Consider the following 72,089-nt stretch of genomic DNA (forward strand, 5'->3'; position numbering starts at 1 on the left):
AGTCGCTCAGGTTACTTATGGTTCAACTGATTAACCTGCTTAGGTTAATTATCAGCTAACGACAACAGCTCTCTTTGCTCAGAGTCGCTTAGTTACTTATGGCTCAACTGATTAACCTGCTTAGGTTAATTATCAGCTAATGACAATGGCTCTCTGTGCTCAGAGTCGCTCAGGTTACTTATGGTTCAACTGATTAACCTGCTTAGGTTAATTTTCAGCTAACGACAACAGCTCTCTTTGCTCAGAGTCGCTTAGTTACTTATGGCTCAACTGATTAACCTGCTTAGGTTAATTATCAGCTAACGACAGTGGCTCTCTTTGCTCGGAGTCGCTCAGGTTACTTATGGTTCAACTGATTAACCTGCTTAGGTTATCAGCTAACGACAACGGCTCTCTTTGCTCAGAGTTGCTCAGATTACGTATGATTCAACTGATTAACCTGCTTTTGTTAAATATCGGCTAACAACAACGGCTCTCTTCGCTCAGAGTAACCTTCTTAGGTTAATTAAGTATTTTGGACACAAACTTCATTCAGCCCTGGTTTGGCTCCCAAATTTGTATAATAGATAATATTAGAGGGTTACGTTAGGTCACTGGGCACTTTTAAAGAATCTGCAGCAGCTTTTTTACTGTCCTGAACAGGACATTAACAAAAGTTTGCGGCCCCTAATCGAATTTATTGTTTCAAAGACCCAACCTTGTCTGATTACGTCTGAAAGGAAACGAAATGAAAATCTAGTCTCCTTAAATGGAAGCAATTTTTTCAACACAACTGCTATTGATTTGCTTGGTGTAATTCATCACAGGTAAGGGGACTCATCGAAGCCTGCATGAAGTTAGCCTCTCAGATGTTTGACGTACTGTACAGGGCCTGCACACTGAGAAAACTTACTGATTTATTAAAAATCTGGTCAGATTATTCGTATTTTTGTTAAAAATTGGACAGAATGAATTGACAGGTTTCCTAACAAACATTTCTTCACCAAAATTCTGATATTATCAAATTTTGTCTTTATATTTGTTAGAATAATCACAACTGTGTGAACACGTGTTCAGATATATTCTGAATGCACTGATAGTATGTTAGGAAATGTGCCATCACGTTTTTAACAGGATTTCAATATATAATCAGCCATGCTCATTTTTCTCCGAGCAGATACTTTAAAAGTATAAAATCACTGACTGTTCAATTTGACAGTCACCTCTGGTTTGGAGCAACAAAGTACCTGAAAAAAAACAGTTTCAAAATATAAAAAGGGCTATCGCCTGAAGGGGTGGTTTAAATCCAAAAAATAAAATGCACGTAAAGCTAATAATGCCAGCAATTATTGGAAAACCAAAATCGACAATTATTATTCGATCTAGATAAGGAGGAAAATATTTTGAAATTTGTGTATTTTCAAAAGCATAGCCGTGGTACGCAAGGGAAGCTTGCAGCAGTAATCGGATTAAATAAACCTATGTTTTAATATTTTTAACTCGTCTTTGTTTCATTGGCCTCCTGCACCGGGCTTTACCCAGTAAATATTCTCAATAATCAATGCAAAGCCGTTCTGATTTAATTCGATGAAATAATGAATTTGAATTAGCATCGATTTGCATTATGTAGAATGGTCTTGGAATGCAATTATTGCTCTTTTCATGAATAATTCGAATTCTCTCAGGATGAAAGGGATTAATAGAATTACAATAGAAAAACACTGCGTTTTCAAAGACAAAATAAATAAAATTATATTAGACGATATTGAAAGGTCAGACGTATGATCAATTAGTTTGTCTCTATTTGAATTTAACAAAACAAAGAATTTAAAAACTAATAAAATTAATCACTATACGCTCAGAACGTTACGTACCTGAAGGTAAAAATGACGTTTGATCCATAGACATCCAAGTTAATAGACTTGCCAACATGAAATCAGGGAATCATTTCGAAGAGCTAGAAGCAAAGCACGTGACCACCACATTTTTGGCAATAGGAGGATTCGAGAATTTTTTTTGTTATTTGTTTTTGGGGTATTATGCCGTGTTGCGCTAACTCCTTCTTTAGCCAACGTTTCGGACAGCATTGCAGTGTCCATCATCAGGGCAGATGTCTGATGATGGACACTGCAATGCTGTCCGAAACGTTGGCTAAAGAAGGAGTTAGCGCAACACGGCATAATACCCCAAAAACAAATAACAAAAATACTTTTGGCCGTGAAAATCTTAAATCGGATTCGAGAATGATTTGAAAAAACTATGACATTAGTCATACAAATTACCACCGAAGAGCGCACGTTGTAATAACTAGACTAGACCATGCGCAGAAAAATAAAGTTCGCTTAATTAAGTAAGGCAAAAAGGTAAAGTAAACGATGTTAATTGTGGGACTTTTTACCCGATGTCCGTTCTTAAACGAATTGCCTGGCGAGGTGGGTAAATTACAGCATTGTAAAATTCGAAATTCGAAATAAATCGTGTAACAAAAAAATGCATTTTAGAAACAAGTCCTAGCTTTTGTTTACCCGATTTCAAATACTATATAGTTAAGTTTTTTTACCAATGCAACCAGAAATTTCCCTGATTGACGCGTCTTTTAATTTGAATTTCTATGGTCTGATCTGAACGGAGTAACTAGGGCCCCCCATAATATTACTAAAAACAATTAGATATTAATTACCAACCGCTTTTAACCGGACATCTTTCATATTCACACTGCAAGATTCGGCTGTGTTCTGTAACTCTAGTTTTAACTTAGAAAATTCGAGCTGAATGTGTGAAGAACTCAGACAAGCGATAGATAATATTTAGAACAGAAAATTATTTTAATTGAAATTGTGATTTTTCACAATTATCCTAAAAGCGATAGTACGAAACAAGCGTAAATTAAATATTTATTATTGTAACCCTTTCCAGTTAAGGCGAAGCTTAATGCTAAATCACTATTTTGAATATTTTTTATAATGAATTGGTTTACACTGTGAATACCAAAAAATATGCTTTAGATAAAGTGATGGTTTTCGCTTTAGTAAAATACAAATAAAAAAATGAATTACTCAATAAAAAATATAAATGTAAACAACTAAAAAAAATATTTTTTCAGTAGAAATGTATGAAACAACTTTAAAAAAATACAGTATTATAGCTAAGATTGTCTGTGACAGTTTCAATTGATTAACTTTTTGCTTTATAATAAAATTATTTTCAAAATAAATAAAAACCAGTTTTGTGCTTGAAATCGAACGTTTCTAGACTCCCTTTTTTCAAGCGATTTTACTGCCTATTACCTGCAATAAAAGGTATACCAAGAATATACATATTTTTGGCTTGTAGATTCCTCTTAAGTGCACCTTTACGATCGAACTTGTGACGTGATTGCGACGAGGAATTTAAAAAAAAAATAGTGAGGTTCCGAGCGGAGATTCATTTCTAAATAAATATTTTAACAGCTTAAGAAAAAGTAACTAAATATTTTTTTAAATGCAGATCCATTAACTAATACCGTTTCCAGGAATACCTAAATTATTGAGTATGTGATGTAAAAAACAATTTAAATATTGTACAACATCGTCGTTTATGAAAAGTGTATAATTTTCCATATAATGGTCGGTGGCTGAGTTGACATCGCGTTTGGATCCCACTCAGGCGTAGTGTGTTCAATTCCTCGGCTGGCTATGTCCTCCATCACAACACAAGCAACATTTTTAGCTTACTGTAGTGGTAGTAGGAGATTTTCAAATATTGTCAGGTTATACGTAACCCGGGAATGTTCGTCTTTCTTTTAAAATAAAAAAAATAATAAAAAATGATCAGAGTGTTAATGATAGATATCTGGGGTGACCTTAGGAAACAAGACAAATACTAGTTCCTATCTTTTTTTAATTCTTCTACCTTCATAAATGTGATCTTCCTACAATAATTATTAGATAATTTCGTGCTTGGGGTTGGTATTTGGTATACGTGCCTAGGCCTGCATCCCTCTAGCGTGTTTCCGGGGTAGTAATCAATGTTTCGTATGGTAAAGCACCGCTCTCTTAACCTTCCTAATGTTCCTAACCGGATAACTCATTAAAATGACGATATAACACAGCTTTAAAAAGTGATGTAAAGTCATGAAGGTGATGAAACAAAACTAGAATATATTAAAAAGTGATCAAAAGTCATGCAGGTGATAAAACAAAACTAGAATATGTTAAAAAGTGATATGAAGTCTCGAAGGTGATGAAACAAAACTAGAAAATGTTTAAAGTGACATAAAGTCATGAAGGTGATGAAACAAAACTAGAGCATGTTCAAAAGTGAAATAAAGTCATAAAGGTTATGATAATAAATTATAATATGTTAAAAAAATATAAAAAGTCATGAAGGTAATGAAAAAAACTAGAAAATGTTAAAAAAAAATTATATAAAGTGATGAAGGTGATGAAACAAAACTAGAATATGTTAAAAAAGATATAAAGTCATGAAGGGGATGAAAAAAAACTAGGATATGTTAAAAAGTGATATAAGCTCACGAAGGTGATGATAAAATTAGAATATGTTAAAAAGTAATATAAAGTCACGAAGGTGATGAAATAAAACTAGAATATTTTAAAAAGTGATATAAAGTCATTAAGGTGATGAAACAAAACTAGAATTTTTTTTCATTGCTTGACTTTATATCTCTTTTTAAATGTGTGACAGATTGTAGTTGTGTTGGGGTTATCATGAAACCCGTTTTACGACAGCGATTACGTGAATATGGGTCCTGAAGGTCAGTGATTTCACTGATATTCAAAAGTAAGTGTTTTTGATGCAATTTTTTCCCAAATTAATTCAATTCAAACTGCCAATAATAATGCCAACTTTTTTTCCCATTTTGATAACATTAAGAATCTCTGGTAGTGGCAACTTAATGACAAACAACAATCAATTAATTCAGTACCTGGCATTGCTTTCAGACAAAAAATTAAATTTAAATTTGAAGCCAAAATAGTTGACCAAACCGAATAATTATTTTTTTACTGAAAATGATTAATGAATTATTTAATTATTCCTAGCATTGCTATTTTTCAGATAAAACTTAAATTTGGATTTGTTGCCAAAATTGTTGACCAAAACGATTGATTCTTTTTAATCAAAAGTTATGCCTAGTAAGGATACTATATATAATTTAAAACACAGATAAATAATGTGGCACATATACTACATATTTAATACACCTTTTGATAAGTAGTATTTTGACATCAAATATATATTTAAGTTTTTCATGAAAAGGCCGCGCAGCAATAGAATCAAAATTTGTATTGAATCGAATCACTGATACAATATTCTATTTGTATGCATTTCCTGAAAGAATTGAGTTTTTATGCCGATGAAAATATTTATTCATATTCACGCATATTATATATTCGGACGCAAATCTACGAACGTATCGATTATAACGTACGTTAAGGTAAGTACGGAGTAAATAACCGATACAATATTGTATTTTTATGCCTTTCTTGAAAGAATTGAGTTTTCATGCGGACAAAATTATGTGTTCATATTCATATTGCGTATGTATAGGTGTAAACAAATATTTCGTTGTTTTTTCATTAAATAATTAAATTAGCTTTATCTATGAAAGAGTAGATTGTGATTTTTTTTAAGTTCACTCGAATAGTGTACTAAATATTTGAACCTCTACATAATTCTATATTTAAAATTTTATTTATTAATTTCAATAATATGGGCAATACGCCCATCTCATTTATTGTGAAACCATTATATTTATATTATAACGTAATTTATTATTTAAATAAGGAACATTAGTATAAGGTCTGTATTATCAAGCGTTATGTTTTCGAAAAAAATACTTTCCTGAATGGGTTAAATTGATGTAGCCCCAATTATATTTAAAACAATTTGAAAACAAAATAAGTGTTTTGTTTTTAAGAAATAAAAATTAAATGGCTGAAGTTTTCAATGATAAGCGTTGTTATCGGTAAGCAACTATAAATACTTTATCTCTGTTTGCGTTAAAAATATTTATTTTAATATATTTAATTGCATACGTTGATTTGTAATGCTAAATCAGAAATAGTCGTTTTCTGCTAACAGTAATTCAATACATAAAAACAGCGAATTTATATGAAATCGAATGTAAAATGAAAATATTTTGCATTCCTCACATGAGACGTAGGTACAAAATGTCAGGTGCTTTAGGGGTTAGTATTCAACAGTACACTTTCAACGATATTTTTTTACATTGGTTTTGTCTTGAAAGTACTTTACTGCATTATTTTCAATATGTTTTATGTAATTATTGAAGATAATATTAGCGATTCCTAAACGAAAATCTGTAACAGAAAAATCAGAAAAAGATACGGTCACATGTAGGACTCGAACCCAGGACCCTTGCTTTGCCGGGGCACCGCTCTACCAACTGTGATAATGGGACTCTTAAAATTTGAGGTATTACTCATTAAGTTATTCCAAAAATTAAATTATGTTTTATATGTTTATCTTTGAATTGCACCACATCATTTATGTTTGGTTTTATAGGTGCCGCCCACTTAATTTCTCTACAGTTTACCATTACTGGATTTAAACTATTATTTTGTTATTATACTTTCTCGATCCTTGTGTTATTATACAATCCCGATAAGTTATAAAACTTATTTTGGGACGGGAGGAATTTACGAAACGTAAGTGTTATACATGGTGAGGTTATACAATTCTACTTATTGAAAGGGGAATCAAAATTACAATTTAGTACAAAAATAAAGAAGTGAGGTACTTAATTAAAATAAATAAAAGATACAAACCCAAATTAGACATTATAGAAAAAAGATAGATCGACAATACAAAAATAACAATACACACAGATGTATAACAATACCTACATAAAAAACACAGTTCAAAACAGATATTTATAAAATAAAACATACAATCTCAACTAAGGACGGGTTGTTTCCAAGAATTTAACAGTTTAATTTCAACAATTCTTCAAATTTTAATTTTCAAGTTCTGTGAAAGATTTTCAAGATCTGTTATTATTTAAGTTCTGACAAGCAACTAGCCTGTAATAATAGAACTTGAATTAACTTGAACTTGAACTAATGAATTAATAACAGAACTTGAACTTGAACTAATGATGTAATAACAGAACTTGAATAGGACTTTCACAGAACCCGAAAATAAAATTTGATGAATAGTTCACATTCTGTGAAACAAGCCATCCTTAATCTTTAGATTTCACCTTCATTGAATTTTCAGAATTTGTGTATACATATCTTATCTTATTAACAAACTACAAAAACCCGTAGTCTTTTTTGTAGGTATATCTCCCAGCCTGACACGTACTTTTAAAACCGGTGTTTTAATAATAATATTTGGATGATTTGTATAGCGCCGTTTTTGTATAAAATCACCTATATATTTTCAATTTAAATCTTAATTTGTAATACTAAAACCTGAAAGAGTCCTCCCATCGCTTTAAAAAAAACAGTATTTTATTTTTAAATACGTAGAATCGAATGTGACGCGAAAATATTTTCCGCCCAATCTGCATTCTGAAGAGAAGTACATTCCAAAATGTCATAGGCTTTAGGGGCTAAATAAATACATCAATTTTTGTTCTATTAAATACAATTATTAATGATTATGTTGACTGCTCTGAAATTTTCGCCAAAATTAAATTATATATACCGAACAGAAAAACGTGCTACCTTTTTGTGTGAAAATTTTAAAACAAATTATCTGGATCGTAAATCGACTGCATAATTTTGGTATATTTGGGAATGTTGTAGACATGTTTACAGATTCCGTATTAGTGATAAAACGAAATCTTCATAATTTATTTCAGATTTGTACGAGTATACCACTCCGTAGTAAATATACATTTTTTACATGTCTTTGTTTCAATATTTTTTTAATACTTTGCAGTATTCAATAATTTTTTTTAACATTTGTTCACAGATGGCGTATTTTAATTATTTTATTAAAATACGCTTTTTGCAAGTTACGCTTTACAATATTAAGTCGATTTTTTTGTTTGAACACGTACATACGCATAAGAATAAGAATAAATAGTTTTCTCCGTATAAAAACTGATTTCTATCAAGAAAGGCATAAAAATGTGTAATTATTGAAGACAATATTAGCGATTTCTAAACGAAAATCTGAAACAGAAAAATCAGAAAAGGATACGGTCACATCTAGGACTCGAACCCAGGACCCTTGCCTTGCCGGGACACTGCTCTACCACTGAGCTAATGGGACCCTATCCCCTTCGGTCACATTTAACTGTATCATACTTCGAATAAGAACTTCCAACATTGTATTCATTTTTTCACCGCACATTTTTATTGGCAACTATCTTTATGTATGATCGCAAGATTCAACGAGAAAAGTTTTGCAGAAAAGTCAATAGATGTCGCACATTAAAATAAAAAAATAAGACAGGTTTATCTAAAAAGACGCTGTCTAGATTGCATTTCCTTCGGGTATTAAACGTATTCGTATTATATCTTTTCGTATTTTAAAATAAACGTCTGGTATCCGCGCTGGCGTCTTGCCCATCTCATTTATTTGTGAAACAATTATATTATTAAATTATATTATTTAATATTTGTAAAATATTCACGTGCTCATTTGAGTAAGGAACAATTTCTGTGATATATTATCAAAAAAAAGAAGAACAATAAATCACTGTTTTGAATGGTTCTTTTTTTGTATTTACCCATTTAGATCGGTATGGTCCATTCTCACAGCACAGTTACAGACCCAGGGCTGCAATTACGCGCAGTTACCAAAGCTGAAGTCTGTGGGCCCGCACCACAAAGGGGGCCGCATTTAAAACTGGTTTCACAACAAGTTTGTGCTTACTAATGAAGAGATAATTGCAGCAACACAAAATTAAGTAGTAACATACTTCAATTATACAATTAACTGATTCAGTTCAAGGTTTTTTTCCATCAGAGTCAAACAAATGATGAGAAAAATAAAAAAGTCACAAGCTGGATAGGAGAGAATCTCAACATTGTCAAATTTTAATACAATTTTAATAAATCTTATTGGATAACTTGATTATTTTCAAATCTTTTCTTATTCATCTCACTATTTCAATAACTTATAAATACTGTATAGAAAAATGATCCACAATTTAACTTTTCAGATTTGTAAACGCGGTTTAAATAAAACACGGCGCCTAAGGTCGGAACATTGAAAAACTGATTACCACAGCGTTTGTATTGTTAAAACAGCCTCAATCCAGGCTTAAGGCTGGCTTTACCAAACCAACGTTGAACCGGCGGATACTAATATGATAAGTAAGGCGGTTAAATATTTCGTATTAGGTTTTAGATAGAAAATTGCTCTGAAATGCCCCTTTGTAGGGGTCGCACCACACGTTCAGCCTCTGGCCTACAGATCCTAAATACGGCCCTGCAAAGACCTTTGATTTTATAGCTCGTTGGAGTTACGCGTTTGCTCTTAAGATTCGCTTGAAGGATAAAAAGCCAGGATTACTTATCGACAGGGAAGTGGAATGCATTCTGAAGGCTAAAACATTATTTAAGGCAAAGCGTGCTTCATCGAACGAACACACGATTCGAGCTGAAGAAATACATTTTTTTCTCACTAACTTCTGAACTTCGAATACAATTACAAAGCCGCTATTAATTTGGATTTGTAGAGAAGTTATACAGGGTGTCCGGAAACTCGTAGTACAAGCGGGAAACTGGTGAATCTACATCACATTTGGAGTCGATTTTGTAGTATATTTTTTATTTATTTGAGCTTTCGTTATCGAGTAAATCGAGTTTGAAGTTGATTTTTTTTTTTAATCAAATTCTTATAAATTATTACTGAAGATCAAAGTACCCAACTAATTAAAACTATTTGAAAGTAAAACAAATGAAGAAACTCGGATTTGAAGCATTATTTTGAAATCACCCTTCATTTAACCCGGTGTAATCATAAAATATTTCTGCTCTGCAGGGTTAAAACATCTGTTATTCAACCCTAAACACCAGAAAAAACTTTAACCCTAAAATAGCCGAAAAATATTTTTTTTTGGTTTTTTTTTTTTTTTTTGAAAATGCTCAAATCAAAAAACTTTATGTTTATTTGGGTTCCCCATGTGGTGTAGATTCTCCAGTTTCCCGCTTGTACTACGAGTTTCAAGACACCGTGTATTTAAAGTTTAAAAATAATGATTGCATTTTGTCATTATCGATATCCTAATTTTGGTTTAGGGTTTGTCACTCTATTGTAACTCTGGGTCAATTATATCGGATTTTTTTGAGCTTAGTGCCATTTTTTAAATTGGAACTGATTGTGTAAAGAATTTAGTATTAACCTTTAATATAATATTTTAACAGAAAATTATTTTAATTATTCACGGATTTTGTGACTTTCACGGGTCAGCGCTAGTAAAACGTGATGGCGAATCTTCAAATTACAATCATTGCTCTACTTGAAAATTGTTGATGCTTTTGTTAAAAAAATATCAAACATATTTTCAGGTAAGAATAGTATGTTTATTGTAAAAAAAACTCATTGAAATTATGAAGGTATTTGGCAGTCAACTGCTAATTGTGGACTTTTGGTCCAGAGTTCAAACCCTGGCGTGCGCAAGTTTGCAAGTTTTATAATATTTTTGATGACTGTTTTCCTAGAAAACCTCCCAGTATAGGTAATTATCGATATCCAAAGTGGTTCTGTCGAGATATCATCATTAGGGTGAAACATACTCTCCATAAAATAATGGATGGATAAATAATGTCGACGTGACTATGATTTATTCAGTTGGGCGCAATATTCGCACTGCTTTCAATATTATGTAATTTCTATTGAACACGATATCAAACGTGATCCGAAGATGCTCAGGGACTACGTCAAATTGTTACGTAGATGGTGGTATTTACGACACCATGATGCATCGTGATCGAAAAGTTCGAGGAGTGGATGTTATGATTCTCCAATACTAAATATTAATACTACTGCCAAGTTGAATGTGAAGGGAGCCCAAAATATAGATATTGATCAAATTGATGAATCGGATATGGAATCTTCGATTCGGATAATGAAAAATACACATTAACTTGGTCCAGATTTTCTTCCGGTAAAAACTGTCTAAAACTGCCACTAAGCTTCTTATTAAACTTTTCCCTAGAAACTGGTGTATTTTTTGATTCGTGAAAAATATCAAAAAATTGTCCGATTTATAAAAGCAGTATAAAGACTTCTGTGGAAAATTTTAGACCGGTAGCAATACTATCTGCACCGGCTGAATCGTTTGAATCGATTCTTCATAAATTCATACTACCACAAGTAGAACAGTTCTTAATTTCTGAACACCATGGATTAAGAAAAGGTTGTCATTCACTAGGGCGAGTCATACCTGGTATTACCGGTATGTAATGGACGCCCGAAGTTTAAAACGTGTCTCGACCATTAAGGATCTTGAAATAATATTTGGCTGACATTTTATGCTCCTACTGAGACGGCTTGTAGCAGTTTGTTGTGAATGCTGGGCTTTGTTCTACGCACTGCGAAAAATTTTAGAGACACCTGGGTTTTCATAGTTTTATTTAATTCCTTAGTAAGGAGTACTTGAAAGTGGGTCGGTAATTTGGAGTCCACACCAGGTAAAGTATTCTCTTTTGTTGGAGAGAGTTCAGAAGAAATTTCTCTGCGTGAAGAAGTATGGCTACTAACCGTGGGTCTATCCTTTTTATTTTATTTATTTTTATTTTTTATGCGAAACCGCACAACAGACCCCAATGTTCCCAACCGTCTGAAGCCAGTGAGACCATGGCATTCCCAATTGAGGTATGTTCTGAAGTGAGTGTAATTAGGAGAGGAAGGTGATGCGGAGGAGGAAGGATATTATCTTGAAATATAAAATATATTTTTTAGAACTAATACACTTAACGAGTTAAAGAGAAACTTATAAATAGAAGAAAGTTATAAATCGGTAGAAATTGGGAATGCGGGGGCTTAACCATTTGAAAATTGGTACCTTGTTATTAAACGTTACATTTGTCGATCTCATATTTGAAATTCAGACTTGAACAATATCATCTTGCAACTATTTTTTCCCATATTTTTAGCAGCTTCCCTTTTAGTAGTATTATATTTATTTTCAATGATACATTACATTGCTCCTGTATAACCATTTCATTTATGAACAGGTGATAGGTACGACGAGGGACGGTTGAAAAATAATCGGTCTAGGCAATAAGCTACAACTTTTTCGGGCAAAACACAATTTATTATTGAAAACAGTATTCTACTACTATGCCTGGTTCCAATACATTTGCAAGCGTCGGCGTCGCGGCGGTCAGCTACGAGAATATAAATGCAGCCTTCTTCCAACGACGTTTAATTGCTCCCAAGACTCGGCGTAGCATACAGCCTCTACGATTCTGTAAAAGCCTACATTATTAATACTTAATAAATAAATAACGTTATTGAATAGTTATTAATTTACTTGATAATCTTTCAAGTGTCTTTACTTCATTACAGTACCTTATAGTTTAGAAACGCTCTGATTGATTTCAATAAATCATTGTGAAAGTTTGTGTAATTGAAATAAAATTCCCTCACGTGTTAAATAAATATATACTGTCGTTAATTTCATATTAAGTCAATAGTGCAAAGTTGAAGAATTAACTATAGGTTAACGTTGCGAAGCAGGTAAATAAATATATTATTATGTTTTGTGTTCTACTACTAAGTACGTACAGGTAAATCATTTTAAAGAGACCCTTGCTTGTGGATTGGTGTACAAGTTTGATAAAAAATTACAATTGTTTATATTTTTAAATGCATACATCCATTTGAATTTCACGTTTGATTTCGGTAATTAATTAATGCAAATCTTGGAAGTGGAAATTAACTAACTTCCCGACATCAGATCGAGCTGAAACTCGCCAGATAGACTCGTTGTCAATGACAATGCATTATATCAATCACGCTTATACACACGTACTTATCCACATTTCTCCGATATTGGATGACTTTACAGCAGTTAACATACGAAATTAATGTCGGTCCTACCCAATCAGGATTTAGCTCAGTTGATAGGGCGTTTGATTCCAGTATTTGTGGAGGAAGGTTTAATCCTCGGTTAGAACATTTTTAAATTGAAGTTTCAAAATACATTTAAAAAATTCAGAGTGAGCCAGTCCCTGGAGAATATGGTTGAATCCTCAGTCAAAAAAGGTGTACAGATGTATTATATTTTAAAAACTTCGTTCTTTATGGGTTGATTTTTTATTAATTTATTTAGAAAAATTTATCCATAAATAAGGAATTATTTTAATAAAAAGTAATTAATAAACGTTCTACGCACCAAGTATCTTCAGGCATTTGCGGGGTAAGAGGGGACTGCATGCGGGTAATCCAAACTATATGTCGTAAACCTTAGTAAAACCCCATAATTGATTTTATCCATGTATGTATGTATTAATATTATGATATTATTTATTATATTATGTATATATTACATACATAAGCGTAAATACATTGCCTACTCTCCGATACAACGACTTCACACCATGGAAAATCATTACTTGGGTGATGTTGACATATTCAATACCAACTTGACAAGTTTTATGGATCATTTAAAACATTTATTTCAACAATACTCCTAAACACATCATGTAAACCTACAAATAGCTGTAATTTTCTGTTTTTGTTTCTTGTGTTTGTATGAATTGTTGCATAGCTTTTATCAAATGTAATTTTATTCTTATTTTGTATTTTTCAAAGTATCTGTCAAATTAAAATTATACCACCAACCATGTAAAAGCCCTCTAGGCTTTAAATAAATAAAGATAAATTTACCTGTACTTAAAATGATTTACCTGTACTTTAAAATGATTTACCCGTACTTTAAAATGATTTGCCTGTACTTTGAAAAGATTTACCTGTACTTTAAAATGATTTACCCGTACTATAAAATGATTTACCTGTACCCTAAAATGATTTACCTGTACTTTAAAAATAGTAATGTACATTTTCCTCCATGATAGAGCTCAAAGGCGTATCTATTTGTTCTTCCAATTAAAAATTAACACAAATTGTCAAATTATAACCGTTGATACCCGATACATTTCAAACTGAAATTATTTTTTTTTAAAGGGAGAAATTTCATTTATGCACTTAGTGTACACTTGTACATAGTGTGAAATAAAAGTAAAATTATAAAACGAAAAAAATAATTTTGCAATCATAGAATTGGTAAATTGTTGGAAATATGTTTTTTTATGTAAGTACCCCACACGAATCCCAACTGCTCCCAACCCTCTGGAGCCAGTGAGACTACGGCATCATGACTATGGATGAGGGTGGGAAGGTACCTGGATATTCAGATCTGGTCACCAAAAACGGCTTATCGAATAAATGGATCTTCACTTACTTGTTGTTTCTATATAAACATCTAATTGATGCAATTGATAGTTTGCTTGCAATGATAAGCTTTTGGTTTCCAATACGTAGTTCAAGAGTTCGGGATTTATTTCAGTGCAGAAATTATGGAACTCACTACCATATGTACTCCTCCTTGCCGAGAATTTTGTAGAGGCAAATAATTATACCGAGTCAGTGGACATCGTCAGTCTTTCATTTAACCAATACCAAAGATTGTTACCGAGGCTGTTTAGTTTGTGTATAGTAAATATGTCCTGAATAATTTTTACTATTCATATGTAAAAGCACTTAAAAACTAATTAAATTAAAAACTAAAAAATCACTAAATAATCAATTAAAATTAACTTGCGGACGCCAGGATATGCACCCGTGACTCCGTAACTCTGGATTGGTTGGCAAGGATCGTCACCACTCAACCACTTGGGTTATATGCGACTTAAGCAAGGTAAGCGAGTGGGGTTGGGAAGTGTTGGCTATTAATGTCTCGTTTCGATTCTGGAGGTAGTAACTATAACTCATATAAAAATTGGATTAATCATGCGTGAATCTGTTGATACACCGACAATTTTATACCACCTTCAATAAAATCAACAAGGATGATGAAATACATTTTCCATATAAAGCCTATCACACAAATACAGGAAATTACTCTCCTTCGTAAACTTTAAATATTAAAACACTCTACAATAATGATGTAGACATTTTTAACAACCCGATAAGGTTATAACTCGTTCTACTAGTTTTAATAGTGGAATAAGTTCAGTTGCGCCTCTAATTGCAGCTCCATGGTTTCACCATGATTAAGACATTCGAATGGGATGGCCGTATACAATTTTAGGCAAGTGTTAGAGAGACAAACTGGGTGCTAAATGGTCACTTCTAGTTTTCTTCTATATGCTATGTTTCTAGCTGATGTGATGAAGTTCTACAGTTTTGTACCAAATCAATGTGTCATCAGCACAGATGCTAATAATATATTGTTTACAATGATAATAATATTTGGCTGATTTGTATAGCGCCGTTTTTTTTGTGAATGATGTATGTTATTTGGATGAGATATGGAGCTAAAAAATTTTTCACTTTTGTACCTCCAATTATTCCAATATGGCCTAAGTCTTTGAAAACGGAGGTTCATTTAAATTAATTCCGACGAATTCGTAATATATAAATTTATATATATACATTTTAGAGCGATCGAACACTATAGTCCAGTCAGTGGGGAGTTTTACCTTGCAAAAGGTTAGGTAGTAGCGATTTTGATATATGTTGTTAAGATTGGGACTCTAAGGAAAAAAAAAGTTTTCGACCTTGGGGGGGTCGAGCTCGACCCGCCATCTTGGATTGAAGGTGCCAAAATTTGGTTTTTTCAAAATAATTATTAAGTGGTTGATTTTACAACCAAATTTTTGAAGGCAACTAAATTACCTACATTTTTTGTGGTAAGTTTTTTTTTGTAAGTATAATAGGTAACGAGTTACAGTGGCGGAAATGTGAATATTTTTCTAAAAAATGATGAAATTACCAACTTTGTAATTTTTTTTTATTTTTTTTAATAACAAAATTTTTGATACATATACAATTCAGGTACATACATAGTAATATAGAATGAAAGAGTAACAAAAAAATCCCACAAAGGAGAAGCCTTAGCGTGGGTATTTTAGTGTAAGGATAAAACAGTGGTGTTTAAAATATATTTTTTAAACTTGTTAAAAGTATCTATAGAGATCAATGTGATTAGTTTTTTTTTTACAGAAGTTTCTATTTTTTTTTAATTTACAAATATATACACACACACACCCTTACACACACACACACACACACACACACACCCATACACACATAAAACATAGATGCATGTATATTTCTTTGATTTAAAGAAATTAATCTTTAATTTAATTAAATTATTTCGGGTTATTCATTACATAATTATAATAACTAGCAGTTAAAAACCCGCTCCGCGGGTTTTTTTCTGCTAGGCCCTGCGGGCGGCTCTTCGTTGGGCTTCGCCCATTTTAAGTGATATTAACAACAGTTACATTTAATAGATAGATATTAAAACATTCACAGAGAGAGAGTGAGTATTATTATTGTTAAAACACGGAACAGGAAGGAGTTAATTAATAATAACATGCTAAATTTACGTATAATAAGAATGACAGTTGTTTGAGTAAATGAAATTTTACGTATTTGTGATGGATTATTTCAAATGAAACACTATTATTGACTACATGTCTACAACTGATATTAACTGTTATCGTACCTAATATAATTAGCTCATATGAGACTTGCAGTGCTTGAATACGTGTTACAACCGTCAATGTCTATAAGTTGAATCAATATCGTTTAGTTTGTCACAATTAAAGATAGTTTTAACAAAGTTGACTTAAATAATAGATTATTACATATCGATTAATTGTACCCGTGTTTATGAATAAAAGGAGGGTAATTGTGCGATGACATTAGCAGTCGGTTTAATTAAAAGGTGTTAATTTTACTCCAACTGGTGGTAATTCTTTACCTTCAACTGTTACTGTATCTAATAAAGTTTAAAGCTAGATTACATATACACCTTCATCAGGAGAGTAAAAATCTATATATAAAGGTAGATTATTACAATATAGCGCCCCTGAGGTGATATCTCACAAAAGCGGCGCTATGCAAATTGTCCAATAAATAAATAAATATAATGTTTACCTTTTATTTTATATACACCGAAGTCAAAAATTAAATATAGATTGCAATTGGGAAAGAAGAAGTGGAAGGAGGGGGGAGGGGTAAGAGTAGGCTGGGTTTATAATAATTAGGAATTACAATATCGTTAGACGGGAAAGACCAGTTGAGTGGGAAAATATTTAAAAGAGAGTTAGTAAAAAAATTCTTGTTAATTATATCTGCTTTTATATTAATATGTTTCCTCATTTCTAAAATTTCTTAATTATTTATAGTGAAGTATTTTAAGACCTGAAAAAAACAAATAGCATATAACCATAAAACAATATATTCATAAGACAAATAGTTTTAATAACGGTTATTCTAATAAATTGATAGTTGAAATACCTAATAAATAAAAAAATTAAACACATTCTCTTCAAACGGTCTTTCTAAAGATAGAAATAAACAATGGCGTAGAATTCTGTTTGTGGATAACGATACTTCTAAAATTATATATATATAAACAATCCTGGTACCATTCAACTGGCGTTTTACACAATGAAGAAATATATTCTTAATAATAAAGATAGCAAAATTCAAACAAAAAAATCAGGAGTTTAAAAACTCAATTAAGATGATTGTAATTTCTTTTACAAAGGTAGAACCAATAGAAACTTTGAAGTCAGAACTAAAGAATATCGGAGGGCTATAAATGGAAATATTGAATCTGAGTTTGCAAATAATCTTTTGAATAATGATCACACTTTCGATAAAAATTCAGGTCTTAAAATACTTCACTCAGGATATAAAGCATCGTAAATAAATAATTTTGAAATTTCAGAAATTAGAAAACATGCCAATATAAATCAGATATAATTAATAAGAAAAAAAATAATAATGATAAATGCCATTACAAAGTGATAAGCTCCCAGAAGAAATCTTCTTATAAAACGCTTGTTAATGGTAAGTAGTCAAGTATTGTGAGCTGCATATTTAAATATTCGCGCCAGGCATTTGGTTCGTTTTTAAACCGCCAGAGGTGCGCTCTGTCGGCCATCTTGAAGAAACGCGTGAATTTTTATAAACGTCAAACATAATCACGTAACTGTGGAGAATTTTCATTGTAATGTAATTAATCCAATGGATTATGAACTTTCTAAAACATATTTTCTTCGATATTATCCAAAAATTATATGAGCAGAAACGATGCTTTTGAAGAAATCTCGTATTATTATGAGGCGATCCTATTTTAGTATGGAATCGTGTCTTAATATTCAAGTTACCCGAAACAGACAATTTTAATTTGACCAATCAGAGGGCCTACATCGTCCAGACGCTGGGACAATAATACTATCAGATTTTGTTAACTCATTTCCACACCACCATGAGGTAGAGAACATGGCGCATTTTTTTTATTGTGGTATCCCCAGTAGGTCTACCCCACAGATATACCAGCGATGGTAGATTTCGAAATTATGTTACATTACTATGAATTATGTTACTATAAATTATGTTACTTAATAACAGTCTTCGTCATCAATGTCATCATTTAACTCATTGCCTGTGATACTGAGATTCTGGGCTTCCATTGACAAAATCTCTTCTTCTTCGTCCTCGACATCGATGTGAACCTCTGGCGAATTTCGGCATGTTTGACCATTACAGCACCCACATACAATAGAACACTTCAATCCAGCTTTCCTGCAGCTACATGCAACGCCGCATCCTTTTTTACAATTGCATGAAATAAATTTTAATAAAGTCTCGGGTGCTGGTTTCTTTGTCATTCTTACTGGAACAAGCCCGTTGGTGTCACGTTTCCAGCCCCAGTTTTCTGGATTTTTTTGGATTCCATACCATTTTTGGACTTGATGGTACGTTCTAAATGCATGGTACCGTGCAGCGTGGTTCGTTGGTGGCAAAGAGGCAAGATTGAATTTGATTTTTGCTGTCGACTTTGCGAAACGTTTGTAGCGGACTTCTTCCAAGGTTTCCTTATCCATGTAACCCCCGTACAAAGCAACAAGAAAGCGTGTTCCTGCAACTGCTATGTCTTCTGGTGTTGCATCATGTTGTTTGAAGATTCCTATCATGGCATTGAGTCTTGTGTCGTTTTGCACAAGCGAACAAAATTTTGTTTTTCCTTGGTTGAAGAAGGACGATGTTGTATCGCAGCCGCTAAAGGCATGAAGAAACAGAATATTCTCAGCCGCCTCTTTGTATTTCACACTATTCGCGGAATGCAGTCTTTCAAAAGTTTTGCCTCTCCCGGGTTCGCGAAGATATATACTACTTTTGGGTGGTGCTAATGATGTCAGCAGAACTAGGAGATCAACGTCTTCGGCAATAATGAAAACAGCGTCATATGATGAACACAAGGAAATCGCAGTATTGACAATCAACTCATCAGCATCTTCTTCAGCCTGCTTAGCTGTAAAATCATCCTGTATAAATTGTTATTTTCATTGGCTAAAAATCGTTCTTGTGAAACTTGAACTGGCATTGTTTCATCGAAAAGAACATATGCAGACATGAGCATCCAGGCAACGTCCTGTAACCAGGACTCAATCAGTGTTGCCAAGTCAGCTATAGACTAGGATCCCACTATAGCAAATCAACGTCATCGAGCACACGGATGATGCTATATAAGTATATTGTAACGTAGAAATATGTTAAAATGATATTGTGTAATATGTTCGTACAAAATTTATCAAGAAAACCGGAGTTTTACAATTTTTTGTCAAAATTTTCTTTTTTCAACCACTGTAACTCGTTACCTATTAGACTTACAAAAAAAACTTACGACAAAAAATGTAGGTAATTTAGTTGTCTTTAAGTTTTTCCTCAAAAATTTGGTTGTACAATCAACCACTTCATAATTATTTTGAAAAAACCAAATTTTGGCACCTTCAATCCAAAATGGCGGGTCGAGCTCGACCCCCCCAAGGTCGAAAACTTTTTTTTTCTTTAGAGTCCCAATCTTAACAACATATGTGAAAATCGCTACTACCTAACCTTTTGCTCACTACTACCTTACTATTGAAGATTTTATGAAAAACGTTAAAATTAGAGATAAGCACCAGATTTTATTTTTCTAGACGATGAATTAGTAACTTTCCGAGTGATTCTTCTAGAAACATCTAAGATTTATTAATACGTTCATCATATATAATTAAAATAAACCACGCGGAAAGATCAATTTTTTAGGCCTGCCTAGGCAAATGCGACCGTAGGTCCGTCCATTACGCCGGGTCGCGCCGAATAATGTTTTGTACACTACTTCATCACTTATATCCCACTTTCTTTAAGAGATTTGCTAGGGCGAATTCAACCGCAGGTCTGCCCAATATACCAGGGCCGCGCATCGCATACTTTCGTGCATGACTTCTTTACTTAACGTCCTTAAATTACAATTTTACTTAAGGGTATGGTCTCGTCTTGATAATAACACGTTTCAAATAAATGGTGCAATAGATTAAAATCATAAGCAGATCATCGCATTATGGCATTTCTGTGTCGAGATGCGCAACTTTACATTTATAGAAATAAAAAAAAATACATACAAACTTAATATAACATTCAAAATATAAACCTACAAAATTATTATAAAAATTAACACTAAATACAGTTATTTAAACTAAAATTACAGCTGAACAGTACGTTTATAGTTTGGAATGATAGAATTCTCTTGTAGACTATATATTTTTTATGTGAAACCGCCCTGTTCCAGCTATCACGTCTGGAGCCAGTGAGACCATGGCATCCCCGATTTGTGAGGCTGATGGTTGTAGGGAGGGGAAGGATATGGAGAAGAGGAGAGTGGGGAAGTATTAGGCTATTCAGATCTGGTCTCCAAACACGGCCGAAGCCGTTTCAAGCAACGTTTCAATTCTGAATGGTGGTCTTACACTAGGGCGATACTGAGTGTACCTTTCGTTCCGGAACTTGCCAATAATATACTTTATATTATTTTAAATATGTAATTTGTGAAATAAGACAAGTAAAATTGACTTGCGCACGCCGAGATTTGAACCCGCAACCTCCAGCTTGCTAGTCGAGAGCTTGATCTCTCAACCACGGAGGTATTACAAAGTACTCTTTAATAGGACGTATCTGTAAAACTCACAATGCCTCAAGTGTAACTTGTAAACATATAAAATGCAACTTACTAAACTGAAAACTTAATTTTTTATTTTGTGAAATAATCCTACCATCTTAGTTTATTTTATTGTTTTTATTATAATCATGCAAAAACTGTATTGCTACTTACTGTTTTTAATTGTTTTATAACATTTTGTTATTCTTTTTAATGTTTTTTTTTATATTTCTTTGTCATTTATAAATATATTGTATAGGTGCAAATATTGAATCAACGACTAGAATTAATGGAACATTATTGGCCTAATATTTTAAATAATTTCTGTTAATTCTAAATATATAAATGACTGTTTGTTTCCTGAATAAAATAAAATAAAAATAAATAAAATAGTACCTGTGGTGGCTTATCAGCTACAATACCAGGGTGAAAATACTGAGAATGACAAGAGGGACAGTAAGAATAAATCTTAACAAAAATAACAATAAGTAAATGCAAATTAAACAAAACAGGTAAGTATTAATAATAAGAAAATACAAGTAAATTAAGAAGATAATAATAAGTAAAATAATTTAAAGTTATTATGTATTCTACCTTTTTCCATATTGTTTTGCAATCACTATTTAATAAATTTTTTTTGATAATTATTGTTGTTTTATATTTGTATTTAATAAAATTAATAAGTATCACTTGCTAGTACATTTTTGGCATCTTACCTGCTTCAAGGGCTAAAATAAAGAATAAAAATTATCTACAATTTAATTATAAGTCTGTATAAAAACTATCAAGAAAGGCGTACGGATACAATATTGTGTCGGTGATTCAATTTAATATTACATTTGAAAACCTTTCTTCAAAGAAATGAGTTTTTATACGGACAAAACTCTTTATTTTTATTCATATTCCGTTATATTCTACTCGTTCCTATGAATTAATTTAGATGGCACTAGTTAATGTATTTTATTAAAATACGCTTTTTACAAGGTATTGATTTACAATATTAAGATAAATTATTTGTTTGCGCCCGTACATACGCAATACGAATATGAATAAATACTTTTGCCTGTGAAAATCAATTCTTTCAAGAAAGCCACACACATACAATTTTTGGATTGTATCATCGATACAATATTGTATGTCTTTCTTGAAAGAATTGATTTTTACGGGCAAAAGTATTTAATCATGTTCATATTACATGTGAACGGGCGCAAACAAATAATTTGTCTTAATATTGTAAAACAATAAAATAAATTAATTAATGCCATCTATGAACGCGTAGAATATGAAGAGCGTCACGTTTAACCTTAATATTTTGAATCATAACTTAATTTGGCTCCATCTATAAGCGATTAGTTAATCAATAATTATAAGGACGGGTTGTTTTACAGCATTAAAATAGTTCGTCAAATTTCAAAGTTGATTTGTATGTTCTGTGAAGGTTCTATTCAAGTTCTGTTGTGATATCATTTTTGTGAAACAAATGGACAGTAATTATATAATAATAGAACTTAAATAGAACCTTACATAACTTGCAAATCAAATTTGCAATTTGATGAATTGTTCAAACTCCGTGAAACAATACGTCCTTAGTTTAATATTAAACTAAATCTCACACAATGGGGTGAGTCATGAACTGAATGATTGGTTTTGTAATAAGTGAATAATTTTTAATTTGTACCTAGATATAGTGAATACATTGTGTATTGTTTCTAAAAGAAATTTGCTGGTTTGATTTTTACTACCAGTACCTAGCCTACCATCTTTGTAATCAAGGATCGCAAATTCAACAGTGCTCATGAGCCTTGAATAGACACTCATGCTCCTACCTTTAGAAGGTGGCGTACGAGAAGCTCCCGTCAACATAATTCTGGATATCCCTCTGAATTTTGGCGCATTACGACTTTCGTAATAAAGTTCACGGGTACTTCTGGTGACGTTGCCTTCGGCAAATATTATCCCATACTATTAGTACCCTTCGAAACACCCGGCCCCCCGCCCCACGTAACAAATATATTGTAACAATTATTTTTACAAGCAATAATTATTCGCCTGAAACACTCATCCACATTGAAAATTCTCCTGATAAAAGATACATGACGCCAACGGGACTCGAACCCGTGTCCCTTCGATTTCCGGTCGACAGCTCTGACCACTGAGCTATGGCGGCTTATCTCTTACCCGCGAAATTATTCAATATATACTAGTGTTTCATTCAACAATTACTGCTTGTTACATTTTTTCACCTGAAAACAACCAACTTTATTTTATATGAGAAAGGCATTGTAAGTGCTAACTCTCTCACTAGATGGCGTCGAGACAAATTGTCTACATGTTTAGGTGAAATACTTGAACTTGTCAAATATTAATTATTATTTTGGTAAACTAATGTTTTAAGACAAGGTTTTTTTATAAGAGCTGTCGACCGGAAATCGAAGGGACACGGGTTCGAGTCCCGTTGGCGTCATGTATCTTTTATCAGGAGATTTTTCAATGTGGATGAGTGTTTCAGGCGAATAATTATTGCTTGTAAAAATAATTGTTACCCTTTATGCTATGCATAAAAAAACCTTGTCTTAAAACATTAGTTTACCAAAATAATAATTAATATATTGTACTACTGTCTCCATTCTCACAAATAGTTGTGAGAACTGACAAGGTGAACTGCAGAAAAACTACAGAAACTCATTCTCAGCGCCATTGGGGAGGATTGTAGAGAGATTGTGACACCATCATATTCAAAATCGTATAGAACTGTTAACACTCGAAATTGGCCCGTTTTATTTTTCCACAAAGCTAACTTTGAAAACTTCCCCCTAAACGTTCCTTATTTTTTTTCCAGGATGTCAATTTCCGTGGTGATACTGTCTCTTCTGCTCCTGAATTTGAGTTCGTTCAACGCATCTGCAGCTCAAGATAACCCCCACGATAGTGGAGACTTAGAGTCTAGTGAAATCAAAATCAACTATGATGAATATCCGGTAAGAATATTGTGTTTTCATATTTGAGTCGGTCAGCACAGAAGTGACGTAACTCATACAAATGTAACATGTTTGAGGTTAAAAACGTAGAGGTGGTTTGAATATAAAAAAACACGAAATTTACAGTGAATTATGTCTTTCAATTTTCACTTTAATTAATTTATGCTTGGGAAATTAAAATAAAACCAATTACAGATTTCCTTCTTGTGAGCTTAACTCTAATTATATATTTTTTAAATTTTAAACAAGAATAAACTCAATTTGGGATGCAAGTGTGCGCACCGTATTGATTCAATTTGATTTATTTATTTTAAACACAACATGTGCCCATGTGCCATTAAAATAGATATAAAGTTAAGAAAATATGAAATTAAAAAAGCTGTTAAATTGACGTTTTATTGAAATATAATAATTTATTTTCCCCTCAAATTACAGGTGACTATACTTTGCACATGCATAAACTACGAGTTTGCGTCGACTATGTGGTTACCATTTATGCATTAAATATTATAATATAATTTAATATGTATATGTATATAACAAAATATAATATATTACATAAACACAATTGAATCTTATCAGAAAATAAATCGTGAAATATATTTCTTACAAGTCGCACAATCGATCTAATAATGAATTAATTATTCATTGAGTGTACGTAAACGTCTAATATCGAAAAATCCTATAGAATTCTAGGTTTCGTATTAAGAATATACAAAGTTTTCAAAAGTGCTAAGACTCTAGAAAAGTTGTTTTGTTCAATGGTCAGAAGTCCACTGGAGTATGCTTCCACAATATGGAATCCTCAATATAAGGTATACACAGTTTAATAGAAAGTATACAGAATACATTTTCGAAACATTTTCTCAAGAAATACAACAAAACTACAAATAATATGTGTTAACTTTACAAAAAAGACGCACATTGTCAGACCTGTTGTTTCTACATAATCTGCTAAATAATATAATCGATAGTCCCGAATTGCTATCCGTCATCGGTTTAAATGTTCCAACGAGGCGTACCAGGCACACTACACTTTTTCATATTGAAGCCAACAATACCAATGCAGCAAACAACTCAGTAATTACTCGCGCAATCACAACTTACACCCAATACGAAAAATTACTACATTTAGACATCTTTCATGATTCCATTCTAACATACAAAACTAACTTATTAAATTTCTTAGCATAACATATTGCAAAAATATTTTCACATCATTTTTCAAAACTTCTATGTATTAACAGTCAATTACAATTCGTGAGCTTATTTTAATTCTTGTTTTCAATACATTTATTATTATCTATCCACACACTTCCTTCCTTTTTATAACAATCTCAGGCGAAATTACGTAATGATATTTTATGGACATACGTAATAGGTACTACAACTATGTAATAACGAAAAATATCCTTAAGTGTGTCTTACTGTACTGTGTATGTCTTAATAAATAAATAAACCAACAATATTATATAGATGTGCATGTGTAATTTACCCGTGTAATGAATTAAATAATTATTTTAATTAACATGAGGTCATCTTTGGAACTTTCGTTAGACCTAGTTTTTGTTATCTTAGTTGGCTTGAACATTGGATTCGTTCAGGCATAAATAAATAATTAAAGTTTCGGTATTAAGTTGGCAGTCATATATTGCTGATTCACTATGTAGTTAAATGAATCAATTAGTTGTGTTTTTATTAATTTCATTGAGACAATAATTGTGTATTTTATTAGAAATTATTAGATTTTTTTGAAAAATTTGGTTGACAATAACACGAAGTAAATTAAAAGTTTCTGAGTAGGTATTTTCATTAAAAAACAACAGAACTCACTTAATTGTATATTTTATTACTTTCACTGACAATCTAGACTGATTTAATGCGCTAAATTGTGTAATTTTTTTAAATGAAAATCGGTAGGTTACAGGATAATGTATTTTAGGTTTTTAAACTTATTTAATAATTTATATTGTTTTAATAATAACACAGAGACACTCTACTAGTTTTATTGTTAATTGAATAACGGTTTTGTCTGGAAATACGCAGATTTAACTAGGTTTCTCAGTATTTTATTGCAGAGCTGTAGTTTTCATTGTACAGCATTGTGTGAGTGCACTTATTTTTGCAGTGCAGTGATGCGGTGATATTACAAAATGCAAGATAATATCATGTTGGTAGTTTATGAGAGGTTGGTTTACAATTACAGGATTCTGACAAAGGGGGTTCTAACAGATTCTAGAAAGATAATTTGAGAGAAATTCAGAAGATGAGGGTTAATTAACTCTTGCAGGTGCATAAATCATTTACGAGCCGCCCCTGTCTGGGAAGCTGGAATATGATCCGCTACTGTTAGAGATTAAGTTTTAACAAGGTTTTACAGCGTACACTACTTTTCTTTTGCGTAGTTAACCGTAATAGCCTGATTTTTTGTTGCTTTGACACTGTCGTTGTATGAAGTTGTTCGGCAGAGGTTTTGTCGTAACGAGATATTTAAATGAGTTTCGAATGAGAATAATTGTATGAAAATTATATTCTCGATCTAAAGATGAGTTGTAATATTGAATACATTTTTCTTCAAAACCGCACTTTGTTCACTGTTCACGAATAATTATTGGTTTCATATATGATTCCGTTTATGGATACGTGTCGAATCCGGAAAGCCAGAATCTGAGCGGTACGATCTTCCATTCGTTATTTTTAAAACGACACCATGCTACGTATATTTTATTTTATTTATTTTACTCGCCAACATCGATTTCAAAAATAATCTACGCTCACCTAATTTAACCTTATTCTTGTAGAAACTTAACTAATATTAAATTGAATGAAACACTAGTATAATATATTGAATCATTTCGCGGGTAAGAGATAAGCCGCCATAGCTCAGTGGTCAGAGCTGTCGACCGGAAATCGAAGGGACACGGGTTCGAGTCCCGTTGGCGTCATGTATCTTTTATCAGGAGAATTTTCAATGTGGATGAGTGTTTCAGGCGAATAATTATTGCTTGTAAAATAATTGTAACTAATATTAATTTGGAATAGACTATTGGCATCACACGATTCTGCTTCAATACATAATAATGTATCTGTGGTTATTTTTAGCTAACCATCAATTATTGATAGTAAATTAATGATCAATTAATTACAAATGAATTATCTGTTTATTATACATTCATTATCAATTGATTGTTCTCATATGGTTTAATTACAAATAAATTATAAATTAATTTATTTGACAAGTATAAAATAAAGTAAATTAGTTTTTATTGTAAATTAACAATAAATAAATTATAAATTATTATTTAAATATAAATTAATTATCAACAAATAACCAATAAATTATTAACTGATTACCGTGTAATTATAAATTAATTGTTAACACCTTTTCATTTAGTTACCCCTTAATTATAATTTAAATGTTAATCATTTTGTAACTTAAACATAAATTCTTCCTATCAATTAGTTACAAATTAATTATCTATTAATTTCCACTTAATTATATACTAATTACCGATTAATTCTAAATTAATTTTAAGTAAATTACAAATTAACTGTCAAGTAATTATAAATTAATTACTGACTCATTCTAAAATTATAAATTAATAACTAATAACCTCTAAATTAATGACAAATTAATTGAAAACTCAATTTATTTTATTTATCAATTATGTTTTAATTACCAATTAATTATAAATTAATTTCGAATTCATTATAAATTTATTAAAAATTATTTATGAATTAAAATTAAATACCAATTAGTTATACATTTCTTATAAATTAAATATCAATATTAAAGAATTTTGGCAAAAAACAGGCAACGTCTTAAAAGCTAAAGCACAGATATTCACCCATATTGAAGGGGAATAGGACGCAGAAAAGATTGCTAATATTTTCATAACCCACATTTCAAAAATATCGGAAAGAAACGTACCCACCATCTTAGAAAAACCATGCGAAAATGAGGACGAAAACATAATCGTTACGAACGATATGGTCAAAACAGCTGTAAAACGAATGAAAGCTGGAAAATCGCCCGGTTATGATAGCCTGAGAATTGAACACGTTAGAAATGCAGGTGAAAAAATATACACGCTTCTAGCAACGCTATTCACACAGATACTTCAACATACGTATATGCCAAGAAACTTCTCACGTACAATTATAGTACCGTTAGTTAAATCCAGACAAGAAGACATATCCAGTGCTTCCAACTATAGGCCGATATCTCTAGCCACAATAATATCCAGAATATTTGAGAGAGTTTTACAAATTCACATAGAAGCCAAACTATTTACGTCCGACAACCAATTTGGTTTTAAATCTAAATTTTCAACAGATATGGCAATATTCAGTTTGAAACAAAGTATCGAATACTATAAGGCAAGAAAAACCACAGTGTATGCTTGCTTTCTAGACCTAAGTAAAGCTTTCGACCAAGTATCTCATGTACAGCTTTGGAAAAACTAAAAGAAAAGAATTTACCCAGTTCAATAATTAACATTCTGGCGATCTGGCATCATCAACAAGAGAACCAAGTTATCAGGAATAATAAAATGTCAGTACCAGTGAATAAGGAATGCGGCGTCAGACAAGGGGGAAGCTTATCACCAATTTTATTTAACGTCTATATGAATGACTTAAGCACTAAACTCACCTCGGCGAATGTAGGTTGTTACTTGGGAAACATTTGCGTAAATAACATTGCGGACGCAGATGACATGGTTATTTTATCTCCAAGCATTAAAACATTGAGAAAGCTGTTAAACATATGCGAAGAATACGCCACTGAACATAACATGGTCTACAACCCAACTAAATCTGGGTTACTAGTATTGAAGTCGGGCGCAGGCCCTACAAAAGTACTACCCGTCAGTCTAAACGGCACAAAAATAACTAAAAAACCGGAGGCCAAATACTTAGGACACATATATATTGAGTGACAGAGAAGATCACTGTGCATCAGAACAAATATGATTTCTCGACGATTTACTAAGTGTAGCCCAAAGGCAAAAAGGCAACTTTTTAACACATACTGCACGAGCCTATATACCTCGGAGCTGTGGACCAACTTCAACAAAGCATCTCTAAAAATAATGGAAGTAGGTACAGTACAACAATTCCTACCAAATACTTTTTGGGCTGTCCTGGTACTGTAGTGCCATAGTGCCATTGAGATGTTTGTAGAAGGGCGTGCTCCCGGATTCCGAGCACTACCTAATGAAAAAACGGATCACCAGCTTTCGAACGCGAATAGCCACGAGCGAAAACGGTCTTGTGATGGCAGCACTGCACTTCTGGCACGGACCTATTTATATGCGATGGAGTAAAATCCTGATAAAAGTCATAGATAAAAAATAAAAATAAATTATACATACAAATATATATATATATATATTTTTTTTAATATTTTTTCTTTTTAAAAAACTATAGTCTCATTATGTTTTTGTATTATTATTATTATTGTATTTTGTTTTCGTTTACTGTGTATGTATTACCTTACTATATTTTTTATATTTACTTTATAAATTCTATGTATAATATGGAGCTCGTGGGATTACACAACCCTCCCCGAGATCTGGAATAAACAAGAAAGAAAAAAAACATAAATTCCAGTAAAATTTGTTGGGTAGAATTCATATTTTTCATTCTTCATTCATTCTTCGATTATTCTTCCGATAAAAATCTACATTTGGACATCAATTTTGTGCATTCAGACAATAATTTCGCTCATTAGGAGAATTAAAAAAAATGTAGAAAAAAAAATCAAAATGTCACTTGAGACCAAGAATTCACTTGTTTTTTTTTTACTCCAAATAATGCCAGGAATCACTGATCAAAGTAAGTCAAGTAGTGCTTCCGTTCTGTATATTTAAACTCATGGCAATGTGTTGTTCGACTTTTAGGGTATTTAGGAATTAACTCCTAGCGTAAGTTTGCATTAGAGGATTATTTTTAATAAACGCCTTTCGGCGTTTGATACTTCTATTATAAGAAACATGAGTAAATGACAAATCAAACTAATATCTTGTTTAAGTAATACATTATTGGAAAGAAAAAAATGCATATACAAATGTATTAAAAAAGAAGATTACCTCAGCTATCTTAAGTAACTGACTTAAGATAGATGAGGTACGCAGTAAATGCTTATAGGTTAATTAATATAGAACATAAAGTAAAGTATATTTCAAGTCTAATTGAGAATTGTGTTATAATAAACTGCTCTTATGAGCATGTATCACATCAACTAAATACAACATAGATATATATGGCGACATTATAGTTATTTTGTATAAAGTGTAAGCAATAAAATGTAAGATTTCGGGCCTTACTAATAATAAACGTGTTTCAAACCCTACACAATAGACAACCAACCCTTAACCTAGATCAAGGCTGCCCAACCCCAGGCCCGCGGGCCACATTGTGGCCCGTGAACGAATTATAAGTATTTTCAAAATACCCACCAATTTGAAAATTACTTTGATCGAAAAATATTTTCGTATCATTGCATCATCCACCAGGAGGCGTTGTGTGCAAAGGACATAAAGTTGAATGATATAATGGAGCCGGTAGTACGCTGCATAAATTACATACGTTCAAAAGCTCTTCACATACGTCAATTCAGTGTTTTATTTGAAGAAGAAATCAGCGAATTTGAAGAGTTACAACAGTATTGCACTGTGCGATGGCTTTCAAGGGGCAACATGTTAAAATATTTCTTCATCTTGAGAGAGCAGGTGTTGGAATTTTTAGAAGAAAAAGGAGCATTACCTTTGGAAAGCGATTTACTCAAGAATAAGTACTGGTTGAGTAATTTTGGATTTCTTGTTGACATCACTAATTATTTCAATATTTTAAATCTCATTAATATGAGATATATATATATTTGTAATCAAGGCAAAAAAATTTCACTTCCGACTATGTTTAGCCAACGAAAATATTGACCCTTTTCCCATACTCAAAGATTTGAAAGAGAAGCTCAATATTGCCACCATAAAGTACGAAGCTAAAATTAGATGCTTATTACAGTCGTTTGAAAGCAGATTCCAGGAATTTGAAAGAACAAAACAAAATTAACATTTTTTTTAATCCTTTCACAGTTAGTTTGACTGAAATAATTAGTTATCCTGCCAATATCCAGTTGGAACTCACTGACCTGCCAAATCATTTTGCACTTAAAAACCTTTTTGCAGAAAAAATGTTTTCAAAGTCACAAACTTCTTCAGAAGAATTTGGAGATTTCTGGAAATTGGTGCCAAAGGAAGACTGGCGTTTCAATTTTTAAGTAGTATTGGATCAACGTATGTTTGTGAAAAGTTTTTTTCTAATCTTAATTTTGTAAAGAATAAATATCACACATCTCTAACTGGGCAACATAATATGTCTGATTTGTTGCTACTGTCAACATCTGAACTGACTCCTAACATAGGAGAATTATTAAAACAAAAACAATGTCAGAAATCACACTGATCGTACCAATTACTTGGATTTAGATTTTTGTTACATAAAATGTTGTTTCGTTATTTGGCAGTAGATGCTATTTATTTAATTATTTTAATAAACGACAGTAAAATTTCAATATGTTTATTATTTTTTTGCATAAAACAAGTCATTAAAAAACTTAGGTCACATAAATAGGAACCGTCAGTAGTCAGTGGCCCGCCAGTGACTTTTAAATCGTCAATTTTGCTCAACTGTCAAAAAGGTTGGGCAGCCTTGACCTAGATTAATGGTTGTTTCTCAGTTGCACATAATCTAAAACACGCCCATTAGTAAGAGGGCAAAAATATAAACATTATGAATAGATGTAGTTTTGAATGAACGATTTTATTTCTTCACAATACGCCTTTGTTCATAACTACACGGGTAAAATATTATCTACTAAATAAAATCGAATGAAAATATAATTACAAATTATGTTTCTAGTAAGGAATATTTGTATGAATAAAAAATATTGCTCATGTGGTAAAAATATTGAATATTATGAAATATAAGTTATTGTTTTGCATCTTGCATGTTGAAGTATAAGTGAGATCTTAAAAAAGGTTAATTTTTTATTTTTATTTAATATATATAAGTGGGTACAGTGATGTTATATAAGTACAAATGGTTAAAAAATATATTTATAATTGCAATCTCACCAAAGAAAATGGTTCTTGTGCTTGGTGAGCGAGTTACACTAATTATAAGGCAAATAGAATAACATTATGCAATAGGTAATGTATAATAGGAACAATTGAAACTTTTGGATTATCTATATGTGAATAGAATATCTATAGAATCTGTTGCATACTAATTATTGAGTTATTAGTTATTATCTAAATACAGTGGAGATGAGTATAGACTGATAATAAATATAAATAAAGGGGAAAACAGGCAATTATTTAGTTAATTATTTCTGAAAGTGTAACTTCAGTTTTAGTTTAAGTATGTTAATATCCTTTAATTTCTTTATTTCAATCGGAAGGTTGTTGAAATACTTTATTTATTTGAAATAATTAATACTTTTTTATTTTAATTTTATTTTAATACTTTAGGTATTAAATATTACTTTTTGACGAAGGATGTTCTTTAAGTAAAAGTGATTATTTGATTTTAGATGATAGTGCCCAAACGATCTGCCCTCCTGCTAGACCGCATGCTAGTGATGCTGCAGAGGTTCCTGGATGACCAGGAGAGCGAGCAAGCGGTGGAGCAGGCCAGGGGGCTGAGGGCAGAGCCCTTACCGCCTGCCGCCAGGGTCATGGATGTCGAGGAGGATAGTGACAACGGCATCAGCCCCAGGCTGACTGCGATTAGGACTAATGCGAGGGTTTTTATTCCAAAATTATTTTTAATTTTTAAGGTTTTTTAATTTAATTTATAAAAAAAATTGGTTCATATTATTTTGACCCTATTTTGGGCTGTGTTCAATTATCATTGTTACAATAATAAGCCTGCAAGACGAAGGAGTGTTGTGATGTTGGGAGGCCTAAGCTTAGGTGGCAGGATGGTAAGGGGTGAACACCGGAGTTATAGAGCATATGGAACTAGAGGAAAACATCAGAAGTGGAGACTTTTCTGGGAGGTGGCCAAGACTCAAGGGTTTCAGTGCCGATGATGTATGTACATGTGAGATGACACTGTCTTTATGGTATTAAATCAGGTATAAAAGTATATTTATATAGATATTTCCTACGTAATGTATACATTGGAAAACCTCCAAATTGCGTAGAATGGCAATCTATCTTTTTGCTGGATTCGAGTCAAATCCTGCTTGGACCAAATAATATCCACATGTATTTTTCACACACCATAGAAAATCAAAAATACTAATTCATTATTCCGTGTGAAATTTAGTTCAATGAACTCAAATTTGTTTTGATTTTAAATGTAGACAAAAAATTACAATTATTATTGTAAAGAAATAGGTAAATATTTTATAAATAGTTTCATCTGTAAACGTAAAACGATAGTATTTTTTCACCTCTTTCAAGAGTAGAAGTGATTTTTTTTTTACCATCCTAGTAGCGGGTTCAAATTCCGGAGTACATAAGTAAATTTTATTTGATTAATTTGTGTTATTTTACAACTTATTCATTTAAAATAATATAGATGCGGCGGGTTCCAGAGTGGAAAACACTCTTAGTATCACCCTGGTGTAAGACAACCATTAAGAATTGAAACTTTGTTTAAAAGGGCTTTAGCCGTGTTTGGTGTCGGGTACTCCCTAACCTTCCTTTTCTCCACTACCTTCAACCTTACAACATACCCTAATGGGGATACCATTGTCTCACTGGCTCCAGAAGTTTGGGAGCAGTTGGGACTCAACTTGTACCGCGCAGATGAAACTCTTGTGCGGTATCACTGAAATAAATGGTGTTGTTATAATATAAATATCCTCACTTATTTTAATCTTATCTCTCAGCTTCTTCCTGTCCCATTCGGTTAGAGACCCACTGCCCCGATGATCGATAAAGCTCTGTGTCAATATGGTCCGTTAGCGATATTTGCGAGCACTGTCAGATATGATTCCGACATTCGGAAGACAAAAGCCGCTACTTTTAACGCGGCCTGCAAGGTGTGGAATAAACTGTCAATATGCACAAGTTCGATAATCAAAATAACTGGCTTATTAATACATGGGAGAAAACTAACTAAGCTTTTAGAATTGAAAGATATATACGGAATAATAAGATGGGGCGGTGCGCTTCATGCACATATAAAACCTTTACAAATAACTCAAAATTATATCATCAAAGTTATGTATAGTCGGAAAAGAACATTTTAAACAGATGAGTTATACAAATAATCTAAACTATTCTGTCTCCGTAAACTATTTATTTTGCAAACTATGAAATACATCTTTAAAAACAAAAATAAATTCGAAATAAATGAAAATAGAGTCAACATTAGAAATAATAATGTATTTTTTACTCCTCAAACGAACACAAAACAAATGCAAACACACTGCAGTTTCATTGGACCTCGTACTTTTAATCTTTTACCGAAAAATATTCAAGTGATTACTAAACTTCCTCAATATTTAAACGAGTTTAAATTATGGCTTTTCGATACAGCAGTTGAAACTTTTTTTTATTTAATTTGTATCAATTTATGTTTCCCATAAAATATTCACCATATATTACACCAAACACTTATAACTTCACTATACACTATTGTAAACACTTTTTATACAAACCGCTTAGACAAAATGTAATCTTCTTTTGTTTTATATGCCCACAGTTTGTTTATTTCTAGGTACAATAATATAATAACTTAAATATATTACCAACGCACAGGCTGCGCCTTAGTGGGTTCCTTCGTATAGATTTATATAATATTGTATGTAATTAATGTAAAAATTGAGAAAAATAAAGAATTTAAAAAAAAGACACGTTCCATAGAATTAATCAATTCGTCTAGGACGCGATCAATTGATTCCGTTCCATCTTCGAGAAATAATAGTTTTTAGTTAACTAACGACCTCATGAACTAATTAACTCCCTTTTTATTTTCAAAAAGTAAATGCGGACTGCCAATTTATATTAAAATTAATATATCTATTGGACGTTTGATATTGGGTAGTTATCGATTTCAGCGGCGCTCCTCCAGCGACCCAACCTCTCCTAGCACAGTCTCTAAATTTGCTTCCCTTAACTTTGTATTGGACGGCAAGCTTAAGACTTTTTGTAATCTGTAAAAATTAAACTGTTTCAGGTGGGATTGCAGCGAAGGGATTACGGAACTACAGTACATCCGAAGGGAAAGGTTTGGAAGTGCCTTTTCAACGCTGTCACCTGCTTCCGGCGGAAATAAAAAGCTAACAAAATTATTATGTATTCACCCTATAATTAATTTATGGGAATTAAAGCTACTGTTGCCATAATAATACACTTCTGCAGAATATATCTGTATTTTCAGTATCATTCATTACATTTATTGCTTAATGTGTCAAAACAAAGCTGAAATATAAAATTATGTCATTAATGTAATGTGTTATTGCAAGCTAAAATTCTTTTACTAAAATAATAAAATATTTTAATTTATTTTTCTGTTTAAGGTTTGTTTGTTTTATTAACATTACCGTAAAAACGTTGACAATGAAGACTGCAGTTTTATTTTAACATTTTTTAATTTTTATCAATAATGACCTTCAAACCTAAATACCCATGCAGTTTTTTAATGTTATAATTGGTTCTAATAGTTCAAATAATTTTCAAAATTTTCATTTGTTGGGTCTCCCAAAAATGCATCAAATCTATGGACGTGATTCGTTACTTCATCGATGACTGGTCTCAAAAAGCATATTTTTTTTCACGCGGCGCTGTATTTTTTATGGGAGTCGAGACGTTTTTTAACACGAGGTAAAATGTTAGCATCTTGTCACTAATGTTATTGTATTGAGCCAAAGTGCAAAAATCAATCCATGACTGCTCCTGATAAACAACTTACTGGTGTTTAAAAATCTATATTACTACGAAAGAAAAATACATTGTATATTATTGATTTGTAGTTATGTTCGGTATTCTTTTTATTAATAAATAACTACGAAATTTGGCTGAAGCGGTTTTTAATAATACATCCGAAAACATTAAATAAACGTAGAAAATACAGCAAAATGATTTACCAAAGGAAGGTTCGAGAATGTTCCGATGCGCGTCATGTAGGCAAAATAATTCAATCTCGATGTCGCGGTTGCTGGTACTGTACTGACCATTTTGTTAACGTTGTCGCTTATCTATGTGGAAAATAAAACATTCTCGAACATTCCAGTTGCTACAGAAATAAATATTAAAAAGATAAAAGAAAATCCAAGAAGCTTGTTTGGAAACTTCTACAACAACGTTCGAGTCAAGTAGTGGCGTACCACTACAGATTCATTACTCACGTAGGCTGGTTGTGATGACAGAACCAGCAGATTCAGACGCACCATCAAAAGGGTGTTTTTTAATGTGATGGTGTTATATTCATTTTTAAATGACGAATTATAAATTATACTTATACAAATAAATTAAAAAACTTATATATTCTTGATCAGCGTTTATTGATCTATATGAACATATTTTTTAAGACATGATATTTTTCACTGAAGTTCCTAATTGGCAGTAAAGCAGTATTATTTTCCCTATTCCCATCATTATAAAGCCGAAAATGATGCGCGTGCAATGATACGATAACGTAGCTATCACAGGATACAACCATAAAACTCGCGACGTTTGGCCGACGCTTTGGACCACTCGGTTACTAAACGGTCAAAATATTTTAACATTATTTTTAGAAATTCATTTTCATGAAAAAAAAATTTCAATACCCGTTTCCTTTCATATATCAAATGTTAAGCAAAGAGTAAAAAGGGATTTAATATTATTTGATTTATATATCAGTGCTCAATACATTGCATTTTATAAGCGACGAACTGCTTACTCCGCCATGATATGGTTCCGACAGTCGGTAAACAAAAGCTTTTTTGAATAATTTCGTTCGCTACGCAACTGGCTTATTAATGAATGAAGGTTATATCGAACGAAGCACATAGTATTGAAAGACATCGTACACATTGTAAACCTAATTATTGCTTCTAAGACGCGATCAATTAATTTCGTTCCAGCTTTGGGAATTTTAAAAGTATTTTTAATTTTTACGTAGCCGTTAGTCATTAAAATAGAGGAAACCGATACAGGATATTCAATTCAATTAGTTTATTCCTTTAAAAACATTACAAAATTACATTTTATTTCGTTTTTAAGTACATTTGTAAAATGGTATTACATAATAAGTGGTGTATAAACTATACCAGCATCAATAGAGCTTGCCTTTTAAAGGCAGCTTCACCGATGCTAAATATGTCGATATCCGAATTAATTCTGTTCAACAGCAAGACTGCTCTCTCCACCGGCATGACCTGCAGGCAAGTTAGTCCTGCAGACCGGGAGATAAAACAGTCTATGCTGTCGGTGACGGAGATAACCATCAGGAATATAGAGACTAATACTCTCCATGATAGTCGGATTTACTAACCATCCACGAATCAGTTTGAAGAAGTGTGATACAATATGCACATCTCTTCTGACCCGTAGATGGTTCATACCGAGCATGCCCAAGAGAAAGTCAGTAGGATAGAGCCACGGGTAGTAGCCATACTCCCTCAGGTAGAGGAATCTCAGAAATTATATAGATAGAATTAGATATCGTCACTTGCGTAAGATTGCGTAAGAAAAATGGTTCCAGGGGTCCAGCACGATCAAATATTGGATCGATAGGTTCAACTACCTACCATCATATAAGGATTTCTTATTTATTTCATGTCAATATCGGTTCAGCTATCAACAGCGCAACCATGCTATGAATAGCGGTAGAAAATCAGCTGCATCACATTTTCCCCTTTAGTCTGGGTTCTTTGCAAACCTAACGGCCGCTTGGTTGCGTCCGTTAAGTTACCATTGGACTTGTTCAATTGTGACCTGCATTGTATTGATATTTGGTTGTGCGTTTTTCTGGTAGCTTTAAAAAGTTAGTAAGTTTTTTAATTTCGCCTAAAACAAGTGATAGGGTTGATAATACATCTGATCGGAGGATGTGTAGGATCTTGAAAAAAAAATTATTACAATTTTCAGTCAAAACTTTTTCATTAAGTTTTTTGTTTTGCCAATCAATGTATACATCATTGAAGAAGAAGATAATACTAATAAATCTAAACGAAAAATAAAACAGGCACAGAAAATAAAAAAGAAAACGGTCATAACTAGGAATCGATCCTAGGATCTCTTGTATTATTGGGACAGCATCTTAACCAATCGAACATTGGGACCTAATTATCATACGTCATATTTCGAATTCAGAATTAACAATATCGTCTTCGAACTAATTTTTCCCATATTTAATAACTTTAATTCAATATATAATAAAAATGATGCACCTAATCTATGTATGTAATTAATAATAAATATTAAATTTTAAACTCCTATAATATTATCAGGGAACATTTCTCCTATAAATGAGGATGCAATATTTCCTAAGGTCCCAAAGAAAAGTCGTATGAAAAATCTTCCTTCTCAGACGTCTTGGATGACAACGAAAAAGATACCAGAACTATGACGTCACGTACGACCTCTTTTTGGGCCTTGTATGGATTGCTTTTTGCATATACAGGGTAATAATACTGTCTTGAAATTTTACATTATAATATTATATAAGCATATGTGTCTAAAAATATACTATTTTTCTTCTATTTTTTTACCCACTATATACATTATTATTTCTCCTCTCCCTCTAATTTATCTAAATTTAACACTTCCTATAACTGTCAATTATATAACAATGATATATTTTATTTGTTCATCTAACCTCAGAACAGATTAAGCCTGGTGAGGTAGGTAACGTAAAGCATATAATAAAATTATTTAAAAAATTAATTATAGTTCCCACTAACACAGGGTGTCCGGGGGTAAAGTGCTCGACTTCGGCGGATGATTCCACATGATTTTAAAATAAAAAAATAATAATAACTTTTCGAAATAATAATCTTTTAATGTAGTTTTCAGGTAAAAAACATAATTTTTTTGAAGGGATAATAAATATTCTTCTATTGAAAAATACTTTTTTTTACGAAAATAAACATGGGAATATCGAAAAAGTTGATTTTATTTTTTACTTCTACCATCTTGTTAAATCATCTCCAGTAAAGTAAGCGCACTTTACCCCCGGACACCTAGTATTTATATTGAAACGGCGAAATTTAGTACACTCTATTTTTGGTACTTGTAATATTATTTTTCGAATCCGCTCATTGAGGTAAGGGAGGACAATGGTGTAGTATTTTATTGTTTTAATACGGTCATGCACCTAGTTTGGTGGATCGTTGATTAATAATATTTTAAAAGCAGAACTGAATAAGCTAATATATAAATATAAGCACCTTATTTTTATCCACATTATCAAACCCCTCTGAAACGTCCAAGATCTTCTGAGCCATTGTGGGTTCCAGCAGAGGAACGGAATGTTCTGGCGTTTTAATCTGAAATTTTGAAAATATTTGTTTCAACATTCTTCTTCTTTATGTGTCGTATCAGGTCCCCGCGACGTTGGCGATCACTCTAGAAAATGTCTCTTTCTCTTGCGCTGCCCGGAATAGCTCCTCCACACTTCTAATGCCGGTCCACTCTCGTATATTTCGCAGCCAAGACATTTGTCTCCTACCAGGCCCTCTACGACCCTCTATCTTGCCTTTCAATATTAACTGGAGAAAGTGATACTTCTCTCCTCGAAGTACATGACCCAGATATGAAATTTTCCTGATTTTTATTAATCTAAGCAGTTCTCTGTCTGCTCTAGCCCGCCTGAGAATTTCTGTGTTGGTGATCATGTCGGTCCATGGGACTTTGAGTATTCTCCGGTGAAGCCACATTTCAAAAGCCTCTAACCTGTTCATGGTATTTCAACATTAAGATAATCTATATTTTTCCAAACCTGAAAAACAACAACTTTGTTAGGTACATCAATTTTTCTTGTTTTCGTTGACAAACAACAAATTATTCAATTCATTACTTATTTATTTCGCTTGTGGTATTTTAAATAGGTACATAGTTATCATTGTCCACACGATTCTAGTAATTCGCCAAATATCTCTATTACTCCGTACATCAACGACTTTTGAATTTGATTTTTTTTCTAAAGGGGATTCTTGTTTCATTTCTTTTCCTCGTTTGATGTGTGTGTTTGTGCTGAAGGTTTTTTCATATTTTTTATACATTCAATTGATGAGTGGCCATTGATTATTTTGTAGATTAGTGTGGATGGAAATATTGAAAAAGATAATATCGACAACTCTCCATGAATTTTAGGAACAGACAAAAGACACAGGTCACAACTGGGACTTAAGGCGAAACTTAATGCTAAATCACTATTTTTATTAATCTTTATAATTTTATAACGAATTGGTGAAAATTACGAATACCAAAAAATATGCTTTAGATAAATTAAAGGCTCTCCTATCGTTTCGCTTGAGTAGAATACAAATAAATAAAAAATTCTCAATAAAAATATAAATGTAAAGTTCTAAAAAAAAATTTTTTTCAATAGAAACGTATGAACGCGTAAAAGAAACAACTTAAAAATACAGTGTTATAGTAAGATTATCTGTGACAGTTTCACTTGATTAACTTTTTTGCATTCTTATAAAATTATTTACAAAATAAATAAAAACCAGTTTTGTGCTTGAAATCTAAAGTTTCTAGACTTCGTTTGTCAAGTGATTTTAATGCCTATTATCTACAATAAAAGGTATACCAAGAATAAACACATTTTTGGCTTGTAGCTTCCTCTTACAGGGACTGGTGTCTCTACTAATTAAGCAGTTGAGATACTATTTAAATCAATTATTTTTATTCATCCAATACTTAGTTTAATAAAAAAAAATAGCAAGGAAAAAATTCAATTGTTACCCCAATGTCGTGAGAATTATCTTCGACGGATGATGCGTTCAGTGAACTCAGGTTCAGCAGAAGAAGTGAAAGTATCACAATTGAAATCGACATCCTGGAGATAATTCACCGATTACTTAACCTAAACATAAAATAATTTTTAAAAAAATTTTGAAAATTTGTGTGCATAAAATTTCAATCGGCGAATATTTTTATTTTGATAGCTAATACACAAACACGATACGAAGAAGCGGCCCGTTCTTATGAATCCAACATCAACTGTGATCGGGTGTTCCGCTCGTAAGAGTCGATTTTTCATGCACGGCGCGTGGAGGTTTAAGGAGGTGCAAGAAGTGCAAGGAGGTGCAAGAGGTGCAATGAGGTGCAAGAGCTAGGCTATTGGAAGTAATCTCCATTTATAAACTCATCGTTAAAAATTAGGCTGATTAGGCGCAGTGGTAAAATGGTTTGCTACAGCCAATTAAACAATTCGTCATCAAGAAAATGTTTACGTTTTTCAGAAAGGTTATCGTTTTTTGTGATAATGATAATAATAATATAATAATAATAATAACAAAAATCTATTAATGAAAAAATAAGAAAATACACAGATTTAGAAAATTAAATAAAAAAAATTTGGCATTCTCAGACTATAAAAATATTACCATTCGTTATTTCGACTACTGGCATTATACCTAGCTCTCTCATTAAAAATTTAGGCGTATTAGATCTATCAAAAAATTTATATATAAAGATGCAAAAGTCGGTCATTTTGAATACATGTAGAATAACGAAAGATTTTTAAAATATTTATGTTGAGGGATCAGTACGATTTATAGGCCCTGTTAGGAGTTCTACCGAGCCGAACCCTCTGATATGAAAATATCTGGAGTCGGTGAATTATTTTCCCATTTGATCTCTGTTGAGTTGACGTGTTGTTCTTGTATTGTTTTGTATTTATTTTGCTTATATAATGCACTTACATAGTGTTGATTGACTAGATGATCATTTGTGGAAAAGTGTGTGGAAGGGTTTAGTTTATCCTATGGGGAAGATTTAACCCGGACATAAAATCGCAAGTTAATAAAAAATAATAATAATTGGATGACTTGTATAGCGCCGTTTTTGTGCAAAATCACCTCAAGGGCGCAGTACAAATTTATTATACATTTCTACAGTGATCTATGTTATTACTAACTATTTATGAGGATAATATACATTACAATACTTACCTGGTAGGTCACTTGAGATTAACACTTTATTAAAATTATCTAATTGTTTATTAGCGAAATTTAGATACAGGATTTAGGACACAATTGGAAAATTGGATATAACTGGACTTTCTCTCAGGAATGGTATATTTAATTTAAGGGTATGATAGCATAAAAAGGTAAGTTTTTAGCTTAGACCTGAATTCTGTTGGACTTGTTATGGATCTTAGTTTTGGAGGGTGTTCATTCTTTTTTTTTTTTTTTTTTTTATAGTGAATACCTCACAAGAGTCCCAACTGCTCCCGTCTGGAGCCAGTGAGACTATGGCATCCCCAATTGGGGGATGTTGTAAGGCTGAAGGTAAGTGGGGAAGGGAAAGAGGAAGGTGGGGAAGTACCTGGCTATTCAGATCTAGTCACTAAACACGGCTAAAGCCATTTGGAGCAACGTTTCAATTCTGAATGGTGGTCTTACACCAGGGCGATACTGGTAGTATCTTCCACTCTGGAACGTGCCGCAAATATACTATATATTATACTATATATTATTTTAATTAATTAATTGTGAAATAACACAAATTAATCAAATAAAATTTATTTGCGCACGCCGGGTTCGAACCCGCGACCTTCGGAATGGCAGTCCAATGCGTTACCACTGGACTATGCCGGCCGTCAAAGCCTTCGGTTCAGATACTCCGAAAGCGCGATCACCAAACTTAGTATTTGGCTTGCACTTAGGTTCCAACAGACTGCCTACAACTGATGGAACGGCAGATTGTTGATTATTTAAAGGTTAAACAGGACGCACGTTACAATCTACATGTTCATAGATTTAGTAAAATGATTTAATTTACTAAAATAACATTTCTAGAAGTTATTGTTCTACCATATTTAAACTTTTTTTGTTTAATATGTATGTGAAAAAATAGTTTTGCCCGTAAACTACTAATTTTTTTCAAGAAAGGCAGAGAAATATAATAAAGTATCGATGATTCAAACCAATATTGTAATTGAATGCCTTTCTTGAGAGAGTAACTTTTAAAACGAACAAAACTAATTAAACATATTCATATTGCGTATGTTCGGGCGCAAACAAATAATTGGTTTCAATAATGCAAAGCAATTCCTTGAAAAATGGTATATTAATAAAATAAACTACATTAAATAGCAGGTATTAATGATATACATAGTTGGTTTATATTTGATTAATTGGCAAATTTGAAAATCGTGAAATTAGTAGAACGATCCTCGGTTGCACCCAAATCCATTTCCTTTTCTGTGTGTCTAAATGTTTTAGAAATTTTTCATATTTTTTCTTCACTTCGTACGTCGTGGATAATTTCTTTATCTCCAACCATTTTTAATGCCCCAAGCAAAGTTTTTCCACGCTTATGTGCGTATTATTTTGGCGTATAAATAAAATTAGATTAGTCACGTCGCAATATATTGCTTTATTAAAAAAACTTATTGTTTTTTAATTGTGCGGAAAAGTGACCCTCTTTCTACTAAGCAGGGGTCTGGAACCCTTTTTCCGATGTTTATAGTATCGCCCGGGGGCCGCACTTGAATTTCGGTGATTAGGGGGGGTTTTGGAATCCTTGATATATTAATATAACCTCCATTAACCGAGTACCTATTTAATTTTTAAATCACACCTGATAAGAATTCTTCCTTCGAATTCAATAATGGAAAATGCCTGACCACAAATGAGTGAAAGCGAACATGGTTTCCCTTGAGTTACGTTAACGTAAGGCAGTGGTCGGCTAAGTGCGGCTCCGGAGCCGCATGCGGCTGTTTGGCTCCTTGAATGAGGCTCTGGCACAAATATCCACGGGCAGCAGGTATCAGCAGGTTTCAGGAGTTTAGGAGTTTGACAACAGAGCGACCTTAGTTAGCATTCGTCAAAAATCCTCTTAATGCTACGATAACTGAGTTGAAATTTTCTCCTTTTGGCATTGACATTAGTAACTTTTAAATACAATTGCAGGATTTAAAAAACAAGGACATATGGAGCTCTAAATTTCACGTTTTTGTATTGATGTGGAAATATTGGAGAAGAACAAATGTGATCTTAGTTCACAACACAAGTGGTCTGTTTGAAAGACCTGGAGAAGGAAAAACATGATCATTTTCAACGCCAGGAATAGTATTTCTGACTCTTACGATCAGCTGAAAAATATCGCGTTTGCTGTTCTTTCCCTTTTTGGTTCTACATATTCATGCGAACAATCTTATTCAAGCATGAACTTTATCAAAAGTAAACTTAGAGGTCGTCTTATTGATAGTGTTATGTTTGCACAAAGCTTGCAAGAGCTAACTGCAAAGTTAAGTATATGCTCACGCGTTGCCGGAATTCGATCATACACCCAGAGCGTGTAAACACACTAGTATATACGCATCTCGGCATGTCTACAATCGGGTGAACACCAATACATACACGTACATCCGCGATGTCTCCGACCTGATATTGGTCACGTAGGCCTATAAGTACCTACAACCAATCATATGGCTAAGATGCAAAACGTGTCCTTATAAGGGCATGGGGCACGCGCCAAAGAGTGGGACAAGCCCCCCCCCGCGAGCGACCAAAGCAGGTCAAGTACTCGCGGCCAGCTACCCACGCCTCAGTTCCCTGGGAAGCGCGCGGATTGCAACATGCTGTGTTGGTTCCGAGTTAACTTTTGCCGCTCAAATCTGTGACGCCGTAAAAATGGACCGGCGGAATTGTTTCACCTTGCGTGTCGCCTCTCGAGTACCAGTTCTCCACTTCAAAGGGATCCCCCGAATCACCAGCACCATTACATTGTAGAGCTGTGTCATGTCTCCTCCGTCCGGGCCACATGCTGTCTACGGCCCAGACACCTCTGCTCACCACAGCCGGGTCGTGAAGAACCCCTTGGCGAACCGACCCGTGCTCCAGCTCTTCCTCGCCTGTTGATGCCGGCCGCCCTTCCTACCGTCCACGCCAGGCTGAGAACAGTGAACTCATAGACCCCTGCCTCAGTCCTGGGCGTCTGCCGCTCCAGCCTGTTTGTGTGGAGCCCCTTGGCCCTCCAACCAGTGCCCCCGCCCTGCTCCATCGTCTCTGCGCCTCCAGCCGCCGCTCTGGCGTCCTTTGTCGTCCAGCGTGGCGTGCCCCGGTGGCAGTCCTTCGGCTTCCGTCCTAGGCCCCTGCCTATGGCACCTGCTGACCGTCTCACCGCATCCACCGTAAAGTACACGTGAGCTAATATTATACCTTTGTCAATCAGAGCCCTTAGAGTCAATAGATTGCTAGAAACAAGTCAGGCCTTAAAGAGCTATGTACCTTTTGTAGATCTGTTTGATAACCTGTATTACCTGTATTACCTGTACAATAAAAACTCATATCAAGAGACTTGTTTCATTTGGGAAATTGACTATATATAAATCCACACCCTGAAGATTGGAGTACAAGCTCAGCTTGTGTACTCACTCATATATAGCATATTACTTGGCTGGAATGCTAATGTAACAACTTATAACTATAAGTTACGTTAATAAGCCCTAATGTAACACTGGACGCCCAACCTGGATAGTCAATTACCCGATGGAATGTGTCTTTTCTTGTTATGTGTTACTGTAATATTCTTGTGTATTAATGTTTTTATCCACAGCTGTGTGTTATAATTCATTTCTGATCCGGGAGTGTTTGTTCCGTCGCCCGGTACACGTACGCAGTATATAGGTGCCGTCGGTAGTCGTAATGCGCAGTTCCAATTTCTAAATACGCAATAAACAAATACGAGAAATTACGGCGTAATAAACATTAAATGTGGTTGTTTCCAAGAGATAGAGGTGTTATTTCAATTTTGAAATGCAATTTAATTGTTTCGTATAGAAATAATTCCTTTTGTCAGGTTAAGCTTTGCTTATCTGTTTCATTATAATAAGTTGAAATAATTCAAATACTATAAAGAACTTCCAAGTGTCAATTTGCGATAGGATTAAATTCAGTTATTTTAATTCACATTCTTTAATAAATATCGTATTGGTTGTTTTTAAATTAAGATCCATAGACTTTACCGGTCGTTCCCATTATTAAACCATGGATCCTCACAATATTGGTAGAATTTTAAATTTTGAAAAAGCGACGGCGTCATCAATAAAAAAATGGTTAATAGAAAGAGGGATTGTTCCAAAAAGAGCCGTGTCATCTCTAAGAGAACAATGTGTGGCATATAATGCATCTCTTAATTTGAACACAGAAACTCCAATTATTTCCTTAAGTTCGCCAGAAGTTAGTACGACACCTAAAACAAGCAGTTCCGGTTCCCACGATGTGATAAACCCGATTGTGGTGCACCATAACGTTGATAGAACCAATTTAAGATACGTCGAAAAGAAAATCGTTAATTTAAATAATTGGAAAATTTCCTTTGATGGCAATACGGACGTTCGTGTTTTTTTGGATAGAGTTACTGAGTTACAATATGCCAGAGGCGTGGATTGGGAAGACCTAGCTAGAGGGTTCATTGACTTGCTGACCGGTTCCGCTTTATTATTTTACAGGAAAATTTTTAAGACTAACCTGAAATGGGAAGAAATTAAGATAGCTTTTTTAAAAAGATTTGAAAACCCGTCATTCCAAATAACTGAGAAGTCGAAGTTATTTAATTTAAGTCAGAAAGTTCATGAGAGGGCGTCAGACTACATTCTGGAGGCATTAGCGATAAATTCTAAACTAAATATACCTCTTCCGGAATCGGAACTTCTATCATTAATCACAAAAGGTCTCCTGCCGGTATATGCGCAATTAAAAATCGGTCGTGAAATCTCTAATGTTACGGAATTGCAGTCGTTATGTGACGAGATGGACAAGATTAAATTCAATTCCGTCTCGAGTTATGTTGAGACCGATACTGCCTCGGGCTCTAAAATTCTCGAAGGTGATTCCAGAATTAAATCTAAATTACACCATTACAAACAGTTATATAATGTATCTGTTAGACAATATGTAAATTTAATGTCGTCTTTGAATAATAAATTAACATCTCCATTGTCCGAGGAAGACTTGGCTTTAACAGTTAAAAATGGTTTATTACACAAATATAATAAACTTTTCTCGTACAATGCACCTAGCTCTTGTAACGATTTAGTTAAAAGTTGTGAGCTCATGGATGAAACTCATCATGATAATTCTCAACTACGTAACAAAAATAGATTGTTTGGCCAGAATAAAAACTCTCAGTTAGCAATGATTACACAAAGGTCGACTGACTTAGCTAACCGTGCTTGTTTCAGATGCAATCAAAATGGCCATTTTGCAAAATATTGTAATGCAGTTAGCAATAGTAGTGTCCCGCGCCGTAGCCCGCGATGGAAAAAGCCGGATGACAACAGAGCAAATGTTATGCCGGATTTGTCAAAACCACCCCCGTTTCAATGTAATAGGAATCAAAAAAACTGGTAGACGGTCATTCTAATTCAAAGCCATCTTTAAACACTAGGAAAAAAGAATGGAATGACTGGCTAAATTATGTAAAATTATTTTCGTATACTGATTCCCTAGAAGCTTGGAATGTAACTTGCAGCGGTGATGGTCGCCCGCATGTAACATTTTATGTCAAAAATCGAATGTTATCAGGTTTATTAGATTCGGGAGCATCTTTGTCTTGTATTGGAGGCGATTTACACAAACATTTCTCTTCTTATACGTTGTCACCCTGCAACTTGTTAATTACAACGGCAGATAACAAGAGACAGGAAGTGTTGGGAAAAATATCACTTCCAATAACTTATAATGGTATATCACAAACTATAGAGTTCGTAATAATTCCCTCACTGGGTCAAAAAATCATTTTAGGTATCGATTTCTGGAAGAAATTTAACATTGCTCCGAATTTATTCACGTCGGAACAAAATATTTCGTACACTTCTATCTCAGAGGTTAATGTTGTAAAATCTAAAAACGATCTTACACCGGAACAAATTAAATCACTTAGTGATGTAATGGAGGAATTTCAATCCATATCTTTTGCTAAACGCGGTTTGGGTAAAACGAATTTAATCGAACATGTTATTGAAACCGAAGGTTTACCAATTAAACAACGCTATTACCCCTTATCTCCTGTGAGGTTGAAGCAGCTAGAAAACGAAGTTGACAAAATGTTAGAATTAGGCGTGATCGTAAAAAGTAAATCTCCTTGGTCAAATCCAGTGATACTGGTACCCAAGAAGGATGGAACTGCAAGGTTTTGCCTTGATAGTAGACGTCTTAATATGGCTACCAAAGCCCAGGTTTACCCACTTCCAAATGTGCATCGTATTTTGGACAATCTTCGTCATGCAAATTTCATAACATCGCTAGACTTACTTAAAGCCTTCTGGCAGATTCCATTACACATGTCGTCACGCGAAAAAACCAGTTTTGTAGTACCAGGTAGAGGTACATTTATGTTTGTAAGACTTCCTTTTGGTTTACGAAATGCTCCAAGTGAGTTACAACGTCTGGTAGACACTCTTTTCGGTCCAGAATTTGAACCAAACCTTTTTGCATATTTAGATGACTTAATTATTATTTCGCAAACTTTTGAAGAACACATTGAACTTCTTAAAAAAGTATGTGGTATACTTAAGAATGCGGGATTAACATTAAATATAGAGAAATCTGAATTTTGTAAATCAAGACTAAAATACTTAGGTTTTGTTATAGACAGGGAAGGTCTCCGCACAGACCCGGCGAAAATTGAAACTATTAAGAATTTTCCCCGTCCTCAGAATACAAAACAGGTGAAATCATTCTTAGGTTTATGTAGTTATTACAGACGTTTTATTGACAATTTTTCAAACATTGCCGCACCTTTAACTCATATAACTGGGGGTAAGAAGAACCTACCTAATTATACATGGAATGATGAAGTAGAAAAGTCATTTTCCACCTTGAAGAATGCATTGATCTCGGCACCGGTATTAAGTTGTCCTGATTTTAAATTACCTTTTATAATACAATGCGATAGCTCAAATTTTGCAATCGGAGCATGTCTCTCTCAACAGTTCGAAGACGCAGAACACCCTGTAGCATATTACTCGAGAGTATTATCAAAAGCGGAAAAAAATTATAGCACCACAGAGCGCGAATTATTAGCCATTCTTGACGCCGTGTACAACTTTCGTTCATACGTCGAAGGGTCGAAGTTCACAGTAGTCACAGACCACTCGAGTTTAAGGTGGTTGATGTCACTAGAAAATCCTTCAGGAAGACTTGCCAGATGGGCAACTCGTTTGTCTCAATTCGATTTTAATATTATTCACCGTAAAGGTTCTCTGCATATAGTACCGGACGCACTTTCACGTATAGAAATTACTCAGCTAGACTCATTATTAAGCGCGCCTAATACTAAAGACAAATGGTACACAGAACTTTATAAAAAATGCGTTGATACCCCACAAAATTGTCCTAACTTCCTGATACAAGAAAATAAGTTGTTTAAACATTGCAAAGCTGATTTTTCTTTACAAGAAGATTACGAATGGAAATTAGTGTCCCCTGTAGAAGACCGGCAAGCTATAATATCGGATTGTCATGATTCTTCCACGTCAATACATCCAGGCGTGTTTAAAACCTTTAAAAAATTATCATTAAGAAATTTTTGGCCCGGTATGTATAATGATGTGAAGAAGTTAGTGTCTCGTTGTAATACTTGTAAGGCTTATAAACATTCAACGAAACCAGCTTTAGGGTACATGTCGCATCCCAAGAACGTCGACCGACCAATGCAGAGTTTAAGCATAGATTTGATAGGTCCATACCCGAAGGGTTATGACGGTAACTTTCACATTCTAAGTGTGGTAGACGTTTTCACTAAATACTGTTGGTTATTCCCACTACGCCATGCTACGGCTAAAGCCATAATAGAAGTTTTAGAATATAATATTTTCTTACCAATCTCTGTCCCTAGAACACTGATAATGGACAACGGTCGACAGTTCATATCAAACACCTTTAAAGCCTTCTTATCTCAGTACGGCGTCCCAGATATTTATTACAACACATTCTATACGCCTATGAATAATGTAGTGGAACGCTATAACCAAACAATCGGTACTACATTGGCTATTCTAGTAGGCAATGATCACCGTCAGTGGTCAAAACACGTCAAAACGGTTCAAGCGGCGATAAACAATACTGTCAATCTTACGACTGGTTTCACCCCATTTTTTCTTATGCACGGGTTCGAGAAGACAGTACACGGAACTTCACATTGGCGTATCTCGTCTGGTAGTCGAAATGACGAACAACCAGATACAGTAGCAGAATACGCGGAAAAATTACAAGAACTAATAGCTATTTATGACAAAGTGAGTGATTCTATGGCGGAAGCATATAAACAGAGTGCCGCTCGGTACAATACAAGACACAAGTTGGCTTCTTACGGAATTGGTGACATCGTATGGAGACGTAACTTTGCACAATCGAAAGCTGGGACGTACTTCTCAAATAAACTAGCGCCTCGTTTTGTAGAAAATCGGGTGAAACAAAAAATCTCTAGCACGGTGTACCAGCTAGAAGATTTAAACGGAAAAACTGTAGGAAGGTTTCACATTAAAGACATAATAAAACTAGGTAACAATGTCACTTAATACGTGTCACTAATCGGGCTGAATTTGTTGTTATATTACAGAAAATAAAATCATTGAACAGAATAAAAACTCGCAACAAAAAATATTACACAGAAAATAAATGTTTGGTCAAAAATAAAACACGCTACGAGCAGTAACTTGATATATCTTAATAATTCACGACTATTAAAATACCGACAAAGGATCCATTCCCGCGTCGCAACAGACAATATTTACGCATAATAATAATAAATATGAATTCGTCAAAGGTCGCCGCTTTCATGTTGATACGTATATTTCATTCTCGCACCCAGTTTAATGCGATATATTATGTAAACTATAATACATATTTCGTGCATTTCTAATAATATTATTTAAATAAACAGGGTGCTATGTGTCATCCAATGTTATAACTCAAAGACGTCATGAATCTTTGAGTACATCTATTATTGGCTGGCATAGTAGCCACTCTGTTTATTCTATTGTGTTTCTGTGAGATTCTGACTAGCTAGCAGACATCTTATAGAAATACAATATAATTTTTTTTTTTTTCTCTCTCTCTTTTCACCTATCTCTTCCATAACTATAACTCGTTTTAAAGTAATAATAACAATAAATCAAAACTCAGACACTTTTATGTGATATAGAAGATATAAGTTGTAGTTATGAGATAACTACATAAGTTATATAAAATTATATTTAAAAATATACATTTTTGTATATATTTCGTTACGAAACACGACACGTTACATTGATTGAGGGTTAAATTCAAGAACCTTAAGTTTTAGTGGAATTTTTTTTATTATAGTAAGGAAAAAACCGCCTTAAGCATTCAATATCCTGCCCGGGACCGAAAAATAAACTTAATTTATATTTCGTGGAATTATTGTACTAAGAATATATACCAATTTTTAGTACAAATTAAGGTTATATTTGTATATATAATCTTCTTTTCGTTGACAGGAAACGGCGTAAGAAATGTCCTGTACTTTTGAAGTGATGATTTCGTTCTTCATCACTTAAAGTTATCAGTGGTAGATTAGGAACCCATTTTGTAAATATAACTCAAATATCTTGTGTTATAAATTGTATAGTTCAAATGAGAAACCCCGTATGTGGTTTTTGTTCAGACATTCTCTTATATAGAAAATTATGTCAAATGTTTTTGTATTTAATTGGTTACATACCAATTATTTGTTTTTTTTTCTGGAATTTTTTTTCTTTTCTCCTTCTTGCGCAGTGAATACGTGTCGTTATTTTTAAGGAAGTCAATCTCTAGAAATCGGATTATGTAGTTCTCGATTTTTAAATTAAAAAGACTCGAATAAGTCTTATATAACAGAAATTGAATTATCACACACAGTAGTTGTTGAGTGGTATGTAATATGTTTGTAAATTAAAATTGTGTAATTGTTCCCTAACTAATTATTAATTAGTTATGGGTTGTGTATTGTAATTTCTTGTAAACACGTAATTGATTGCCTCGGTATCAATATGGTAAAAAACCAGCGTGTAAAGTCCTTCATAAAGTTGAGACAAAATAAAATTGTGTTTTTGTATTATATGCTACACCATGTCAATTATGGTGTGAATTTTTTTTTGTAAACACGTATTTGATTGCCTCGGTATCAATAAAAAGAAATAGCGTGTAAAGTCCTTCATAAAGTTGAGACGAAATAAAATTGTGTAATTGTATTATATGTTATGCCATGTCAATTATGGTGTAAATTTTTTTTAATTGTAAACACGTATTTGATTGCCTCGGTATCAATAAAAAAAAACCAGCGTGTAAAGTCCTTCATAAAGTTGAGACGAAATAAAATTGTGTAATTGTAATATGTGTTACGCCATGTCAAGTGCGGTGTGTATGTTCTCATAGGAAGATGAATTATAATATATACCCGGTAAGAAGAAATAGTTTTTGTAAAGATAACGTAATTATGTCTTAGATTTGGAAATCTAAAATTGTTGGTCATTAAGGACAAATGGTGGTTGCATATTTATGTCATTTTGGGACATTATTGAATCTTAACCAATGAATTGGGTTAATAATTGCACTTAAGGTCATTTTGGGTTTTGTCTGGTCATTTGGTGAGAACACTTTATGAGTGTTCTGAAAATTTTGTCGAACGTTTTCGTTACGACGTGCTGGTGTTTCTTGTTAACACCTGGTACAGCGCTGTACGGTTTATAGGAAATAAATCGTTAAATGTCATAGGATAATATTAGCCTTATAATTAATTACATGGTAGGTCTTGGTAGCGTTGACCTGTATAATCAATATGCGATACGAGAGGATTGGTCTATATGCCTAAGAATTATTAGCAACCAGACAAACCATGACTAAATGAGAATATATTGTTAAAATCTTGAGTAGAATTTTTGTTGTTTTCCGTTTTTCAAAATTATCAATGGATAATAAGAAATAACATAACATGTGTATTGATACTTGTGTTGTATAGTGTCAAGAATTTCATTGTTAAAGACGCAAATATGGGTTGATTTCGATCAATCGCATGATATAATCAGCGTACACATTCCATAACAGGAATTTTGTGTATAAAAAAAAAACATGTCTAGTTTAAGAATTTCATTGTAAAAAACGCGAAATATGGGTTGATTTTGGTCAATCGCATAAGCGTATAATATTCTCTAACCAGAATATCATTTTGTATAACATTGTACAATTGTGAACATTGTTAATTGTTCTTCTTTTGTGGTTTGATGGAAAGTGTAGGCCTGGTGGTAAATTGTGTACATCCATTCGGTAATACCACGTTGTATGCTACATTTGTTGTTTTGGTATTGTCTTTTTTTTAAGAAAAAAAAAAGGAAGCCAGGTGTATTCTTTTTGTTTGGAAAGAAGGTGATGTGTAGTCTTTTCTGTTTGGAAAAATCGTATGTATTCTTTTCTGTTTGGGAAGAAGGCCATGTGTTTTCTTTTGTTTGGAAAAAAGTTGTGTATGTAAATCATAGCGTGTTTTGTATCGCGCCTTGGAGATCATTTCTGCAATTATTTTTGAAAGAGGTTTGGCAACCCTTGTTCAGTGTACTTGTTAGGATTGTTCAACTTGGCTCTCAGGTAGTTAAATTTTTGTTTTGGCTCGTTAGGGAGTGTTTAAATCTTTGTGAAATGAGGTAGCTTTGTACCTCTCGTACGGCAAACAAGAGGACGTTGCCCTGCTTCAGCCACGTTGCCTGGGATCTTGTTTCATCGACAAGGAGGGTAGTGTTATGTTTGCACAAAGCTTGCAAGAGCTAACTGCAAAGTTAAGTATATGCTCACGCGTTGCCGGAATTCGATCATACACCCAGAGCGTGTAAACACACTAGTATATACGCATCTCGGCATGTCTACAATCGGGTGAACACCAATACATACACGTACATCCGCGATGTCTCCGACCTGATATTGGTCACGTAGGCCTATAAGTACCTACAACCAATCATATGGCTAAGATGCAAAACGTGTCCTTATAAGGGCATGGGGCACGCGCCAAAGAGTGGGACAAGCCCCCCCCCGCGAGCGACCAAAGCAGGTCAAGTACTCGCGGCCAGCTACCCACGCCTCAGTTCCCTGGGAAGCGCGCGGATTGCAACATGCTGTGTTGGTTCCGAGTTAACTTTTGCCGCTCAAATCTGTGACGCCGTAAAAATGGACCGGCGGAATTGTTTCACCTTGCGTGTCGCCTCTCGAGTACCAGTTCTCCACTTCAAAGGGATCCCCCGAATCACCAGCACCATTACATTGTAGAGCTGTGTCATGTCTCCTCCGTCCGGGCCACATGCTGTCTACGGCCCAGACACCTCTGCTCACCACAGCCGGGTCGTGAAGAACCCCTTGGCGAACCGACCCGTGCTCCAGCTCTTCCTCGCCTGTTGATGCCGGCCGCCCTTCCTACCGTCCACGCCAGGCTGAGAACAGTGAACTCATAGACCCCTGCCTCAGTCCTGGGCGTCTGCCGCTCCAGCCTGTTTGTGTGGAGCCCCTTGGCCCTCCAACCAGTGCCCCCGCCCTGCTCCATCGTCTCTGCGCCTCCAGCCGCCGCTCTGGCGTCCTTTGTCGTCCAGCGTGGCGTGCCCCGGTGGCAGTCCTTCGGCTTCCGTCCTAGGCCCCTGCCTATGGCACCTGCTGACCGTCTCACCGCATCCACCGTAAAGTACACGTGAGCTAATATTATACCTTTGTCAATCAGAGCCCTTAGAGTCAATAGATTGCTAGAAACAAGTCAGGCCTTAAAGAGCTATGTACCTTTTGTAGATCTGTTTGATAACCTGTATTACCTGTATTACCTGTACAATAAAAACTCATATCAAGAGACTTGTTTCATTTGGGAAATTGACTATATATAAATCCACACCCTGAAGATTGGAGTACAAGCTCAGCTTGTGTACTCACTCATATATAGCATATTACTTGGCTGGAATGCTAATGTAACAACTTATAACTATAAGTTACGTTAATAAGCCCTAATGTAACAATGAGAACCTGGAATCACGCCTAAAATTAAAAACAACTACATACAAACCTGACCTCTGAATCTTTCCAAGGAGATGCAATGACATTGTTCGCATTAAGTGTTTGTAAGTCATTGTCATGATTTAAATTTATGCATACCTTAGTTTCATATTATTGTTTATGAATGAATAAATCTGTATTAAGTATGAAATCAAGTTTTATTCAGTGTACCCGTAATTTAATGAAGGTCTAAAATTATAATATAGGTGTACTAAAATTAAAACAGATTTGGCTCTGAGAATTTTTGTTTAATCGTTGTTATTTGTTTAATGTTTGCCGACCACTGACGTAAGGTATTTACCTGTCAGCTATGTTAATAAACATTTCTCTGTGATAATGTCATAAAAATGTATCTGAAACACCGTCAATGAAAACCGTTCACGCGTTCTGAAAGATTTTTTTTATACGTTTTTGTTAAAAAGCCTCGTGGACCGCAGGTTGCCAACCCCTTTTTTATAACATTCGAAATTTAAAAAAAAACAAGCAACCTACAGATTTTTCTTAAAATTCCTAGTCATTCCCCCGAAAAGCAACTTTGCCTATTTTCGCTTAACAAACAATTTTTTTTCACGATTCTGAATAATTTTCCTATCTTGATAAAATGTGCTTACATAATATCCCGTGATTTTTCAAAGAAAGTTATTAAAATAAAAATACAGGTTGTTGGTCTGTCAGTGATTGCAACTCTGGTGGTTTACTTAATACGTATTTATTTTAAGAATTTGAACTGTTTGTGTTAATAATTCAGAAAAGTACCTACTTATAATATAATATTTATTTTCCACAAAAACATTTGTAATGTGTATTTTTTTTTAAATTTCTTTGTATTTGGTAAAATATTCTACAATAATAATACCTCCAAATACTGACATTTCCCAAACATTCGCAATATGGCAATATGCTACACTGGTGCCTCCAAGCTGTATGAGTTATGCGCCTTGGTTTTCTTTCGTATATTTTAATGGATTTATGTAAAATGTAACATTATTCATTTTACGTTAATAAATTATAGAAATATAAAAATAAATAAATTAGGCCACCTACATCCTACCTTACTGCTATTTTTGCTCATTCATAAAAGAAATCTTAAAATGGCTATAAACTGTCTTTGATGTTTTGAGTTATAAAATACCATATTTAATACAATATTTAATAATTTCAATACTTAAAAATATATTGTAAATCGATGTTGAATATCAATATATATAATATATTCGATACTTAATACAAAACACATTTTGCAAAGATGTGTTTTTAACATCAATATTGCTTTGCTTAATTAACCTAAAAAAATAATTATATTTTTCATGGTATTCATTTGCATCCACTTTATATGTAAACAATAACATTTTATTTGCTAGAATTTAATCAACTCATATAATATTTTACTAAATAACTTAACATCGTTTTTCGGTATCGTGAAAACGACTTGGGAAAGTTTTTATTGTATGTAATTATTTCATACGTAAACTGAACAGACAGTACCTACCTTCTGAAACATTAATATAAATATATTTTTATCAATATTGATCGAAATACAAATTAGAAAACGCAAAACACCCGCCACGGAGTACAAAATAACTTCAATTCACCGCCATTGAAAGGATTGTCAAACTCAATATGCTACCTATTGTAACCATTTCACTGGAGTTGGACAAATTATTAATATTATTATTATATTAGAGGGTATTTACATTGGCAAGCATAGTCAGATTTTGTGGTTTTTCAAGAGTCTGCGCTTTTTAGCTAACATAAATTTATCATCAATCCTACAATAATTATTATATCCCATGATTTTTCACGAGTATAATAATGTAAATTACATATAAACGCTTCTATTGGATAAAAATTAATTTGCATGTGAAATATGGTTGAAATATATTTTATCCAAGATCTTCACCATTTAGCTATTTGACCCATTGCTTTGTGGAGAAATTCTCAGAGGGCGGTAGTTTCAGGGATTTTTGTATCGTTTCAGTTGATTCATTAAAAATCTTTAATCTAATACGAACTAACGAACGAATAAAGAGATTTTTATTCATGTTTTTTTGGTATCCACAAAATCCGTACCAGCAACCCCCCACTGCATGGACAACTGTGACTAACTGCCAATACCCTATGATATTAATAATACGTCCAATAATAATATACCGCGGTTTTTGTGCAAAATCACCTCAAGGGTTCATCTTCTGACGCTTCCCATACATTCTGATAGCAATCCGCTACACTAGCGCCTCCTAGCGACATGAATTGTCCGCGTTGGTTTTCTCCCATATATTTTAATGGATTTGATGTAAAATATTTTTATTTATTTTACGATTATAAATTAAAGTGGTAATAATTTTTAAAAAAATAAATGTCCCACATACGACCTTACTGCTTTTTTCTTATACATATTTTACAAATAATATTAAGGCAGCTATTAACTGTGTCTTTGATGGTTTAGAAAGCTAATCATTTTGAGATTAATTACTTTATATCACCTTTCAAAAGTGTGTTGATTTGCCACTGTCCCGACTTGCCCGCCTACCACGTGAGACGATATATGAATGTGAGTGAAGCAAGGAGTGTGGCCGATTTGTTTGGTTATCTATCCCCTCAGCCTACCTCTGTGGAGGAACAGCCTAGTGGTCAAATAGTTACAGCTTTCGAAGCAATGAGATTTTTGAGAATGAGAAACTTATTTTATTTTTTTAAAGTTCTGCTTTGTTGAAGAAAGCATTCAACCCGGACAACATGTCTGTCTATTCATGCAAATAATTCTCTAACAATGTGTGAATTAATTTTTCTCCAAAAGGAAATTCATATCATTAAATATTATTATTTTTTACTGTTCAGGATAGAGGAAAATGTTAAAATTATTTTAGCTGGCGCACACCAGCAAATTTAAATTGTTATGTGTTTTATTGTGGAATCATATTGACTTTGAATATTTTGACGGTATCCGACCTATAAAGATGGCCTAACCTTAAAATTGACATTTAATGTTGTCGTAGGACAAAGGCCCTCAAACTTCTGTCTAGGTAGGTAGTACTGTTGGGCTTTATTCATCCATCTAAGAACGAATTAAAAATGATCTAAACACAAAATATGTAATTGTATACTTCATTTAATTTTATCGCGGGTATCGATAAATGATTTAAAGAATTTGACCGGCCGAGATTAAATCAAATGGTAGATCAGTTATGTCTCAAATTTATATTTACACGTCCTATCAATTTCACCAAAAACACAAATTGCTCGAGCCAGAGACATACCACATGCGTGTTCACAGTCCCTCACTGCCAAACTAGGCTGGGCCAAAGGCACATCAACTATATTGCCCCAAAATTGTTTAATTCTTTACCCAATTCCATCAACATGTGTCGAAAGCTGAACTTATATAAGAAAAATGTTAAAAGTTGGATAAGAAATAATTTCGAAGCGAGTAACTTTTTTCTATAATTTAAGCTATCTGTTTCTAAATAACTAAAATACCACATGTCTTTCTGTAAATTAAAGATTAATTTCTGTAAATCAAAGAAATATACATGCATCTATGGTTTATGTGTGTGTGTGAGAGAGGGTGTGTGTGTGTGTGTCAGGGTGTGTGAGGGTGTGTGTATGTGTGTTTCTGTAAAAAAAACCAATCACATTGATCTCTATAGATAATTTTTTACACAAGTTTAAAAATTATTTTTTTTTATTGGTGCCCTTTTTTACTCATTTAAAGTACGCTCTAGCGTGTTTAAATCGCACTTTATGGAACGCGCGTTTTTTAAAGTTACCATGGCAACATCAACAAATCAACAAAATGTAAAGTCTAAATGTCAACTTTTAACTATAAATCTGACAGGAGTCGATGCTTTGTACTATTCCGACATTTTCTGAAGGTAAGCAAGCACAACTCGTTCATCTACATCTACTACGTTTTGCTCCTCCATCCATGTTATGAACCTTTCATATTCTTTTTTATAAACGTCTTTGGATTTTTCAGGTATTAACCGCGATTCTGCTTTGGTATTTAAATTATGAATGTTAGAACTCATTTTACAACACACAATAACTAGTAAAAACTGTGATGTCAACTGTTAATCTTATGTGACAGATTGCAAATTAATGTTTGTGTTTTTCATTTCCATGACAACAAGATATTGTGATGTCACATCACGAATTCATTAATAGTTCTTATTTCCAAATTTTTAATAATAATATCAATATTTATGTTTTCAAAGTGTACCAATAAAAAAAAATAGCGTAAAGTATTCGTGGATAACTGGTCTTTAAAACACTTGCTTTATTACGAGCACTCGGCTACGCCGTCGTGCTCGAAAAATCGCGCGTGTTTTAAAGACCTGTTTATCCACTTATACTTTAATATACTATTAAACACCACTGTTTTATCCTTACACTATAATACCCACGCTCAGGCTTCGCCTTTGTGGGATTTTTTTTACTATTTCATTCTATATTACTATGTATGTAACTGAATTGTATGTGTATCAAAAATTTTGTTAATAAAAAAATAAAATTATATATAAACCATTTTTTTCTGAAAATCAAAATTGAATTGAAAACTTAATGTTCGTGATATTACTTTATAATGATTTTAGTATAATATATACTAATTTTATGTAATAATGATTCTTTCAACTTTGACTGCTTTATTATTTTTTTAACATTTAGGGACTAACAATATTATGAGGGCATGGTGTATTATAATATACAGGTAAGCCCCTAGTCAGTTTATTTAAAAAAAATAACAAGTAATTTTTTTTATTTTAGTATAAACAGCAAAACATGTGCCTTTAACGTTAATATAAAGTTTAAAAGTTTAAACCGTGAAAAAGTTATTTTGTATAGCTAAAAAAATATATTATAAGTACAAAATGTAAGAAAAAATCAATAATAATGTATTCATTACAAATAATAACGACAATAATTATTTGCCGGTAATGCCAAACTGTACAAACCCATAACTAACCTAAACGATATTATCAAATTACAGGATGACTTATTAATAATAAATAATAAATTCTTAAACAATTTACTTATTTATTTTAATGAGCATAGATCGAAGCGGCGGTACCACGCGCAACTCCAGGCCACCGCGCTGAAAAGTAAAATCCGAATGTACGGTAACGGTTTACAGCGCAGTCCATTGTGAGACATTTCTGCACGGTGGCCTGTAGCGGCATATTATTTCCCACAAGTTATGTTTCCTATAATGTTTTTACAATAATCCCTTGCGAACCTGAATGTAAAATCCTTGGATAAAACTATTTATCTAATAACCATGCCAATAATAATGTTTTCGGTTTTCTGTGAACCCGTATCTTCTATAATAAAATGTGTCAGAGAGGTCAAAAGTTCATCTAAATTCTAAGGGCCTTAACAGCATATAATATGAGCTGGTACCTAGCTAAGGTTTCAGGGTCCTTCTTTTGGTTTTGTGTCACAGACTGTCACAGACCCGTAACTAAAATATTCAACTCCCTCAGGAAGACCTGAGGTTTGTAACTAGAATTTTCAGCTTGAATCCATTCCCAACTCCTTGTAATAATAATTATAAAAGTAGAGTAACTAATTATTTTGAAGGTGTCCTTGCAGTGTAATGGCCCACAATAATTGCGGACAAAATCATGTAAAAATTATTGCGAATTCTATATTAGCTCGAAATTAGAATTTTGAGTTCCCAGTACATTTCAGATTGCAATCACAGAATTTTTAATAAGTTAGGAATTCTTTTTCTCCGTGCAATACAACTGTTAAAAAAACTATGTTACATTAACTTTAATTCGACCTCGTATCCTAGCGCTTAGATAATTCATAATAATAAAATGAACAAAAAAGAAACCTGGCGCGAGAAATGTATATTCCATAACAACCATATTCGGGTAGATTACTATAGATATAGATTACTCAGACAAACGTCAATACTCCCAACTCCGAAATGTAAAAAAAAACAATGGGGCAAATCAAGTAAAATGTTTTATTTCATTATCAGAAAGTATTCAAAATATAAATAACTACAGAATACTTTGGAATATTACATAAAAAAACGAACAAAATGAAACATCCCCCATACACACAAGCCTAGCTATACATACTATGGTGGTTCATCTAATGTATAAAATAAGTGAAATAAGTATTGCATTTCTGTAAATTATTTCAGCCAATCAATCGATGAGAAAAGAATTTTTCGCTAATGATGAAAATGACGAAGCCAGCTGCAAAAATACAAAGAGCAGACGAGAAGGAAATGATAATTTTTTGACACGGAAGCTCATTGTTTGTCATACTTTTACATTCTAGTCATCGAATGAACCAATGGAATTTTTAGTAAAATTAAATCAAAGTGAGATTTAATTACTCACTTTGAGATTTATTTGGAAAAGTGGATTAAGTAGGGGAGACCGAGGGGAGTTGAAACAATTTTCACATTTTGTTTCATACACCAAATACTATAGACATAAATCGTATGATATTAGTACCAATCGATAGGTCATTCTTTACACTTGCGAATGACTTACATAAAGAAATTGTAAGCGTTAAATATTGTTGTTAAAAATCGACTTAACCGTAACAAGTCAACTTGTTTCAACTCCCCTCATACCGAGGTAAGATGAAACAGGGGTCGAGGAGAGTTGAAACATATGATTTTTGGAAAGTATTAAGGGCTGTAAAATAAAATTGATGACATAATTAAAAGGTATTTATTAAAATTAAACTTTTCAAGTAGGTACAAAACAAACTGACAAAAATAAAAAAATTATAATAATAAAAAACCTCAATCTAAAAAGCAGTTTTGGCAAACATAAGAAAGTTCCTCATTCCTAAACTAACTAACTAACTAACCATCACGCCGTTTCCCCGCAGGGGTAGGCAGAGAGGATGGACCGCCAAACAACTCGGTCTTGGCAAACACTCCTTGCCTCATTCACATTCATACATCGTCTCATACATACTCTTCTATTGTTCTGACTCTTGACATGGCCCGACTCAAGTATCTGATTCACTTGGTCATGCCATGTCTTCCTCGGGCATCCCCGACTTCTGCTACCATTCACATTTGCATCGTATATTCTCCTTACACTCCTTTCTTCGCTCATTCGCTCTACATGCCCAAACCATCTAAGCGTCCCTTTCTTGATCTTACTCATTACGCTTACATCAGCCTTGCACTCTTTGCGGATCTCCACATTCCTCACACGATCATACATGGTTTTACCACACATACGCCTCAGAGATCTCATTTCAACAGCATTCAATCTACTTTCATCCTTTCTTTGCCAGTTCCATGCCTCACTTCCATACATCAGGGTAGGCACCAGCACTCCATTGTGGACTGCTAACTTCGCTTCTTTGGACAATTTTTCGTTAGCGCCAACTGCGTTCAGTCCTCCATTAATGGAGTTACATGCATTTACTCTTCTTTCAATATATCTGTCAGCCTTCCCATCTCTCGTAAACATGCTTCCTAAATACACAAACTCATCCACCTGCTCCAAGTATTCCTCATTCACAGCTATAATGCACACTGTTTTCGTACTCTCTCTTTCAAACACCATTACTTTAGACTTACTTACATTCATCATTAACTCATTCTTCATGCATACTTCGTTCATCCTAGACACGAGAGACTGCAGATCATCCATACTATTAGCAATCAGCACCGCATCATCAGCATACAAGAGACAACATACTTTCAAATTACTCATTCCTACTAATAAAAATTAAACTTTTAAAGTACAAAACAAACTGACAAAAATAAAAATATTATGAAAATAAAAAACGTCAGTCTGAAAAGCAGTTGTGGCAAACACAAGAATGTTCCCCACTAGTGCAAGCTTCATGAACCCAGTTGCCGCATTCCAGACATTGCACCCACTTTTCTTTAGCTCTGCTATTTGAATATGGCTCTAAACAACAAAGGCAAAGGGATTCTTCTTCTTCTGCACTGTCTTCGTTTTTTGACAACCTTGACCTTTTTAATTTTATTGCCTGGTTTTGATCTTTTTGTTGTTTTTTTTTTCTTTAAAGCTAGGTTTTTTCACCTTTTTCTTAGCTCAGTCTACTAGTCAGTCTTTCTTTTATAAAAAGTAGGCATTCTGAAACAAATTAAATCAACAAAAAAGCATTTTATTTTGTGCCCGTAAAATAATAAACAAATAAAATTGAAAACGAGTCTGAAACAGTCTGTTTCAAATCTCCTCAGTACGAAAAAACCTCCCATTTTTTATTTAATCCACAATCAAGAAGCAAATACACAAAAATCAATTGTACCAAACATATGTAATAAATCGTTAGTTGATGAGCTTTCGAAACACATATAACTTAAACCAAAATACAAAACCCTTATCAAAATATAGGCATCGTAAAAAAACGTTAAAATCTTACTTTTGACGATTTTTGAGACACGGCACGCACAACTCCACAACCGCTTGACTCGCGGCACCGAAGCGAACTGACGAGCCTGCAAGCGGAGGTAAACGGTTGAAAAGCGACGTTGCCAATTCGCCAACGGTTTTAAGTTCGGAGAAATCGGTTCTGTTTCAACTCACCTTTGTTTCAAAACCCCTCGGTCTCCCCTATTGTACAATAAAAAATGTCTGTTGAATCGAAACAAAAGAGATTTTATTGCCCATAAAACAAAGTAAACATTAAAAATGTTTTCTTTGGAAATAGAAACGAATGGTTGGTTTTCTGGAAGAAATACATCGAATGTAAAGAAAAGAATATAAATGATTTAATAATAAGAAAACAATGAATGCTTTTAAGGAAGGTTTGAGAAGATTGCTTCTATTTGAGTACGTGGTCTTGTACTCTTTTGTACAAGGGCGATTCGTGGGAAACAAATTATTATCAAATTAAATTTGAAAAGAAAGACGACACGCTGTAGTAAGGGACAATGTTGAATTTCGTTGCTTTGAAACCTACGTGACTTGTACGGGTGCAGGTCCACAGAGTTTTTTCGCTCATCAGCCGACAGAGTAGAGATTGTGCAACCTGATAGAAGAGGGTACCAGAATAAGGAGAGTTGAATACAAAAACAGATTTACAACCCGGTTATGTCAAAAATTGATTGAATTTTGACTAAATCAACAAATTAGACCACCATTCAAAATGTTGCCAGAGATGGTTTTAAACATATTTGGTAACCGTGTCTGAATTGCCAGGTTTCTTTCCCAATCTTCCTCTTCCCCATCTCCATTATATCTGCCTCACAATATACCCGAAATGGCGATTAAATGACTGAGGATACTGTGGAGCATTTGGGACTCTTCTGCGGTATTCATTTATTAAAAACAGATTTAAAAATAACTAGAAAATTGCGGTTATATCGTTACGCTTAATAAATTTAAATTTTTAATATAAAACATCATCAGTAAATGATCCCATAAATGATATTTTTTTTTCAAATTAAATAGCTAATACCTTCAAACTTGTAAAAATCGGTGGAAAAATTCTGTTCTATAAAAACCAAGGAGTTTAAATAAACCCAAAGCATTAAACTAATTTGTGTTGTAATTTTCGGGCACCAGATTATATTGTAATAAAGTTTATTTAGTAACCCACGTAAATCAAGGAATGTAAATGTACTTGCCAAGTTTAAAACTGGGAAATGTACTTTTCAGAATAAAAAAATACATTTTTAAAATTTTTAATTAAAATCATAGTCTTGTAAAATATTAATTATTAGAAAGGTTTTTGCGTCTGCCAACATTCCTTGTCCCGAACCATGTAGGGGAAGGCTTTCACACCCCATCATCCCCCTACAGCTCTCCGTATAAAAGCTTGTTGGCTATTTTACAGAACATTCATCCCCTATCAGAGACATGGTCATGCATATCCGTTGACATGCAGAATGGAAGTGACGTAATAGGATGCCGTATTTAGGGCTGCCAATTTTTTCCAAATTAATTATTTTCAGAATGTTAAAATAAAAAAAACTTATTTAATCTTTCAGAAGTAATTAACCCATCAAGCCTCTGGCAGCATCTTTAAGAAATATTGACTGTTAAATTTCTTAAAGATGTTGCCAGAGAGCCGGAGAATTTGTCTATATTTCCACTCCTCAATAAAATCCAAATAAGTGGGATATTTCTGAACGTATTAGAAAACTAAAAACTTTTTTTTTTTAAGTTTAGAAATATATATTTTTTTAAATTAAAATTTTGAAATTAAACATAATTTTTTTAAATGGCTCACATTTTGTTTTTGCGCCTAAACACTGAACAAATATAACTGACTAGCAGTTAAAAACCCACTCCGCGGGTTTTTACTGCTAGGCCCTGCGGGCGGCACTTGCTTGGGCTTCGCCCAGTTTATGTGATACTAACAGTTACATTTAATAGGTAGATATTAGATCATTGGGTAGATATATAATAGAAAGACATTCTGCACCACTAAACACCCCTCACCCCAACATAAATCTCCTCAATGAGAAAAATGTTTCCTCTTCCATACCACCGAAATGATTTAATTTTTAAATCCAAATTAAATTGCAAAATATTTATATGTAATTCGAAAATAAAAAAATTTCAACATATTACAATATTACATATAACTTTGGTAAAATAATATACTCTTACCAAAAGACTGTCAAAGTAATTACATTTTTTTTAAATATATTAAGAATTATTTTATTGGGATAAGTCCTAAAAATCTACATATTTGAGTGAAATAATATTACGCTCTTACCTAACGATTGTCAAAGTAAATACACCAAAACTCTCTTAATTCGCGAAAACCTTACAGGTGGGATAAATTGAGTCATTTTCATTTCAAGGGACACAAAAAACAAAACTTTTTAAGCAAGTACAATTTATTATACTTTTATTTTTTACAATCTACAACATAATATTATACACTTTCATTGGGAAAAAATCTCTTTATAAACAATATTATCCGTATACCAATCAGTCAGAATTTGTATAAATAACGATGACTGCGCTCAAACTGTCCATAAGAAAATACTGGTTCAGGAAGTAACAGTCCACCCCGTTCAAAAGTTTGTCCTTGAGATTTATTTAATTTAATTTGACTGGAAACTGTTTTCTGCACATATTGAATTATATTGTAACATCCGAAAAAGTGTTTTAAATTCTAGGAATGAAATGTACTGTACCTTTTCTGTTCCCTGTAATGATTTTGGCTTGAATTAAGTTACAGCTGAAATTTTTATAGCACCGCTTTTGTGAGATATCACCTCAGGGGCGCTTTCCGTTGAAGTACATCCTCATTGATTGCATAAACATGACTATTTTTAGGGCACAATATGGTACATTGACTCAACCCTAAGGCATCAGCAGTTGTATGTGTCTCACCGTATATATAGTGAATCTTGACAAATATTTACATTGGGAATAAGCACAGATGACTCTAATGTTCCTTCTACAAAAGGAAGTTTGCCATCTTCCAAGTCCAAAAGCCATTTAGAAAATATATTTTCACTTTCTAAAGCTCTGACATTTGTTTTTAATTGAAAAGTTTTGAAATGGTACCAAAGTGTGCTGCTTTTATGCAAGCGGCAATTAATTGTCCTCGTGAAGCACGTCGACACACTGGAAGGATCTGACGAAAGTCTCCGCCCAAAACAATAACTTTGTTACCAAAGACAGAATCACTTCCCATGATATCACGTATAGTACGCTCAATTACTTCTAAAGCTACACCTGTCATCGGTGCTTCATCCCATATTGTAATATCTGCTTCCGTTATAATTTTCCGATTCTTTGATGTGACCTTACATGTTGTATTGTCCTGTAAATTGAGGGGTAAATTAAAAGCAGTATGACACGTTACCCCACCTGGAAGCAAGAGTGCTGCAATGCCTGTCCAAGCGACTGATAAAACTCTTTTACCTTTTCGTCTTAGAGTGTGAATTAAAGTTTAGTAAAGGTATGTTTTCCCTGTTTCGCCTGGGCCATCAATGAAGAAAAATTTATTGTCATCATTTTCATGTGAAAAAACTTATTCAAAATAGAATTATATGCTTGAAGTTGTACGTCATTGAGTTTGGCAGCCATCAATTCACCTAAAGTGTTTTCAGAAATTACATTAAAATCAGATACTTGTCCAAAACTGCAACTTTCATCAGGTTCAGGTAAGCCCTGCATTCTGCAAGATGAATTCTCCTTCATGAGAATATCCTGTATGTTTAAAAGACAAAGATTAATAGCTGTTTCTTCAGCAACACCATGATGAAAAAAATCTTCAGCCGAAGATCGAAGGGATACATTGTATTAAAATTAAAACAAATAGATGTCTAAGAATTTTAGGCGTCAAATACAATGAAGCCTCCGTCATACTGCGACCATTCTCGTATGTCATCAATGAGCTTCAGTTCACGCGCCGCATCATGAAAAGTAGCTACATAGTAAATTGCCATCAACAGTTCGCAAAGATTCAAAGGATGTAGCTCCAGCCACCTTTATAAGAATCAGCCGTAAATGATACAGTTCTATATTTCTAGGAGAAATTGAAGGTATTCATCCAATGATGTTTCCGCCTCCCCGCTGTCGCCTCGTCCACTTTTTACCAGCTGTAAAGACATAGTTATTTGGTACATCTTGATAGAGAATAGAGCGTCCCTCAATATCTTGAAGATTCAATTGGAACCACGCTGTTAAAGAGGTGTTCCTTGTAGATGCTTCCCTGAGAGCCTGTTCCTCCCGCCCAGAGGGGAGGGAGGAACAGGTTTATTTTGTAGAGACAAAATAAACAGATTGGCTGTCGGGTAAATGTAAAGCCAGAAGTAAAATTGAGTGAGATTGATCATGTATAGATAAATAAATACTATCCAAAGAGGAACAAATTTTAACATTAATATGAGCATCATATTTTTTGCTAAGGAATGCATTATATGGAACAACAAATCGATTGTCGATACGTATATCCCGAATAACGTGATTTTCAGAAAAATTATCACGTATCCTGTAATCTGGGTAGCCTGCGGAATTATTATCAGTAGCGTCTTTAAATGATTTGGGGAATTTTTAAGAGCACTTACCGTCTACCATGCAGACTGACCTTGGATTAAGTACGCCACATGGTCCAGGAATGTTATTTTTTTAAATAATACGGTACAAAGTCGAATTCTTCGGATGGGGTAGTTTTGCAGATACGGCATTATCAATATCAGAAGCTGTAAACAACTTATCTTCGCTGCAAAGTGTAAACACACCATGTAGATGAGGTAGTCCTCTTTTTTGCTGTTCAATTGTATACACCCAACAAATTACCTTTCCAAAAACATGTTTCTCAGTCATATCATGAATAAATTCCTTGACTTTTAGATGGAAAACCTTGGCTACTATATCAGGCCTGTCCGCGGCCGATTGATAATGTTCCAATTCGGTTGGTATTTCTGGCCATTTGGGATTGCATGTAAAAGTTATGACGACGACAGGACGACCAAATTTACGTACCATAGCCATTGAAACTTGATAAAATGTATTCATATGGCGTGGTCCACCAGTAAATGAAGATGGAAGAATGACTGTATTACCTGCACATACTCCTCTATCAGTGGCTAAATTTCTTACATGGTTTTGCAAACCTTGATAGCATTCCACTCTAAGGTGTCGTTGGTTTTTCCTAATGTAATCTAGGCGACCAGATTCATAAATAATGATAATAGATAAATAATGTAAGCATGAATTAAATACTGTTGAAAAAGTTTACCCGCATAATGGATTGGATTAAATATGTTTCTTCGCACTGCTTATTTACTTGCATAAAACTACATAGCAGTTACAGTATGACATTGAGCAGTACAGAAATCAGCATGATGCTTAAAGCCGGGGGTCCAACCACATTCACATGATGGAAATAGTAGTGGGAAAACCATAGGATCTAAATGCTTTGATAAAGTTGCCATCCTTTGAAGTCCTTAACATTTTTAGGTTAAACAGCGATATCTATACCCGATGGAAAATTCCCGTCTGTCTGCTACGTATACCATGGCGATATTGTGAGAACTGGTTGGAGCATTTTACCTCTGATGAACGTGTAAATAATAGACGTATATCTCTCACCTGCCCACCCTCAGTCGCAATGCGTATTTCTTCTTCCTCGACAGATTCTTTTAGTTTCTTATACTGATGAGGGCTTATTTGGCGTATTTCACTATCAATTATTTGCATTATATTTTTATAGCAATCGGCATTTGATGGATGACTCATACGCACTCTAACAGCCTCATCAGGATCGTATAGATAAAGCTGAGCATAGGAAGGTATTTCACCTGCAACTTATATACTTCTGGAAGTGAGATGATAAACCTAACCAGAAATTTTTAAACAATATGGACCATTACCTGGGATATTAGCTATTTGCGCTCCAAATGAGGCAAATCTATTAGCACTCTTGTATTGACAAATAAAATTCCTAAAGTATTTAGATTGACTACAATCTCCTGTCAATAATTCGGTGCTGGATAATAAGCTAAAATTTATGGTATTATTTTTCCAGTATGACAGCAAGAATGTAACAGTTTACCTTTTTATATGACACTCTTTTGATATGACGCCGAAATAATTCTGTTCTAGAAGCACATAATTAGGATTATTGAGCACACTTCAAGAATACACTACTATCGCTTCGCTTGGTAAATTTCCCTCTCATTCGAACATTCCGAAATTCGACCAATTCTGGTAAAATATTGTCCACATTCCTTTTAGCCATAGTAATTAAATTGAAATAATAATCTGAATACAAAATATTTCTTTTTAGCGATTCACAGGTAGTTTGTAAACAAATTTCTTGGTTATCACGTCAATAATTCTATAATTATCACATATGACACATATCAAACATTGACAGCGCATGGTGGCGCATGGGGTCGGTGTTGTAATATCAAAAAAATAATTAATTACGTATTTAAGTATCGAGTGGAACTGGTTATTATAGCAGCCGGCTTTTTAATGGTGGATTTATTATAATATATTATATTTATAATTATATATTTGTAAATAACTATATATATAACTTTAAAAAATTACACTGACATTGTACATTGCTTGACACTAACTGGCTGTAAAGGCTTTTTGCATTGATTGGAAATCGATATACGCTGGCAGCACTGAACAATGTGTCTTTCGCGTGAATAATGATAAACGTCAAATTTCAATACGTAATTGTGGATAATTTTTACTGTAATGTAATTAATCCAATGGATTGTGAACTTTCTAAAACATATTTTCTTCGATATTATCCAAAAATTATATGAGCATCGTGTCTTAATTTTCAAATCGTGTCTTAATTTTAAAATCGTGTTAATTTTCAAGTTAGCGGAATTTAACCGAAACAGACAATTTAAATTTGACCAATCAGAGGGCCTACACCGTCCAGACGCTGGAGTATTAATACTATCAGATAATTTTGTTTTAAAAATGTATTAAAAGCTTTACTGTCACTTCACTTTTTGTCGTTTCATATAAAAATTCAAATTCATAAATATTTCCCAAATGTGGTCGGAATCTTTGGTTTCATAGAGGCGTATATTTTAATAAATCTGTGGTTAACTACTATATTAGAATACAAAGCTTGATGTTTTCTCTTTCTACCACCGTTTGGTTCATATTTCTAACCGTGACGGTAAGGGAGAGACAACGATGAGCTGTTAGCAAGAAAAATTATCTATTAAATGATTTGGACATCATACTATGCTTTGTAGGCAGTGACAAAATACCAGGCTCAACACGCGGTTAGATTAGAGTAGGTTAGGGGTTGACATAATTTGCTGATCGAATTTGTTCTACTTGCTGACTATATTTGCCGGTAGAATCACAACTAACCAAAGAGTTGAACGCCGGAATTCCAATTTTTTGAAACGATTTTTTTAATACATTTATTTGTCTTGCATGTCTATCTAATAATCCTATGATTATCTTGGCGCTTGGAGCCAAATCAATGTTGACGCCTTTTCTAATTTACAATAATAAATAATTTTTATTCGAAAGTAAATTTCTGATCGTTTTTAAAATGCAATGATCTTGTGGTAAATATATGTTTTTTTATAAACCCTGTCAGTTTCATAAATCCTTCAGTTATAATACAGGGTGTCCGGGGGTAAAGTACGCTAAATTCGGAAGGTGATTCTACATGATGGTAGAAGTATAAAAGATAAACAACTTTTGTAGATATTCCAACTTTTTTTTCGCATTCAAAAATATTTTTGCACAGAAGAATATTTATTTTCCCATAAAAACTATTCAGCTTTTTAACTTAAAAACTACCTTAAAACGTTAGAATTTAGAAAAAAGTTACTCAACTTTTATACTTGTACTATCATGTATAATCACCTCCCCCCCCCTAAAATTAGCGCACTTTACTTCCGGACTCCCTGTATTTCGTGATTCTAATAAATACAGGTTATTGCTATTTCGTTTCACTTCAGGCAATAAAATGTGCATTATTGAGAAGCACCTAAAAATCTTTGCATGTGGCACCCCTGCTGCATTTCTACTGACACGGTAGTCGATAAAATACATGGTTCCTACATGCTACGTTCATATTTCCGATACAAGATAAAATCTCCAATATTAGTACTTATAATCGCGTAGGAACTCATGTCAAGCCAGGAACCTACGTGATCATTATATGTACCTACGTCATTTGATTGTAAAATGGGTAACGTTTTATTTTACGGGATAGTATAATTATATTATTAAAAAAATATATCATCAGTGATACGGACACATTGACCCCCACCTTTTTCCTTCCCAGAACCTAATCTCTTCTTTTTCCGTTTGAATGATAGCCTGCATATGGCGGAATGCCCTCAAGG

General features: G+C 33.4%; 1 protein-coding gene across 1 annotated transcript; it reads left to right on the plus strand.

Moving 5' to 3' along the window:
• Positions 1-12,350: 12,350 nt before the first annotated feature.
• On the plus strand, positions 12,351-35,588 carry AstCC (Allatostatin double C). The gene is made up of 4 exons (XM_089636226.1): positions 12,351-12,645; positions 23,970-24,108; positions 32,705-32,917; positions 35,305-35,588. Exons 2-4 carry the CDS (start codon positions 23,971-23,973, stop codon positions 35,401-35,403), a joined length of 450 nt encoding a protein of 149 aa, XP_089492352.1. The 5' UTR covers positions 12,351-12,645; position 23,970; the 3' UTR covers positions 35,404-35,588.
• The last annotated feature ends 36,501 nt before the right edge of the window (positions 35,589-72,089 follow it).

The sequence above is a fragment of the Hesperophylax consimilis genome, chromosome 10, assembly GCF_061612785.1.
Source record: "Hesperophylax consimilis isolate HC1 chromosome 10, BYU_Hcon_1.0, whole genome shotgun sequence".
NCBI classification, from domain to species: Eukaryota; Metazoa; Arthropoda; class Insecta; order Trichoptera; family Limnephilidae; genus Hesperophylax; species Hesperophylax consimilis.

Bases quoted from the DNA above. Each gene is read 5' to 3' on its own strand.
- AstCC (XM_089636226.1), top strand. From the start codon at position 23,971: ATGTCAATTTCCGTGGTGATACTGTCTCTTCTGCTCCTGAATTTGAGT. The intron at 24,109-32,704 runs GTAAGAATATTG...ATTTGATTTTAG, and splicing joins TCAACTATGATGAATATCCG to ATGATAGTGCCCAAACGATC. The intron at 32,918-35,304 runs GTTTTTATTCCA...AAACTGTTTCAG, and splicing joins CGATTAGGACTAATGCGAGG to GTGGGATTGCAGCGAAGGGA.